At 44.1% G+C, this 71,483-nt stretch overlaps 5 protein-coding genes across 5 annotated transcripts; 2 read left to right on the plus strand and 3 right to left on the minus strand.

Annotated features, from left to right (window-relative positions):
* Positions 1–5,291: 5,291 nt before the first annotated feature.
* LOC121845633 (zinc finger protein 572-like) lies at positions 5,292–12,129 on the minus strand. Its single transcript, XM_042317257.1, has 3 exons — positions 11,739–12,129; positions 7,921–8,089; positions 5,292–6,043 (listed from the first exon to the last, which is right to left on the minus strand). Exons 1-3 carry the CDS (start codon positions 11,748–11,750, stop codon positions 5,292–5,294), a joined length of 933 nt encoding a protein of 310 aa, XP_042173191.1. The 5' UTR covers positions 11,751–12,129.
* A 4,864-nt stretch (positions 12,130–16,993) lies between these two features.
* On the minus strand, positions 16,994–36,009 carry LOC112238776 (zinc finger protein 836). Its single transcript, XM_042317262.1, has 9 exons — positions 35,150–36,009; positions 31,438–31,502; positions 31,012–31,285; positions 25,807–26,259; positions 21,735–22,900; positions 21,230–21,434; positions 20,131–20,409; positions 19,242–19,475; positions 16,994–18,118 (listed from the first exon to the last, which is right to left on the minus strand). The coding sequence occupies exons 1-9, from the start codon at positions 35,490–35,492 to the stop codon at positions 17,124–17,126; spliced, it is 4,014 nt and encodes a 1,337-aa protein (XP_042173196.1). The 5' UTR covers positions 35,493–36,009; the 3' UTR covers positions 16,994–17,123.
* Positions 35,988–37,704, minus strand: LOC121845636 (gastrula zinc finger protein XlCGF67.1-like). The gene is made up of 3 exons (XM_042317263.1): positions 37,299–37,704; positions 36,876–36,999; positions 35,988–36,598 (listed from the first exon to the last, which is right to left on the minus strand). The coding sequence occupies exons 1-3, from the start codon at positions 37,305–37,307 to the stop codon at positions 35,988–35,990; spliced, it is 744 nt and encodes a 247-aa protein (XP_042173197.1). The 5' UTR covers positions 37,308–37,704.
* Positions 37,705–37,780: 76 nt separating this feature from the next.
* On the plus strand, positions 37,781–41,026 carry LOC112242240 (zinc finger protein 177). The gene is made up of 3 exons (XM_042317264.1): positions 37,781–38,016; positions 38,323–40,092; positions 40,937–41,026. The coding sequence occupies exons 2-3, from the start codon at positions 38,800–38,802 to the stop codon at positions 41,024–41,026; spliced, it is 1,383 nt and encodes a 460-aa protein (XP_042173198.1). The 5' UTR covers positions 37,781–38,016; positions 38,323–38,799.
* Positions 41,027–62,264: 21,238 nt separating this feature from the next.
* On the plus strand, positions 62,265–67,216 carry LOC121845637 (oocyte zinc finger protein XlCOF6-like). Its single transcript, XM_042317265.1, has 2 exons — positions 62,265–62,366; positions 64,403–67,216. The coding sequence occupies exons 1-2, from the start codon at positions 62,265–62,267 to the stop codon at positions 65,954–65,956; spliced, it is 1,656 nt and encodes a 551-aa protein (XP_042173199.1). The 3' UTR covers positions 65,957–67,216.
* Positions 67,217–71,483: the final 4,267 nt, after the last annotated feature.

Raw genomic sequence — 71,483 nt, forward strand, 5'->3', positions numbered from 1 at the left:
CTCGGTGCGGATGTTACCTGTAATCCATGGCTTCTGGTTGGGACATGTATGTACAGTCACTGTGTACAGTCTGTGCTAGCAAAACAGTCCTGTAGTGTAGCATCTGCGTCCTCTGACCACTTACGTATTGAGCGAGTCACGGGTACTTCCTGCTTTAGTTTTAGCTTGTAAGCAGGAATCAGGAGGATATAATTATGGTTAGATTTGCCAAATGTTGTATTTGTATTTATTAGGGATCCCCATTAGCTGCTGCCAAGGTAGCTACTCTTCCTGGGGTTTATTAGGGATCCCCATTAGCTGCTAGCTACTCTTCCTAAGGTAGCTACTCTTCCTGGGGTTTATTAGGTATCCCCATTAGCTGCTGCCAACGTAGCTACTCTTCCTGGGGTCCAAACACACCAAAGCATCCAGATTACATGTAAAACAAAAGATAAAACAGTGAACTATGTTTATACTGAATTAACTATTTTATTTTATTTCACCTTTATTTAACCAGGTAGGCAAATTGAGAACAAGTTCTCATTTACAATTGCGACCTGGCCAAGATAAAGCAAAGCAGTTTGACACATACAACAACACAGTTACACATGGAGTAAAACAAACATACAGTCAATAATACAGTATAAACAAGTCTATATACGATGTGAGCAAATGAGGTGAGATAAGGGAGGTAAAGGCAAAAAAGGTCATGGTGGCAAAGTAAATACAATATAGAAAGTAAAACCCTGGAATGGTTGATTTGCAGTGGAAGAATGTGCAAAGTAGAGATGGAAATAATGGGGTGCAAAGGAGCTAAATAAATAAAGTAGGGAAAGAGGTAGTTGTTTGGGATAAATTATAGAAGGGCTCTGTACAGGTGCAGTAATCTGTAAGCTGCTCTGACAGCTGGTGCTTAAAGCTAGTGAGGGAGATAAGTGTTTCCAGTTTTAGAGATTTTTGTAGTTTGTTCCAGTCATTGGCAGCAGAGAACTGGAAGGAGAGGCGGCCAAAGGAAGAATTGGCTTTGGGGGTGACCAGAGAGGTATACCTGCTGGAGCGCGTGCTACAGGTGGGTGATGCTATGGTGACCAGCGAGCTGAGATAAGGGGGGACTTTACCTAGCAGGGTCTTGTAGATGACCAGGAGCCAGTGGGTTTGGCGACAAGTATGAAGCGTGGGCCAGCCAACGAGAGCGTACAGGTCGCAGTGGTGGGTAGTATATGGGGCTTTGGTGACAAAACAGATGGCACTGTGATAGACTGCATCCAATTTATTGAGTAGAGTGTTGGAGGCTATTTTATAAATGACATCGCCGAAGTCGAGGATTGGCAAGATGGTCAGTTTTACGAGGGTATGTTTGGCAGCATGAGTGAAGGATGCTTTGTTGTGAAATAGGAAGCCAATTCTAGATTTAACTTTGGATTGGATATGTTTGATGTGAGTCTGGAAGGAGAGTTTACAGTCTAACCAGACACCTAGGTATTTGTAGTTGTCCACATATTCTAAGTCAGAGCCGTCCAGAGTAGTGATGTTGGACAGGCGGGCAGGTGCAGGCAGCGATCGGTTGAAGAGCATGCATTTAGTTTTACTTGTATTTAAGAGCAATTGGAGGCCACGGAAGGAGAGTTGTATGGCATTGAAGCTCGCCTGGAGGGTCGTTAACACAGTGTCCAAAGAAGGGCCAGAAGTATACAGAATGGTGTCGTCTGCGTAGAGGTGGATCAGAGACTCCCCAGCAGCAAGAGCGACATCATTGATGTATACAGAGAAGAGAGTCGGTCCAAGAATTGAACCCTGTGGCACCCCCATAGAGACTGCCAGAGGCCCGGACAACAGACCCTCCGATTTGACACACTGAACTCTATCAGAGAAGTAGTTGGTGAACCAGAGGCAATCATTTGAGAAACCAAGGCTGTCGAGTCTGCCGATGAGGATGTGGTGATTGACAGAGTCGAAAGCCTTGGCCAGTTCAATGAATATGGCTGCACAGTATTGTTTTGTTATCGATGGCGGTTAAGATATCGTTTAGGACCTTGAGCGTGGCTGAGGTGCACCCATGACCAGCTCTGAAACCAGATTGCATAGCGGAGAAGGTACGGTGGGATTCGAAATGGTCGGTCATCTGTTTGTTGACTTGGCTTTCGAAGACCTTAGAAAGGTAGGGTAGGATAGATATATGTCTGTCGCAGTTTGGGTCAAGAGTGTCTCCCCCTTTGAAGAGGGAGATGACCGCAGCTGCTTTCCAATCTTTGGGAATCTCAGACGACACGAAAAAGAGGTTGAACAGGCTAGTAATAGGGGTGGCAACAATTTTGGCAGATCATTTTAGAAACAAAGGGTCCAGATTGTCTAGCCCGGCTGATTTGTAGGGGTCCAGATTTTGCAGCTCTTTCAGAACATCAGCTGACTGGATTTGGGAGAAGGAGAAATGGGGAAGGCTTGGGTGAGTTGCTGTGGGGGTGCAGTGCTGTTGACCGGGGTAGGGGTAGGGGTAGCCAGGTGGAAAGCATGGCCAGTCGTAGAAAAATGCTTTGTCACGGATGACTAGGAGTGGAAGGTAGGAGTCAGGTACAGAGAGCAGAGGGTTCAAGAAAAATAGGCACTTTATTCCGGCACAAACGGTCATGCCCAAACACAGGGCTGAAAACACTGACCAACCCCAAACACAGGGCTGAAAACACTGACCAACCCCAAACACAGGGCGGAAAACACTGACCAACCCAAAACACAGGACAGAAAACACTGACCAACCCGTAACACAGGGCGGAAAACACTGACCAACCCCAAACACAGGGCGTGAACACAAAATAATCCCGCACAAACTAGAGCCTAACAAGCTAAAATAGGCTAGAAAATCAAGAAAACACAAATAGGAACAGGTGCAACTAATAAGACTAAACTAACAGAAAAGGAAAAAGGGATCGGTGGCGGCCAGTAGGCCGGTGACGACGACCGCCGAGCACCGCCCGAACAGGCAGGGGAGCCAACTTCTGCGGGAGTCGTGACAGTACCCCCGTGCGCGACCCGGGGGGTGAGGTGCCGGGCGATCCGGGTGGAAGCGGTGGAAGTCCCTCAGAAGTGAAGGGTCCAAAATGTCCCCCACCGGTACCCAGCACCTCTCCTCCGGACCGTACCCCTCCCAGTCCACGAGGTACTGTATGCCCCTCCCCCGTGTCTCCAGTTTCAGGCATTGGAGTGTTTCAGGCATTGGAGCTTAAAGGATCTTGGATAACTAATCCTCTCCTGAATGTGTCCTGAAGTGATCCTTCAAGGTGGATGATTGAGTAAAACTCTTCCCCCACACAGAGCAGGAGTGGGTTTTCTCTCCTGTGTGTAACTTATGGTGTCTTTTCAAGGCTGAAGCGAAAGCAAAGCTCTTGTCACAGTTGGGGCAGGCATAAGGTTTCTATCCAGTGTGTTAGCATAGGGCTACGTTTTCTCATGCTATCAGCTGGTTGTGTTAGCATAGGGCTACATTTTCTCATGCTATCAGCTGGTCGTGTTAGCATAGGGCTACGTTTTCTCATGCTATCAGCTGGTCGTGTTAGCATAGGGCTACGTTTTCTCATGCTGTCAGCTGGTTGTGTTTGCATAGGGCTACGTTTTCTCATGCTGTCAGCTGGTTGTGTTAGCATAGGGCTACGTTTCCTCATGCTATCAGCTGGTTATGTTAGCATAGGGCACGTTTTCTCATGTGCTATCAGCTGGTTGTGTTAGCATAGGGCTACATTTTTCATGCTATCAGCTGGTTGTGTTAGCATAGGGCTACGTTTTCTCATGCTATCAGCTGGTGTGCTAGCATAGGGCTACGTTTTCTCATGCTGTCAGCTGGTTGTGTTAGCATAGGGCTACGTTTTCTCATGCTATCAGCTGGTTGTGTTAGCATAGGGCTACATTTTCTCATGCTATCAGCTGGTGTTAGCATAGGGCTACATTTTCTCAAGCTATCAGCTGGTCGTGTTAGCATAGGGCTACGTTTTCTCATGCTGTCAGCTGGTTGTGTTTGCATAGGGTTTTCTCATGCTTCAGCTGGTTGTCTAGCATAGGGCGTTTTCTCATGCTATCAGCTGGTTGTGTTAGCATAGGGCTACATTATCTCATGCTGTCAGCTGGTTGTGTTAGCATAGGGCTACATTATCTCATGCTGTCAGCTGGTTGTGTTAGCATAGGGCTACATTATCTCATGCTATCAGCTGGTTGTGTTAGCATAGGGCTACGTTTTCTCATGCTTAGCTGGTTGTCTCATGCTGTCAGCTGGTTGTGTTAGCATAGGGCTACGTTTTCTTGCTATCAGCTCAGCTGGTTGTGTTTGCTAGGGCTATGTTTTCTCATGCTGTCAGCTGGTTGTGTTAGCATAGGGCTACGTTTCCTCATTTTCATGCTCATCAGCTGGTTGTGTTAGCATAGGGCTACATTATCTCATGCTGTCAGCTGGTTGTGTTAGCATAGGGCTACATTATCTCATGCTTCAGCTGGTTGTGTTAGCAAGAGTTCTCAGCTGGTTGTGTTAGCATAACATTATTTCATGTTGTCAGCTGGTTGTGTTAGCATAAGTTTTCTCATGCTATCAGCTGGTTGTGCTAGCATAGGGCTACGTTTTCTCATGCTATCAGCTGGTTGTGTTAGCATAGGGCTACGTTTTCTCATGCTATCAGCTGGTTGTGTTAGCATAGGGCTACGTTATTTCATGGGAAAAGCTTAAGCAAGAGTTCTCAAGAAACTAAGCCTAAGTTTAAAAGAGGTCGCAAATGGGCCCATTAAATATCTAAGCAATAGTACAAAATAAACGCTTTAGCTCACCAAAAGCAGGATCTTTGTTCTTCTCTTTCACTTTGACATAGACACCTGCTGTTGTGATCCCGTCCACGAGATTGGTTCAGGGAAGAAGCAGCTACATTTTTTGGCAAGGACATGATGTCTTTGACTGGATCGGTTTGCTGAGGAGGAGAATCTATTCCTACAGAGAGAGCAGGGGTAAGGTTTCACCCTCGTGTGAACTATCTGGTGGCTTCTGAGAAGTGCAAAAGCTGAGAAACTCTTATTACACGGAGAGCTGTGGTGTGGTTTCTCTCCGGTGTGCTGTTGCATGTGTATCTTGAAAGTCCACGATTGGCTGAATTCCTTCCCACATTCTGAGTGACACTAGTGTGGGATTGTTTGTGTCTTGCTAGAGAGCTAGGGTGAATAAAGGTATTTTTACAGGAGGTACACTGGTAAGGTTTCTTTATCACCATTGACAAAAACAACAATTTCCTCCTCCTCCTCTTTGACATTAATTGCCAGCTCCTGTTCCTCGTCTTCGATCTTGATATTCATAGTTTGACTGCCCGATGATGCCGTATCTCGAATTCCCAGTGTACACTGGTTGCTATGGTTACTGGCATGACTGCATTGATGTTTGCGAAGACCTTCGGTCGAAGCGAAACCCTCCCGCAATCAGAGCACTCGTAAGGTTTCTCTCCAGTGTGCACAGTCTGATGCTGCCTGAGCCTCGATGGTGACTCGTATCTCTTCCCACACTGTGAGCATTGGTAAGGTTTTGGTGTGGGTGCTCCTGTATGGCGTCTTACATGTCTCGATAGAGTTCCCTTACAGCCAAAGCTCATCTCGCAGTAGGAGCACTGGTGAGGTCTCTCCCCTGTGTGCTTTCTCATGTGCATCTTCAGTTCATATGCAGAGAAACATTCCTTTCCACAATCGGAGCACGGGTGCTTCTTTGTCGCGTTTGGCTGCTTCCCTCCAGGGTGGGTCATCTGATGTCTTTCCAGGTGGGGCTTCAGTGTGAATCGCTTCCCGCACACAGAGCACTGGTAAGGCTTCTCTCCTGTATGTGTTCGGCGGTGTCTCTTCAGTTTGGAGGGGTGAACAAAGTCTTTTCCACATACTGGACAGATGGAAGACTCCTTAGCAGGTTTTGTGTGTGTTCTTAGGTGTCTGTTGACATTGGATGGGTGAGCGATCTCTATTTCACATTGGGGGCATCGCCATGGCTTCTTAGCCGTATGATTCTCCTGGTGTTGTTCTGTTGATGCCTCTTCACTAGAGCTGGGGTTAGGATTCTCTCCTGTTACAATAGGACAAGAAAAGTTCAATGACAAATTAGGGATGCACGATATAATCGGTGAACATATCGGAATCGGCCGATATTAGCTAAAAATGCCAACTAGTTTAACGGCAACGTGCAAAACTAATGTCAAAGCTGGCATGCATACCTATATAATGTAGGTGACGTAATGACGCCATGTAAAAGTTTGCGCTACACGTGCAACACAGCATTCCTAACCTACTAGCCCACAATGTCTGCTGTGTGGATCGAGCAGTCAACAAGTCCAGCAGTCATTTGAAAGAGTAAGACAATTTCAGCGAGACAACTCAAAAGCGAAATCCATTCACGCCAAGATAATGGAATTCATTGCCCTTGACAATCAACTCTGTCGTGGGTGATGTTGGCATTCGCCAACTGGTTGAGCACCGGTACACATGTTGCCCTACCGGAGTTACAAAGTAATAGCATCACTGCTATTAGCTTCACGACATACTATGGCCGTTTGGGTCTTTGTGTGTCAAAAAAGACACACGTCAAATAACACTATTTGGCATAGCATGAGAAATCCTGGTTGAGAATGAAACGATGAAACAGCACAGCAAGTAAGTGAAAGAAATTGGTTTTGATTATGTTTCACTGGTAATGGGTACACACGTCAATGTCAACAAAATAACTTTTTGTTGTGTGTGTGTGTGAGTGTGTAACCTTTATTTAACTAGGCAAGGTCAGTTAAGAACAAATTCTTATTTACAATGACAGTCTACCCCGGCCAAACCTGGATGACACTGGGCCAATTGTGCGCCGCCCTATGAGACTCCCAATCACGGCCGGATGTGATACAGCCTGGATTCGAACCAGGGACCGTAGTGACGCCTCTTGTATTGAGATGCAGTGCCTTAGACCTCTGTGTCCATGTGTGTGTGTTAACTGTTTAATTGTACTAGAATGATTAAAAGAACGCAACCTTTTTTTAATATCGGTTTCGTTTTTTTTTGGCAAGGAAAATATTAGATATTGGTATCGGCCAAAAATGTCATATCGGTGCATCACTACGACAAATACATGATTCTATTCTATTATTTGTAATTGTCCTCTGTTTTTATTCTGCAAACGAGTGAATTAAACTGCTATATATGGCAGTGTTTCCACTATGTGCTTCTACACCTGCATTGCTTGCTGTTTGGGGATTTAGGCTGGGTTTCTGTACAGCACTTTGAGATATCAGCTGATGTACGAAGGGCTATATAAATACATTTTATTGTATTTTATTTGATATATTCATTTAAAAGTGTCTCGGCAGAAATATTTGTATGCTGCAAAATTGTTTCCGCCACTCCAAAATATATGATAATTATTATAATTAAAATGTTTTACAATATTTCTGCCAATTACGCCATTTTCTTCTTCCCCGGGGTCAGATGAAGTCGTGTAGCATTTTTATGTCTCTGCGTGCAATGAAACTTCCCTCAAACTGCAGAAACATACAAATGGTGTCCATGAGTTCATCTGACTCTGGGGAAGTAGATTGCCCAAAATCTCGCACTTTCCCTTTAAGATCAGAGTGAGATGTTACAATGTATATTTGAACAGTGGTAGGAATGAGAGCCACGAGGGCACAGCCACTGCCTGCTCCTCTTCATCTCCCTACAGCGCAGTGGAGCAGCATCTGTTCTATTACAGATGGTGTCAACATTATTACATTTATCATGCGTTTTGGAATAGAATGCCCTTTTAAAAAGAGTCCCCAGAAATTACCTTCTCCTCACAGCCGTCCTACAAAACAACCCCCCCTCACCCCCACCGCTGCTGAAAAGAATCCTGGGGGAAACACTGTATGGAACAGAACTATATAATCCCATTGATATTATTAATTCAGTAACTATAGTAATACTTACCAGTATTATCCACATCCCAGTCTTCCTCCTCCTCCTTGACTACAATGTTAAATCTGGGTATTTCACTGCAGTTGTCGATGTCTCTAAGGTTAGAGTCAGGAACCAGTGACTCTGGAGGGTTGGGTTCAGTGGAGCAGGAGAGAGGGGGGTTGGATGGATCGGCAGAATCCTAAAATAAAGAATGACTTGTTATAAAATAGCGACACTCATCATCAGCTACCACTTGCGTGTATCAGAGTTCCAAAACGCGTACGCACCGCAGTGTTCTAGAACTTGGGCTTTAATACTTTTTGAATTGCGTTCCATTGTGTTGAAATTGTGGGAAGTTGTGCGTTCGGGCTGTGTCCCCTCCCCCCCGCCCCGCTGTGCGTCAGAGCCGCGTAGCTGTGTCACAATGGGATGTCGCGCCGCAGCGTCTGTGGACTCCGATTTACGCTTAAAGGCGTCTGCCTACATAGGTTCGGTTTGCTCCAAGCAGAAATCAGCGAAGAGAATGTCTCTGTTCACAAACTCCATAAAGACCTTTAATTGAAAAACTAGAGAAAGGCAAAATTACTTTGTCCCTCTTGAGCTACTGTAGCAACTACACAGCCAGAAACACTTCATCAAAATAGCCAGAATTAATCTAAGATAAATAAAAAAATCTGTAATTAATAATTTAGATGTCTTTACCGAGGAGGTCTTAGTCGCAAAATTGTAAATATCGAACTAAGATACTTGGTGCAGTATTTCTAAAGTGGAAAAATGAGCATGAAAACTAGTCGTCTCTCGTTGAATCACAACAAACACTTCATTGAAGAATCTCGTTCCGACAAGGAGAAAGAACAATGAGCCAGGATGCATAAATGTGCAGTAATAAACGTATGTAATACTTTAAAGTACTTAAGTAAAAGTAATACATACGTTTTTTTTTTGTATCTGTACTTAACTATTTATATTTTTCTAAACTTTTACTTTTACTCCACTACATTCCCGAAAGAAAATCATGTACTTTTTACTCCATACATTTTCCCTGACTCCCAAAGGTACTTGTAACATTTCGAATACTTAGCAGGAAAGGGGAAATAGTTCAATTCATGCAGTCTCCAATTCATCCCTGGTCATCCCTACTGCCTCTGATCTGGTGGACTCACTAAACAGAGAACATCCCTGGTCCTCCCTACTGCCTCTGATCTGGTGGAGTCACTAAACAGAGAACATCCCTGGTCATCCCTACTGCCTCTGATCTGGTGGAGTCACTAAACAGAGAACATCCCTGGTCCTCCCTACTGCCTCTGATCTGGTGGAGTCACTAAACAGAGAACATCCCTGGTCATCCCTACTGCCTCTGATCTGGTGGAGTCACTAAACAGAGAACATCCCTGGTCATCCCTACTGCCTCTGATCTGGTGGAGTCACTAAACAGAGAACATCCCTGGTCATCCCTACTGCCTCTGATCTGGTGGAGTCACTAAACAGAGAACATCCCTGGTCATCCCTACTGCCTCTGATCTGGTGGAGTCACTAAACAGAGAACATCCCTGGTCATCCCTACTGCCTCTGATCTGGTGGAGTCACTAAACAGAGAACATCCCTGGTCCTCCCTACTGCCTCTGATCTGGTGGAGTCACTAAACAGAGAACATCCCTGGTCATCCCTACTGCCTCTGATCTGGTGGAGTCACTAAACAGAGAACATCCCTGGTCATCCCTACTGCCTCTGATCTGGTGGAGTCACTAAACAGAGAACATCCCTGGTCATCCCTACTGCCTCTGATCTGGTGGAGTCACTAAACAGAGAACATCCCTGGTCATCCCTACTGCCTCTGATCTGGTGGAGTCACTAAACAGAGAACATCCCTGGTCATCCCTACTGCCTCTGATCTGGTGGAGTCACTAAACAGAGAACATCCCTGGTCATCCCTACTGCCTCTGATCTGGTGGACTCACTAAACAGAGAACATCCCTGGTCATCCCTACTGCCTCTGATCTGGTGGACTCACTAAACAGAGAACATCCCTGGTCCTCCCTACTGCCTCTGATCTGGTGGAGTCACTAAACAGAGAACATCCCTGGCTGGTCATCCCTACTGCCTCTGATCTGGTGGAGTCACTAAACAGAGAACATCCCTGGTCCTCCCTACTGCCTCTGATCTGGTGGAGTCACTAAACAGAGAACATCCCTGGTCATCCCTACTGCCTCTGATCTGGTGGAGTCACTAAACAGAGAACATCCCTGGTCATCCCTACTGCCTCTGATCTGGTGGAGTCACTCAACAGAGAACATCCCTGGTCATCCCTACTGCCTCTGATCTGGTGGAGTCACTTAAACAGAGAACATCCCTGGTCATCCCTACTGCCTCTGATCTGGTGGAGTCACTAAACAGAGAACATCCCTGGTCATCCCTACTGCCTCTGATCTGGTGGAGTCACTAAACAGAGAACATCCCTGGTCCTCCCTACTGCCTCTGATCTGGTGGACTCACTAAACAGAGAACATCCCTGGTCATCCCTACTGCCTCTGATCTGGTGGACTCACTAAACAGAAAACATCCCTGGTCATCCCTACTGCCTCTGATCTGGTGGAGTCACTAAACAGAGAATATCCCTGGTCATCCCTACTGCCTCTGATCTTGGAGTCACGAAACAGAGAACATCCCTGGTCATCCCTACTGCCTCTGATCTGGTGGAGTCACTAAACAGAGAACATCCCTGGTCATCCCTACTGCCTACTTAAGTATATTTTTGAATTTACACTTAGTTTTGATACTTAAGTATATTTTAGAATTTACACTTAGTTTTGATACTTAAGTATATTTTAGAATTTACACTTAGTTTTGATACTTAAGTATATTTTAGAATTTACACTTAGTTTTGATACTTAAGTATATTTTAGAATTTAGATGATGGAGTGAGATGGATTTTGGCCGACATTCTGCACATTTTCTCATCGATTAAACATTTGATCTCCATTCAGTTTTCTGTTTCCAAAACTATAATCTGTAACAGAGTGGACTGCGTTTAGTAGACTTTACCCTTTGCAAAGTAAAAAAAAAATGGTGTTGTTTCGAAGGGCATATTGAGAACACACACACTTAAGAGTAGACGTTCCCTAATGCAAATATGCAAATAAATGCTAGGCTCTCACTAGCTCGTGTTTGGCTCTGCCCACTTCCTTGCTTGTTCTACAAACTATGATACATTTTCTCCCATCGGAAACGACAGGCTCTGGTCGATCTTGGGATCTTTTTGGTAATACTGTTGACCAATCACCGACGAAGGGGCGTAGACTTCAGCTACGAAATTTCAACTTGCCTCAAGAAAATAAAAAGTGTGCTCGAACGTCACAAATGTTCGTCATAATACATGTGCGCACTGTTTCGACTGGAAAGCATGCGACAGGCTTTAGGCAACGCCATCCAGACTGGTTTAGCATTACCCACCTAACATTAGCTACAGTCATTCCATAGAGATAGAGGACACAACATTGTATATGTTATTTTATGGCATCTCTGAGCATGGGCAGCGCCATTGAGGCTATCTCCATTTTGAAGTAGTCAATTTTCTTCTTCTACTCCTTCTATGAGTTGGTAAATAAACTGAAAGGGTGCGTACTGCCACCTGGAGGGTGTTATTTAAACAGATATAAAGCCAAGGTTGGCAATTGACTATCACCTGCAGTTTTGGAACGTTTTCTCACAAATATAATTAATTGGCTGATCCCTCCTGATGACCTGGATGGAATTATGAGATCCTTCCTTAACCCACCGGAAGTCCCACCCAGTTGATTACTTCAAAATGGTGAACGTCCTCAATGGTACTAGTCCTCCATCGGTCTCACCTCATCCATCATGAATTCTTCAATAGCTTCCTATGAATTATGTTGTTAGAGCACTGAATTATAGCAGATTATTCTGAAATAACCGTTTTCATTCCACTGACCGTTCACCACGAGTTCACATTAGCTAGATAGCGGATTGCTTTCTATCCAGAACTATTTGAAAACTAGCTAAATCAGTAAGCTAGGCTTTAGCTAACAAGCTAACTTACTTTCCTAGACCCGATAACAAAACGATATGGAATTGTGGTTGGTAACATCGTTGGTTCCACGTTTATAGTCCGTGTTTGGCAATATCAAAATCTACTTTAAACCGTATCAAATGATATCGGACACATTTTCGCACACTTGCAAAATAACCCCGCTAGCTAACTATCAACGTTAGTATGTTTCTTCTTCCGGGTCAGCTTCCGGGTTAGATTCCTCAGACGATCCGCGTTAGCGCCAACATCTGTTCTGGAGTCCAAACAGCAACAATATCAATGGGACTTCGTCTCCAATACAGTAGTGTACATACAACACAGTATGATATAAACAGGGTTGGGAAAATTACTTTCTAAATGTAATCTGTTACAATCTGTTACCGGTCCAAAATAGTACTCAGAAGGATTACCCGAACTCAGTAATGTTATCTGATTTACTTCCCCTTAAGAGGCATAGATGGGTTGGTTGTTTAGCAACGAAACCGACGCATGCGCAACTATGGGGAAACATAGTTGGCTGATGCTGCGTTCACATGCAGGTCAGAAACAAGGAGGACATTTCCGACTTGCTGATTCGTTGAATACAGCAGGTGTATAACTACACGTTGGCAAGTCGAACATTTCATAGTTTCGACTAGCACTTGTACTTAGCATTAGACTGTTGACAACATGTATACTATATTTAATCTCCAAATGTTTATTGAAAACAAATACATTTGCACAATGAGCACTTGTCTCACATACATCGTTATGGTTGTTGGTTATCTTGCTCGTGAATTTTTGCCATATTAGCATAAACATGACATCAGTCAAAACAAGACATCAATATAATGACCACCACCTACGATTCCCCACATGAAAACTGATTTTATTCATTCATTGACACCTCTAGCATTGCGATGCCGTGCCTTAGACCGCTGCACCACACGGGAGGTCCCCATGGCAACCTCGTCACCGAGGGGTTTGTTTTTCTGGCCCGGGTTACACCGGTGGGAGGAGTTTGAACCAGGTGGGAAGTGATTGCATTAGTCTGCCTCCCCGGCATGAGCCAGGTGCTCGGCTGACATGAGGTCGCCTACTTCCTTAATAGAGTAACACTTTAATTAGTCATTACTGATTAAAACAGACACTCTTCACTTCTTGAGCTCAGCAGCGTCATAGTTTATTCAAAATAAAAATGGATATGAAGTCGCCTACTTCCTTAATAGAGTAACACTTTAATTAGTCATTACTGATTAAAACAGACACTCTTCACTTCTTGAGCTCAGCAGCTTCATAGATTATACAAAATAAAAAAAATGGAGATAGTTTAATAAAAAAAATCATTGCAATGATTTATTTAATCATGACTACGACTACTGTGGCAGGTACTGTTGTAATCAGGTGGTGATATTAATCATGACTACGACTACTGTGCGCATGTTCTGTTGTAATCAGGTGGTGATATTCCACACAGACACCGAGACCCGTCTGCGAGAACTTCAGAAGAAAACATTTAAGTGCTTATGAATGAGAGACAATTCAACAGAGTAATATGACAATAATAAAAATTAAAGTTATTCAAATAGTATATTTAGTGTAAACCAGAGACAAGCGTCCCGACTCAACGGATGGTCATAAAAAAAAAGGCGTTGATCACAAATCTTCATAGTAAAATAACACTTGCTTGGCTTTTCAGCCGCTCCCCGAACCTGAACGTAAAGGACCAGTGCACCTCTATGTGGCCTCCCACTGATGATGACATCACAGCCTGAACCTCGGTGTTTGGCCCTCCTCAGTCAGAATTAAGAGAAGAGCATACAAATCATTTTGATCATGTTTTTGGTTTCGTTGTGCGGACCCTCTACAAATGAAACTCTCAAGGCAAACAGCGTCTAGTTTAGCATCCATCTGTTGTAACTGTGGTGGGGATCGGAGAAGAGGAACACACATAAATAACGGTACCCCTGTATATAGCCCCACTATTGTTATTTTACTGCTGCTGCTCTTTAATTATTTGTTATTTTTACTTTTTTTTTTTTTAAATTTTAGGTATTTTCTTAACTTCATTGTTGATTAAGGGCTTGTCAGTCAGCATTTCACTGTGAGATCCTGTTGTATTCAGCATTTCACTGTGAGATCCTGTTGTAATTCAGCATTTCACTGTGAGATCCTGTTGTATTCAGCATTTCACTGTGAGATCCTGTTGTATTCAGCATTTCACTGTGAGATCCTGTTGTATTCAGCATTTCACTGTGAGATCCTGTTGTATTCAGCATTTCACTGTGAGATCCTGTTGTATTCAGCATTTTACTGTGAGATCCTGTTGTAATTCAGCATTTCACTGTGAGATCCTGTTGTATTCAGCATTTCACTGTGAGATCCTGTTGTATTCAGCATTTCACTGTGAGATCCTGTTGTATTCAGCATTTCACTGTGAGATCCTGTTGTATTCAGCATTTCACTGTGAGATCCTGTTGTAATTCAGCATTTCACTGTGAGATCCTGTTGTATTCGGAGCAATTTGATTTGATGCTAGCAAGCACATGAATTCCCACTACTTTTAACAGGCGAGACAAAAGTAGTGAGATTAACCACAGAGATAATATATCTGTCTGGTAACCGGATATAGATTAACCACAGAGATAATATATCTGTCTGGTTTCCCGGATATAGATTAACCACAGAGATAATATATCTGTCTGGTTTCCCGGATATAGATTAACCACAGAGATAATATATCTGTCTGGTTTCCCGGATATAGATTAACCACAGAGATAATATATCTGTCTGGTTTCCCGGATATAGATTAAGCCTGGTCCAAAGGCCGTCTGTATAAAGCAGATATAGATTAAGCCTGGTCCAAAGGCCGTCTATATGAAGATGATATAGACTAAGCCTGGTCCAAAGGCAGTCTGTATGGTCCAAAGGCAGTCTATATGAAGCAGATATAGATTAAGCCTAGTCAAAGGCTGTCTGTATGGTCCAAAGGTCGTCTGTATGAAGATGATATAGATTAAGCCTGGTCCAAAGGCCGTCTGGATGAAGCAGATATAGATTAAGCCTGGTCCAAAGGCCGTCTATATGAAGATGATATAGATTAAGCCTGGTCCAAAGGCCGTCTGGATGAAGCAGATATAGATTAAGCCTGGTCCAAAGGCTGTCTATATGAAGATGATATAGACTAAGCCTGGTCTAAAGGCCGTCTGTATGAAGCAGATATAGATTAAGCCTGGTCTAAAGGCCGTCTGTATGAAGCAGATATAGATTAAGCCTGGTCCAAAGGCCGTCTATATGAAGATGATATAGATTAAGCCTGGTCCAAAGGCTGTCTGTATGAAGATGATATAGATGAAGCCTGGTCCAAAGGCCGTCTATATGAAGATGATATAGATTAAGCCTGGTCCAAAGGCCGTCTGGATGAAGCATCTTAAAGTAGGAGTGCTGATTGATGGTCAGCTTCCCCTTTTTAGATCCCAATAAATACGGTTATATGGACAGGGGACCTGATCCTAGATCAGCTCTCCTACTCTGAGACACATGATACAAAGCCCCAAGGAGCAACAATCGGTTTCCCTATTGAACATGCTATTTAAATGCAGAACTAGTCTTAAATCGGTGTCCGGGAAACTGGCCTTAAATGTTGTCAGCAACGTAGCGCTGGTTAAAGGAGCAGTCTGCAGTTCAAACTGGCCTTAAATGTTGTCAGCAACATAGTGCTGGTTAAAGGAGCAGTCTGCAGTTCAAACTGGCCTTAAATGTTGTCAGCAACGTAGCGCTGGTTAAAGGCGCCATCTGCAGTTCAAACTAGAGGTCGGCCGGTTAATTAGGGCCGATTTCAAGTTTTCATAACAAATCGATATTCAGCATTTCTGGACGCTGATTATGGCCATGATTACATTCAATTCCATGAGGAGACTGAGTGGCAGGCTGACCACCTGTTACGCGAGTGCAGCAAGGAGCCAAGGTAAGTTGCTAGCTAGCATTAAACTTATCACATAAAAAAAAAAAAAAATCAATCTTCACATAATCACTAGTTAACTACACATGGTTGATGATATTACTAGGTTAACTAGCTTGTCCTGCGTTGCCTGTTAATTTATCATCGAGTCACAGCCTGCCAAACGGGGGATAATTTAACAAAAACACAATCATTGCACGAATGTACCCAACCATAAACATAAACGCCTCTAATAAAATCAATACACAGAAGTATATATTTTTTAAACCTGCATATTTAGCTAAAAGATATTCATTTTAGCAGGCAATATTAACCAGGTGAAATTGTGTCACTTCTCTTGCGTTCATTGCACACAGAGTCAGGGTATATGCAACAGTTTGGGCCGCCTGATTTGCCAGAATTTTAGATAATTGTGACATAACATTGAAGGTTGTGCAACGTAACAGCAACATTTAGACTGATGGATGCCACCCGTTAGATAAAATACAGAATGGTTCCGTATTTCACTGAAAGAATAAACGTTTTGTTTTCGAAATGATAGTTTCCGGATTTGACAATATTGATGACCTAAGGCTCATATTTCTGTGTTTATTATATTATAACTAAGTCTATGATTTGATATTTGATAGAGCAGTCTGACTGAGCGGTGGTAGGCAGCAGCAGGCTCGTAAGCATTCATTCAAACTTTACTGCATTTGCCAGCAGCTCTTAGCAATGCTTGAACCACAGCGCTGTTTATGACTTCAAGCCTATCAACTCCTGAGATTAGGCTGGCAATACTAAAGTGCCTATTAGAACATCCAATAGTCAAAGGTATATGAAATACAAATGGTAGAGAGAGAAATAGTCGACGCGTCGTAATTCCTATAATAACTACAACCTAAAACTTCTTAACTGGGAATATTGAACCACCAGGTTTCATATGTTCTCATGTTCTGAGCAAGGAACTTAAACGTTAGCTTTCTTACATGGCACATATTGCACTTTTACTTTCTTCTCCAACACTGTGTTTTTGCATGATTTAAACCAAATTGATCATGTTTCACTATTTATTTGAGACTAAATAGATTTTATTGATGTATTATATTAAGTTAAAATAAGTGTTCATTCAGCATCGTTGTAATTGTCATTATTACAAATATTACCACACTCATGTATATATATAAAAATCGTCCGATTAATCGGTATCGGCTTGTTTTGGTCCTCCAATAATTGTATCGCCGTTGAAAATGGAAGATTTCCCATTTAAAGGTGCCAGTACTGCCAGTGAGGCCTCTCCAGATCACTCTCAACTCTAGGTAGGCCTAGAGGTATGGGTCTCTCCAGATCACTCTCAACTCTAGGTAGGCCTAGAGGCATGGGTCTCTCCAGATCACTCTCAACTCTAGGTAGGCCTAGAGGCATGGGTCTCTCCAGATCACTCTCAACTCTAGGTAGGCCTAGAGGCATGGGTCTCTCTACTCTAGGAGCTGGCCTGGGCCTTCCCGTCCTGGGTGATTGGTTCGGTATGTCTGCGCTGGACGACTGCTTAGGCCTGCCTAGCTGGCGGGTCGGTCCGATGGGCTTGGGAGCGTGGGTCCTCTGGTGCTGCCGGAGCCCCTGTAGATAGTAGAAACTCTTCCCGCACTCCTCACACTGATGGGGCTTCTCTCCCGTGTGGACTCTGAGGTGAACCTTGAGGTCAAATTCTCTGAAGTAACTCTTCCCACAGACGGAGCAGAGGTGGCTCTTCTGTCCGGTGTGCATACGGAAATGACATGTAAGTTGGGACTGTTGCTTGAATCTCTTTCCGCACTCGGGGCAAAGGTGAGGTCTCTCTCCCCGGTGAGCGCTCTCGTGCTTCTTCAGCCCTTCTTCTGTGATGAAGCCCTTCCCACACTCGGTGCATTGGTAAGGCCTCTCCCCGCTGTGCATTCGCATGTGGATCTTAACGTAGTAATTACTGCGGAACCTCTTGCCACAGTCAGGGCAGGGAAAAGGCTTCTTGTTGTTGTGAGCCAACCGGTGTTCTTCCAACGGTGCCTTCTCAGAGAACTGCTCCCCACACAGCGAGCAGAAGAAAGAGACCTTCTCTCCGCTGTCCTGAGACGTCATGTGTTTCTGCGCTGGCGGTAGATCTGGACAGTTGAAGTTCTCCTGAGCTGCTGATGCGGCGACGGTGTGATTCTCCCGGTGGTGTTCAGGACCTCTTGATGTAGAGGGACCTAACCCGCCAGCGGACAACAAACTGGGGTTCCCGTCTGCAGGGATGATAAAAGGTTGACATTTAGGTCCCAAAACGGACCCCTGTTCCCTATATCAGGGCTCTCCAACCCTGTTCCCTATATCAGGGCTCTCCAACCCTGTTCCCTATATCAGGGCTCTCCAACCCTGTTCCCTATATCAGGGCTCTCCAACCCTATATCAGGGCTCTTCAACCCTGTTCCCTATATCAGGGCTCTCCAACCGGACCCCTGTTCCCTATATCAGGGCTCTCCAACCGGACCCCTATTCCCTATATCAGGGCTCTCCTATAGAAACCTATAGGAGGGTAGCTCTCCAGGAACATGGTTGGAGTTAAAACCTACAGGAGGGTTTCTCTCCAGGAACAGGGTTGGAGTTAAAACCTACAGGAGGGTTTCTCTCCAGGAACAGGGTTGGAGTTGTACCTTCAGTACAGTGCCTTCAGGAAGTATTCACACCCCTTCGACTTTTCCCACATGTTGTTGTGTTACTGCCTGAATTTAAAATGGAGACACGTGAGATGTTGTGTGACTGGCCTAAATAACCCATGAAGTCTGAGTTATGACGTCATGTTTTTAGAAGTTCTTATAAATTCATTAAAATGAAAAGCTGAAATGTCTTGAGTCAATAAGTCTTCAACCCCTTTGTTAGGGCAAGACTAAATAAGTTCAGGAGTAAAAATGTGCTTTAACAAGTCACATAAGTTGCATGGACTCACTCTGTGCAATAATAGTGTTTAACATGATTTTTGAATGACTACCTCATCTCTGTACCCCACACATACAATTATCTGTAAGGTCCCTCAGTCGAGCTGTGAATTTCAACCACAGATTCAACCACAAAGACCAGGGAGGTTTTCCAATGCCTCGCAAAGAAGGGCACCCATTGGTAGATGGGTAAAAATATAAAAAAGCAGACATTGAATATCCCTTTGAGCAGGGTGAAGTTAGTAATTACACTTTGAATTTTTCTCCCACTTTGACTAGAGTATTTTGTGTTTATCATTAACCATAAAAAAAAGAAGAATTAAACCCATTTCAATCCCACCTTGTAACACAACAAAATGTGGAAAAGGTTAAGGGGTGTGAATCCTTTCTGAAGACACTGAACGTGGACCACAACATCAGCATCAGCTCTCACCTCTGTGTGTTTTCATGTGTGTTTTCAGGTTCCCTGGCTGAGTGAAACCCTTTCCGCACAGGGAGCAACAGTACGGTTTCTCCCCGGTGTGGATTCTCACGTGTAACTTCAGCTTGGACGCGTCGGATAGTTCTTTGCCACAGGTCGGACATCGGTGAGTCCTCTTCCCTCTCCCCCGCCGCTGTCCTGTAGTTGGACCTGCTGCCTCACCAGAGAACACACCCAGACTCTCCTCTGGAACAAACACACAGTTAGTCTATCTCAAACGGGACCCTATTCCCTATTTATTTATTTATTTTACCTTTATTTAACTAGGCAAGTCAGTTAAGAACAAATTCTTATTTTCAATGACGGCCTAGGAACAGTGGGTTAACTGCCTTGTTCACGGGCAGAACGACAGATTTGTACCTTGTCAGCTCAGGGATTTCGGTTACTAGTCCAACTCTCTAACCACCACTGCCGCACCAGGGTGCACTACCTTTGACAAGAGCCTATGGGCCCCTAGTGTGCACTACGTAGGGAATAGGGTGCCATTTGAGGCACAACCTACTCACAGTGAATTCACTAGTAACCCGTCAGAAAGGCTATACAATAGTGCTACAGTCATGACGTAAGACGTTGTGCGTCTCCATCACAGGCTCTCTTACCATCTACTGTATCTTGCCTATGCTGCTCTGTACCATCACTCACTCATATATCCTTATGTACATATTCTTTATCCCCTTACACTGTGTATAAGGTAGTAGTTTTGGAATTGTTAGGTTAGATTACTTGTTGGTTATTACTGCATTGTCGGAACTAGAAGCACAAGCATTTCGCTACACTCGCATTAACATCTGCTAACCATGTGTATGTGACCAATAAAATTTGATTTGATTTGATTTGTTACCGGCGTGCTCCTCCTGATGTCTCTGCAGCAGCTGTTGGTTGTCGAACGGCGTTCCACACACGTAGCAGTTGTAATCTAGATGTGTCTGCAGGTGTAGCAACAGCTCATATTCCCGGGGGAATCCCTCTCCACATTTAAAGCAGCGACGGTTGTTAAACCTCTTGGCTTTCGGTTGCTTCCGTTTGCCTTCTTTGACGCTGGTTCTCCGTTTGACCGGTTGTTTCTTCCGGTGTTTTCTCTGTGGTCCTGATGCAGAGGGACCACCGCCACCGGTCTTGGCTGTGTGACCAAAGAGAATGGGTTTAAAGGACAAATACATTGTCCGTCGCCCCAAATGGCACGCTATATTCCCTATTTTTGATGTTCTGTTGACTGGGCATTTTAAAACACATTTTGAACAGAGCAATAGTTGATGTTCTGGGACAGAATGCCAATTTATAACACAGCCAAATTAACAGGCAATAGTTGATGTTCTGTTGACTGGGTGCCATTTTAAAACACATCCAAATTAACAGGCAATAGTTGATGTCCTGTTGACTGGGTGCCATTTTAAAACCATTTAAAAACACATCCAAATTAACAGGCAATAGTTGATGTTCTGTTGACTGGGTGCCATTTTAAAACACATCCAAATTAACAGGCAATAGTTGATGTTCTGTTGACTGGGTGCCATTTTAAAACACATCCAAATTAACAGGCAATAGTTGATGTTCTGTTGACTGGGTGCCATTTTAAAACACATCCAAATTAACAGGCAATAGTTGATGTTCTGTTGACTGGTTGTGCCATTTTAAAACACATCCAAATTAACAGGCAATAGTTGATGTCCTGTTGACTGGGTGCCATTTTAAAACACATCCAAATTAACAGGCAATAGTTGATTTTCTGTTGACTGGGTGCCATTTTAAAACACATCCAAATTAACAGGCTATATAGTTGAATGATGTTCTGTTGACTGGGTGCCATTTTAAAACACATCCAAATTAACAGGCTATATAGTTGAATGATGTCCTGTTGACTGGGTGCCATTTTAAAACACATCCAAATTAACAGGCTATATAGTTGAATGATGTTCTGTTGACATTCTACCTCCACTTACCAAGACGAAGAGCAGGTTTCCAACTGGCGTCGTCTTCTTCAGAATTACCCGAACCATCAACGTTCACCTCTTCTTCTTCCTCTTCCTCCTCTTCTTCTTCAGCTCTGGCCTTCAACCGAGGTGTTTGACTGGACGCCTTGCTGCCATGGCTTGGATCAGGACCCTGGGCCTCTATAGCTTTGGGGCTGGATTGGTCACCAGGATCCTACAATGAAAACACAAGTCATTCTTGGTTAACAGTCAGTAGTAATATAATGTTTGTTGTAGGGTTTCCCAGGGCAACGTCCAACCTCTGCCCCTTTCTGTTCCTTATCAAACAGGAAGTGTATATGTAGCAGATTTTAAGTCGCGGTTGGCTAAATCTATGCCTAACTTTAACCTAACCCCTATCCATTCTAACCATAAACCCAAACCAATTCCATAAACTTCTAGATTTTAAAGTGACTCCCCCCAAAACAAAACCTAAAAGCAACAGCATCAGCTCACAGCAAACCAAAGCACATACCTTTCTGATGAGGGATGTAGGAAGACCACTTCCTCCACTGCCGTAGCGAGGGCCTGTGGGGATGGGTGGGGTTGGTTCCACTATAGGCTTCCCAGGGTGCATCTGCTGCATGTGTGACCGGATGCCTGCTCTGTACCTGTAGCTCTTGCCACACTCGTGGCACTGGTAGGGCTTCTCTCCAGAGTGGACTCTGAGATGCACCCGGAGGTCGAACTCTCTGGCGAAACTCTTCCCACACAGGAAGCAGAGATGGCTCCTCTCTCCGGTGTGGATCTTGAAGTGACAGGTCAGCTGGGATTGTTGTTTGAAACACTTGCCACACGCAGGGCATCGGTACGGTCTCTCTCCTCGGTGAGCGCTCTCGTGCTTCTTGAGCCCCTCCGCTGACAGGAAAGTCTTATCACACTGGGCACAGTGGTAAGAGATCTTCCCACTGTGGATCTTCCGGTGGATCTTGATGTAACTCTTGCTGGAGAATCTCTTCCCACAGTCTGGACAGGGGTAAGGTTTCTCTGGTTTCTCATGGGAGTGGGCGATCATCAGGTGATCATCCAGAAGGCCTTTCTGAGAGAACTCTGCCCCACAGAGAGGGCACTGCGGATTAGACTGGTTCTCTACAGTGTGAGTTCTCATGTGTATCTGTAGAGTTGATGGAGTTTGGCATTCCTCTCCTATTGGCTTAGCTGTGTGGTTGTCATGGTATTGGTCAGGGACTCCTATTGGCTTAGCTGTGTGGTTGTCATGGTATTGGTCCAGAACTCCTATTGGCTTAGCTGTGTGGTTGTCATGGTATTGGTCTCGGATTCCTATTGGCTTAGCTGTGTGGTTGTCATGGTATTGGTCCAGAACTCCTATTGGTTTAGCTGTGCGGTTGTCATGGTATTGGTCCAGGACTGGCTTAGCTGTGTGGTTGTCATGGTATTGGTCCGGGATTCCTATTGGCTTAGCTGTGTGGTTGTCATGGTATTGGTCCAGAACTCCTATTGGCTTAGCTGTGTGGTTGTCATGGTATTGGTCTCCTATTGGCTTAGCTGTGTGGTTGTCATGGTATTGGTCCAGAACTCCTATTGGCTTAGCTGTGTGGTTGTCATGGTATTGGTCTGGGACACCTATTGTAGGAAGCCTCTCCACGATGTCAGGCCAGAAACTGGGATTCCTGACTTCTCCTGCATGGGAGAAGATAGTGTTAGTTCATGTTAAGTCTAAACAGACAATGACTGGGGTCAGGACAATACCAATATCACCCTACTCAGATAATGACTGGGGTCAGGACGATACCAGTATCACCCTACTCAGACAATGACTGGGGTCAGGACAATACCAATATCACCCTACTCAGACAATGACTGGGGTCAGGACAATACCAATATCACCCTACTCAGATAATGACTGGGGTCAGGACAATACCAATATCACCCTACTCAGATAATGACTGGGGTCAGGACAATACCAGTATCACCCTACTCAGATAATGACTGGGGTCAGGACAATACCAGTATCACCCTACTCAGACAATGACTGGGGTCAGGACAATACCAGTATCACCCTACTCAGATAATGACTGGGGTCAGGACAATACCAGTATCACCCTACTCAGACAATGACGGGTCAGGACAATACCAGTATCACCCTACTCAGATAATGACTGGGGTCAGGACGATACCAGTATCACCCTACTCAGACAATGACTGGGGTCAGGACAATACCAGTATCACCCTACTCAGATAATGACTGAGGTCAGGACGATACCAGTATCACCCTACTCAGATAATGACTGGGGTCAGGACGATACCAGTATCACCCTACTCAGATAATGACTGAGGTCAGGACGATACCAGTATCACCCTACTCAGATAATGACTGAGGTCACACGATACCAGTATCACCCTACTCAGATAATGACTGGGGTCACACCTTCTACCAGTATCACCCTACTCAGATAATGACTGGGGTCACACCAGTTCTGCCCACTCAGATAATGACTGGGGTCACGATACCAGTATCACCCTACTCAGACAATGACGGGTCAGGACTTTAGTCATCACCTTCTACCAGACAATGACGGGTCAGGACACCAGTATCTTTAGTCAGACAATTCGGGTCAGGACAATACCTTTATCACCCTACTCAGACAATGACTGGGGTCACCTACCTTTATCACCCTACTCAGACAATGACGGGTCAGGACAATACCAGTATCACCCTACTCAGATAATGACTGGGGTCAGGGCATACCAGTATCACCCTACTCAGATAATGACTGGAGTCAGGACAATACCAGTATCACCCTCTCAGATAATGACTGTTCACACTCTTTAGTCACACCTTCTGTCTGACACCTCTTTAGTCACACCTTCTGTTTGACATCTCTTTAGTCACACCTTCTGCCCACACTGACACCTCTTTAGTCACACCTTCTGCCTGACACTTCTTCTCTTTAGTCACACCTTCTGCCCACACTGACACCTCTTTAGTCACACCTTCTGCCTGACACTTCTTCTCTTTAGTCACACCTTCTGTCTACACTGACACCTCTTCTCTTTAGTCACACCTTCTGCCTGACACCTCTTTAGTCACACCTTCTGTCTACACTGACACCTCTTTAGTCACACCTTCTGCCTGACACCTCTTTAGTCACACCATCTGCCTGACACCTCTTCAGTCACACCTTCTGTCTGACACCTCTTTAGTCACACCTTCTGCCTGACACCTCTTCTCTTTAGTCACACCTTCTGCCTGACACCTCTTTAGTCACACCTTCTGCCTGACACCTCTTTAGTCACACCTTCTGCCTGACACCTCTTTAGTCACACCTTCTGTCTACACTGACACCTCTTTAGTCACACCTTCTGTCTGACACTTCTTCTCTTTAGTCACACCTTCTGCCCACACTGACACCTCTTTAGTCACACCTTCTGCCTGACACCTCTTTAGTCACACCTTCTGCCTGACACCTCTTTAGTCACACCTTCTGCCTGACACCTCTTTAGTCACACCTTCTGCCTGACACCTCTTCTCTTTAGTCACACCTTCTGTCTTGACACCTCTTCTCTTTAGTCACACCTTCTGCCTGACACCTCTTTAGTCACACCTTCTGCCTGACACCTTTTTAGTCACACCTTCTGCCTGACACCTCTTTAGTCACACCTTCTGTCTGACACCTCTTTAGTCACACCTTCTGCCTGACACCTCTTTAGTCACACCTTCTGCCTGACACCTCTTTAGTCACACCTTCTGCTTGACACCTCTTCTCTTTAGTCACACCTTCTGCCTGACACCTCTTTAGTCACACCTTTGCCTGACACCTTCTTTTAGTCACACCTTCTGCCTGACACCTCTTTAGTCACACCTTCTGTCTGACACCTCTTTAGTCACACCTTCTGCCTGACACCTCTTTAGTCACACCTTCTGTCTACACTGACACCTCTTTAGTCACACCTTCTGTCTGACACTCTTCTTTAGTCACACCTTCTGTCTACACTGACACCTCTTTAGTCACACCTTCTGCCTAACACCATTTATTTTAGTCATCACCTTCTGTTTTTACACCTCTTTAGTCACACCTTCTGCCTGACACCTAAAGTTTTAGTACAACACCTTCTGCCTGACACCTCTTTAGTCACACCTTTGTCTGACACCTCTTTAGTCACTTCACCTTCTGCCTGACACCTCTTTAGTCCCATTTGCCTGACACCTCTTCTCTTTAGTCACAGTTGTTTTGTGACACCTCTTCTCTTTTGTCACACCTTCTGTTTGACACCTCTTTATTTTTTTAGTCACACCTTCTGCCTGACACCTTTTTACTCACACCTTTATTCCACTAGGCAAGTCAATTGTGCTGCCGCTAGTCAGCAACTTCCTTCAAACTGCTAGCAGAAACATAAACATGGGATCCAAGAGTTTGGGGACGTAGATAAAGGGCCTCATTACCAAATCCCAAAGTATCCCTTCAAAGAGAACAAAGGTATTTCCAGAGTTGGGTCAACTGGTCATATGTACGACTTCCCACCTTTTAAAGAGGACAAAGGTATTTCCAGAGTTGGGTCAACTGGTCATATGTACGACTTCCCACCTTTGTGCACACTCTGGTGTATTTTCAGGTTTCCTTTCTGAGCGAATCTCTTCCCGCACACAGAGCACTGGAAAGGCTTCTCTCCCGTGTGTATCCGCTCGTGCATCATCAGTTTATGTGCATCGGATGCTTCGTATCCACACGTTGAGCAGCGGTGAACCTTCTTGGTTTTGAACATGGTCGTTCCATCTATATGAATGGTCTGGTGTAAGAGCATGTCGTAGACGCGGGAGAATCCCTCTCCACATTTAAAGCAGCGGTGCGTCATCTTGGCTTTCTTCTGCTTCGGATTCTTTTCCTTCTTCGGTTTCTCTTTTTTCTTCGGTTGCTTTTGTTCTGGACTCTTCTTCCGTTTGGTCGCCCGTGTCTTCTCTTTCTCCCGGTGTTGTCGTTCCACCGCTCCTGGTGTTGAGGTAGTTCCCTCACTACCGTGGCAGGAATTAGGACTCATTCCTGTGGAGAGAAGAGAGTTCAGTGGGTCAGTATGGGTAGAGTTCCCTCACTACCGTGGCAGGAATTAGGACTCATTCCTGTGGAGAGAAGAGAGTTCAGTGGGTCAGTATGGGTAGAGTTCCCTCACTACCGTGGCAGGAATTAGGACTCATTCCTGTGGAGAGAAGAGAGTTCAGTGGGTCAGTATGGGTAGAGTTCCCTCACTACCGTGGCAGGAATTAGGACTCATTCCTGTGGAGAGAAGAGAGTTCAGTGGGTCAGTATGGGTAGAGTTCCTCACTACCGTGGCAGGAATTAGGACTCATTCCTGTGGAGAGAAGAGAGTTCAGTGGGTCAGTATGGGTAGAGTTCCCTCACTACCGTGGCAGGAATTAGGACTCATTCCTGTGGAGAGAAGAGAGTTCAGTGGGTCAGTATGGGTAGAGTTCCCTCACTACCGTGGCAGGAATTAGGACTCATTCCTGTGGAGAGAAGAGAGTTCAGTGGGTCAGTATGGGTAGAGTTCCCTCACTACCGTGGCAGGAATTAGGACTCATTCCAGTGGAGAGAAGAGAGTTCAGAGGTCAGTGGGTAGAGTTCCCTCACTACCATGGCAGGAGGTAGGACTCATCAGTATGGGTAGAGTTCCCTCATTACCGTGGCAGGAGGTAGGAATCATCAGTATGGGTAGAGTACCCTCACTACCGTGGCAGGAATTAGGACTCATTCCTGTGGAGAGAAGAGAGTTCAGTGGGTCAGTATGGGTAGAGTTCCCTCACTACCGTGGCAGGAATTAGGACTCATTCCTGTGGAGAGAAGAGAGTTCAGTGGGTCAGTATGGGTAGAGTTCCCTCACTACCATGGCAGGAGGTAGGACTCATCAGTATGGGTAGAGTTCCCTCACTACCGTGGCAGGAGGTAGGACTCATCAGTATGGGTAGAGTTCCCTCACTACCGTGGCAGGAGGTAGGACTCATCAGTATGGGTAGAGTTCCCTCCCTACCGTGGCATGTAGCGTACATGCTATTGTGTGAAAACAGTGGCCACGCATTCCCTATAAAGGGGATAGGGTGCCATTTGGGATGAACACGTTCTTTAACTCACCTTTCTGTCACCACTTGTAAACAGGATATGTTTACATATCTTACATTACTCATCTCATATGTACAGTGCCTTGTGAAAGTATTCGGCCCCCTTGAACTTTGCGACCTTTTGCCACATTTCAGGCTTCAAACATAAAGATATAAAACTGTATTTTTTTGTGAGGAATCAACAACAAGTGGGACACAATCATGAAGTGGAAAGACATTTATTGGAAATTTCAAACTTTTTAACAAATCAAAAACTGAAAAATTGGGCGTGCAAAATTATTCAGCCCCTTTACTTTCAGTGCAGCAAACTCTCTCCAGAAGTTCAGTGAGGATCTCTGAATGATCCAATGTTGACCTAAATGACTAATGATGATAAATACAATCCACCTGTGTGTAATCAAGTCTCCGTATAAATGCACCTGCACTGTGATAGTCTCAGAGGTCCGTTAAAAGCGCAGAGAGCATCATGAAGAACAAGGAACACACCAGGCAGGTCCGAGATACTGTTGTGAAGAAGTTTAAAGTCGGATTTGGATACAAAAAGATTTCCCAAGCTTTAAACATCCCAAGGAGCACTGTGCAAGCGATAATATTGAAATGGAAGGAGTATCAGACCACTGCAAATCTACCAGGACCTGGCCGTCCCTCTAAACTTTCAGCTCATACTGCGGAGAAGACTGATCAGAGATGCAGCCAAGAGGCCCATGATCACTCTGGATGAACTGCAGAGATCTACAGCTGAGGTGGGAGACTCTGTCCATAGGACAACAATCAGTCGTATATTGCACAAATCTGGCCTTTATGGTAGAGTGGCAAGAAGAAAGCCATTTCTTATAGATATCCATAAAAAGTGTCATTTAAAGTTTGCCACAAGCCACCTGGGAGACACACCAAACATATGGAAGAAGGTGCTCTGGTCAGATGAAACCGAAATTGAACTTTTTGGCAACAATGCAAAACGTTATGTTTGGTGTAAAAGCAACACAGCTCATCACCCTGACCACACCATCCCCACTGTCAAACATGGTGGTGGCAGCATCATGGTTTGGGCCTGCTTTCCTTCAGCAGGGACAGGGAAGATGGTTAAAATTGATGGGAAGATGGATGGAGCCAAATACAGGACCATTCTGGAAGAAAACCTGATGGAGTCTGCAAAAGACCTGAGACTGGGACGGAGATTTGTCTTCCAACAAGACAATGATCCAAAACATAAAGCAAAATCTACAATGGAATGGTTCAAAAATAAACATATCCAGGTGTTAGAATGGCCAAGTCAAAGTCCAGACGTGAATCCAATCGAGAATCTGTGGAAAGAACTGAAAACTGCTGTTCACAAATGCTCTCCATCCAACCTCACTGAGCTCGAGCTGTTTTGCAAGGAGGAATGGGAAAAGATTTCAGTCTCTCGATGTGCAAAACTGATAGAGACATACCCCAAGCGACTTACAGCTGTAATCGCAGCAAAAGGTGGCGCTACAAAGTATTAACTTAAGGGGGCTGAATAATTTTGCACGCCCAATTTTTCAGTTTTTGATATGTTAAAAAAGTTTGAAATATCCAATAAATGTCGTTCCACTTCATGATTGTGTCCCACTTGTTGTTGATTCTTCACAAAAAAATACAGTTTTATATCTTTATGTTTGAAGCCTGAAATGTGGCAAAAGGTCGCAAAGTTCAAGGGGGCCGAATACTTTCGCAAGGCACTGTATTCTATATCTTAGTCTATGTATTCTATTCTACTGTATCCTATCTTAGTCTATGCATTACTCATCTCATATGTATATACTGTATTCTATTCTACTGTATCTTAGTCTATGCATTACTCATCTCATATGTATATACTGTATCTCTATCTATTCTACTGTATCTTAGTCTATGCATTACTCATCTCATATGTATATACTGTATCCTATTCTACTGTATTCTATTCTACTGTATCTTAGTCTATGCATTACTCATCTCATATGTATATACTGTATTCTATCCTATTCTACTGTATCTTAGTCTATGCATTACTCATCTCATATGTATATACTGTATTCTATCCTACTGTATCTTAGTCTATGCATTACTCATCTCATATGTATATACTGTATTCTATCCTACTGTATCTTAGTCTATGCATTACTCATCTCATATGTATATACTGTATTCTATCCTACTGTATCTTAGTCTATGCATTACTCATCTCATATGTATATACTGTATTCTATCCTACTGTATCTTAGTCTATGCATTACTCATCTCATATGTATATACTGTATTCTATCCTACTGTATCTTAGTCTATGCATTACTCATCTCATATGTATATACTGTATTCTATCCTACTGTATCTCAGTCTATGCCGCTCTGACATTGCTCGTCCAAATATATATATATTCTTAATTTCATTCCTTTAGATTGTGTGTATTGTTAGATATGACTTGTTATATACTACTGCACTGTTGGGAGCTAGAAACACAAGCATTTCACATCACCTGCAATAACATCCGCTGAACATGTGTATGTGACCAATAACATCTGTTCACCATGTGTATGTGACCAATAACATCTGCTAACCATGTGTATGTGACCAATAACATCTGTTCACCATGTGTATGTGACCAATAACATCTGTTCACCATGTGACCAATAACATCAGCTAACCATGTGTATGTGACCAATAACATCAGCTAACCATGTGACCAATAACATCTGCTAACCATGTGTATGTGACCAATAACATCAGCTAACCATGTGACCAATAACATCTGATAACCATGTGACCAATAACATCAGCTAACCATGTGACCAATAACATCAGCTAACCATGTGACCAATAACATCTGCTAACCATGTGACCAATAACATCTGCTAACCATGTGACCAATAACATCTGCTAACCATGTGACCAATAACATCTGCTAACCATGTGACCAATAACATCTGCTAACCATGTGACCAATAACATCTGCTAACCATGTGACCAATAACATCTGCTAACCATGTGACCAATAACATCTGCTAACCATGTGACCAATAACATCTGCTAACCATGTGACCAATAACATCTGCTAACCATGTGACCAATAACATCAGCTAACCATGTGACCAATAACATCTGCTAACCATGTGTATGTGACCAATAACATCAGCTAACCATGTGACCAATAACATCTGCTAACCATGTGACCAATAACATCTGCTAACCATGTGACCAATAACATCTGCTAACCATGTGACTAATAACATCTGATAACCATGTGACCAATAACATCTGCTAACCATGTGACCAATAACATCAGCTAACCATGTGTATGTGACCAATAACATCTGCTAACCATGTGACCAATAACATCTGCTAACCATGTGTATGTGACCAATAACATCTGCTAACCATGTGTATGTGACCAATAACATCTGCTAACCATGTGACCAATAACATCTGCTAACCATGTGACCAATAACATCAGCTAACCATGTGTATGTGACCAATAACATCTGCTAACCATGTGTATGTGACCAATAACATCTGCTAACCATGTGTATGTGACCAATAACATCTGCTAACCATGTGTATGTGACCAATAACATCTGCTAACCATGTGACCAATAACATTAGCTAACCATGTGTATGTGACCAATAACATCTGCTAACCCTGTGTATGTGACCAATAACATCTGATTTGACTTTGATTTACCAAGATGAGGAGTATCCCAGGAAGCTTGTTCTACTACAGAATTCAACAGATCACCAACTTCCTCTTCCTCCCCTTCCTCCTCCTCATCTTCACCCTCTTCTTCCTCTTCCACCTCCCACTCTTCTTCTTCCTCCTCTTCTTCTTCCTCCTCTTCTTCTTCCTCCTCCTCCTCTTCTTCAATATGAATGTTCATCCCAGGTCTTTGAGTGATGTCCTCCTCATGTCTTTGGTCAGGGCCCAGAGACTCGGTCGACCCCGATTGAGCCCCAGGATCCTAGAAGAAAGACGGGACTGTTTCTAGTAAAGTTACCATGGAAACCATGTTGGAACAAAAACGGGTTCAATAGAACAGTGAAATCTATAATAATAATGTTTATAATGGTAACAATATCTCCTATTAAAATGTTTGTTATTATTCTCTCCCACCTTGTTGGTGTTTGATGTAAGGGGACTTCCTCCTTCACTACCAGAGCCACGGACAGGACTCTCACCTGTAGAGAGAGGTTGGTATTATGGGTTATAATGAGACTACCAGAGCCACGGACAGGACTCTCACCTGTAGAGAGAGGTTGGTATTATGGGTTATAATGAGACTACCAGGACTCTCACCTGTAGAGATATGTTGGTATTATGGGTTATAATGAGACTACCAGGACTCTCACCTGTAGAGAGAGGTTGGTATTATGGGTTATAATGAGACTACCAGACCACGGACAGGACTCTCACCTGTAGAGAGAGGTTGGTATTATGGGTTATAATGAGACTACCAGAGCCACGGACAGGACTCTCACCTGTAGAGAGAGGTTGGTATTATGGGTTATAATGAGACTACCAGGACTCTCACCTGTAGAGAGAAGGTTGGTATTATGGGTTATAATGAGACTACCAGAGCCACGGACAGGACTCTCACCTGTAGAGAGAGGTTGGTATTATGGGTTATACTGAGACTACCAGGACTCTCACCTGTAGAGAGAGGTTGGTATTATGGGTTATAATGAGACTACCAGACTCTCACCTGTAGAGAGAGGTTGGTATTATGGGTTATACTGAGACTACCAGAGCCACGGACAGGACTCTCACCTGTAGAGAGAGGTTGGTATTATGGGTTATAATGAGACTACCAGGACTCTCACCTGTAGAGAGAGGTTGGTATTATGGGTTATAATGAGACTACCAGAGACGGACAGGACTCTCACCTGTAGAGAGAGGTTGGTATTATGGGTTATAATGAGACTACCAGAGCCACGGACAGGACTCTCACCTGTAGAGAGAGGTTTGTAATTATGGGTTATAATGAGACTACCAGGACTCTCACCTGTAGAGAGAGGTTGGTATTATGGGTTATAATGAGACTACCAGAGCCACGGAGGACTCTCACCTGTAGAGAGAGGTTGGTATTATGGGTTATAATGAGACTACCAGAGCCACGGACAGGACTCTCACCTGTAGAGAGAGGTTGGTATTATGGGTTATAATGAGACTACCAGGACTCTCACCTGTAGAGAGAGGTTGGTATTATGGGTTATAATGAGACTACCAGAGCCACGGACAGGACTCTCACCTGTAGAGAGAGGTTGGTATTATGGGTTATAATGAGACTACCAAGACTCTCACCTGTAGAGAGAGGTTGGTATTATAGGTTATAATGAGACTACCAGGACTCTCACCTGTAGAGATATGTTGGTATTATGGGTTATAATGAGACTACCAGGACTCCTGTAGAGAGAGGTTGGTATTATGGGTTATAATGAGACTACCAGGACTCTCTCCTGTAGAGAGAGGTTGGTATTGTGGGTTATAATGAGACTACCAGGACTCTCTCCTGTAGAGATAAGTTGGTATTATGGGTTATACTGAGACTACCAGGACTCATGTAGAGAGGGGTTGGTATTATGGGTTATAATGAGACTACCAGGACTCCCATAGAGAGAGGTTGGTATTATAGGTTATAATGAGACTACCTGGACTCCTGTAGAGAAAGGTTGGTATTATGGGTTATAATGAGACTACCAGAACTCTCACCTGTAGAGAGAGGTTGGTATTATGGGTTATAATGAGACTACCAGGTCTCCTGTAGAGATAGGTTGGTATTATGGGTTATAATGAGACTACCAGGACTGTTCCTGTAGAGATAGGTTGGTATTATGGGTTATAATGAGACTACCAGGACTCTCTCCTGTAGAGACCAGGTTGGTATTATGGGTTATAATGAGACTACCAGGACTCCTCAGAGAGAGGTTGGTATTATGGGTTATAATGAGACTACCAGGACTCCTGTCCAGAGAGAGGTTGGTATTATGGGTTATAATGAGACTACCAGGACTCTCTCCTGTAGAGAGAGGTTGGTATTATGGGTTATAATGAGACTACCAGGACTCCAGTAGAGATAGGTTGGTATTATGGGTTATAATGAGACTACCAGGACTCCTGTAGAGAGAGGTTGGTATTATGGGTTATAATGAGACTACCAGGACTCCTGTAGAGAGAGGTTGGTATTATGGGTTATAATGAGACTACCAGGACTCCTGTAGAGATAGGTTGGTATTATGGGTTATAATGAGACTACCAGGACTCCTGTAGAGATAGGTTGGTATTATGGGTTATAATGAGACTACCAGGACTCCTGTAGAGATAGGTTGGTATTATGGGTTATAATGAGACTACCAGGACTCCTGTAGAGAGAGGTTGGTATTATGGGTTATAATGAGACTACCAGGACTCCTGTAGAGAGAGGTTGGTATTATGGGTTATAATGAGACTCCAGGACTCTCTCCAGTAGAGATAGGTTGGTGTTATGGGTTATAATGAGACTACCAGGACTCCTGTAGAGAGAGGTTGGTATTATGGGTTATAATGAGACTACCAGGACTCCTGTAGAGAGAGGTTGGTATTATGGGTTATAATGAGACTACCAGGACTCCAGTAGAGATAGGTTGGTAGTATGGGTTATAATGAGACTACCAGGACCCTCTCCTGTAGAGATAGGTTGGTATTATGGGTTAGACCAGGGGTCTCTGTTAGACTCAGCCCCCCACGCCATGTCTATTTCTATGGGCACCAGCACTGTTCATGCCACACTACTACTGTCCAGACAGCATCAGATACAGGTCTATTTCTATGGGCACCAGCACTGTTCATGCCACACTACTACTGTCCAGACAGCATCAGATACAGGTCTATTTCTATGGGCACCAGCACTGTTCATGCCACACTACTACTGTCCAGACAGCATCAGATACAGGTCTATTTCTATGGGCACCAGCACTGTTCATGCCACACTACTACTGTCCAGACAGCATCAGATACAGGTCTATTTCTATGGGCACCAGCACTGTTCATGCCACACTACTACTGTCCAGACAGCATCAGATACAGGTCTATTTCTATGGGCACCAGCACTGTTCATGCCACACCGTTCACACGCCTCTGGTTGGTGGAGAGGATGTTCCAGGTTTAAAGTTCCTGCAGTTCTACACATTTTGTCATCAGGGAGCAGGGAACATGTTGCTGTATAGAAGTCATGTCTAATGAGCAGGGGACATGTTGCTGTTTTGAAGTCATGTCTAATGAGCAGGGAACATGTTGCTGTTTTGAAGTCATGTCTAATGAGCAGGGAACATGTTGCTGTTTTGAAGTCATGTCTAATGAGCAGGGAACATGTTGCTGTTTTGAAGTCATGTCTAATGAGCAGGGAACATGTTGCTGTTTTGAAGTCATGTCTAATGAGCAGGGAACATGTTGCTGTTTTGAAGTCATGTCTAATGTCTATTCATGTGATATCTGAGTGACTCAAACATGGCATCAAAATCTATGAGCTAAAAAAACGTTAGCTGACATGGGCTAGTTGACCAGGACATTTCAGACCAGTTATAAATATCTCTCTATGGTATGGAATGACCTTGTGCATTCTACTATTACAACTTTCAGAGTACGTTTAAAGCCGGACTGAGTTCCTTAAAACCACCGGGTTCGATAATGAGTCAGACTATTACTGTGTAACTGGAGAACAGTCAGCGTTCTACCTCCACTTACTATGTTGAACAGAACCCCAGTCAACTAAAGAACAGAGTTCTACCTCCACTTACTATGTTGAACAGAACCCCAGTCAACTAAAGAACAGAGTTCTGCCTCCACTTACTATGTTGAACAGAACCCCAGTCAACTTCTTCTCCATCAGAATTAATCAGCCCTCCAACTTCCTCTGCATTATCCGTCGGCCCTTCTCCATCCTCCTCCTCCTCTTCCTTCTCCTCTTCCTCCTCCTCTTCGACTTTAGCCTTCAGCCCCAGTGTTTGACAGAGGTCCTGTAAGTTATCAGATACCATCTGCTGCCCCTGTGATGTGTTCTCCTTCTCACAGTGGACGGGTTTCTCTGCTTCTGTTGTGTGTGACCTCTGGTGCAAATTCAAACTTCCTTTTGTAGCAAAATTCTTCCCACAGTCGGGGCAGGGGTATGGCTTCTTTCCCGTGTGGATTCTCATGTGGGTCTGTAGAGACGATGAATTTTTAAAATGTTTCCCACATTCTGAGCAGCAGTGAGACGACGTCTTAGTTTTGTGATTCTCCTGGTGTTGTTCAGGTTCTGCTGCTGATGCAGAGAGACTCTCCTCGACTTTTTGCAGTGCGATTGCTGGTGTATTTCTTTACAACTTAGCGAGTCCGGTTTCTCTCCTGTGTGTTGCAGCTGGTGTCTTTTCAAGGATGTACAGAAGGTGAACCTCTTGTCACACTCGGAGCAGGCGTACGGCTTCTCTCCAGTGTGCAGTTTCTGGTGTTGTTTAAGATATGCTTTCTGAGTGAAGCCCTTCCTACAGACGGAACAGGAGAAAGGCTTCTCTCCTGTGTGGGAGAGCTGGTGGGCAGTCAGGTTGGCTTTCTGGGTGAAGCACTTGCCACAGACAGAGCAGGAGAAAGGTTTCTCACCAGTGTGCACTAGCATGTGTTGGTTCAAATTTCCCTTTTGGTTGAAGCTCTTCTCACACACGGAACATTTGTAAGACTTCTCTCCCGGTGTGTTTCAGCTCATGTGATTTCAAGGTGTGTAGATAAGTATAACTCTTCCCACACACGGAGCAAGAGTGAGGTTTTTCTCCCGTGTGTGTCAGCAGGTGTCTGCGTAGTTTGTAAGCGCTAGAGAACTCTCTTCCACATTCCAGGCAGCAGTTCTTTGCCTGTTCAGGATCTCCCGATATAGAGGGACTGCCCTCCCCATTAGAACAGTGGAACCGCTGGTGTGTCTTCAGATGTTCCTCCCGAGTGAAACTCTTCCCACAGTCAGAACAGAAGCAGGGCCTCTCTCCTGTGTGAGTCAGAAGGTGTCGTTGTAGTTTAGACGGACATGGGAACTCCTTCCCACAGTCCAGGCAGCTGTAGCTCTTCCTGGGCTTGGGACTGGTCTTCTTCTCTCCTGTGTGTGTTGTGTTACGATGTTTTCTTAGATAATGCTGGGTAGGGAACTCCTCTCCACACTCTCTGCAGCTGTGTGTGTTCTTGTCTGTGTGATTGTCCTCCTGTTGTTCAGGTTCCCCTGAGGTTGAACTTGTCCCCTCACTGTCAGAGTGACGGCTGGAACTCTCTCCTGTCTCTCCTGTGGGGATATAGGAAGAGTCTGATCAGGATTGCTCGAGTGGAAACCAAAGGGGTGTATTCATTTGTGTACACTGAAACAAACTAAAACAAGTGTTTCTTATAGTCTCTTTCCCTGTTTCGGCCATTAGGCTCCTGGTGAGTACATCCCAGCTTGTGTAAGTGTTGCACTGTTTTGTTAAAACCGTACCTAAACAACACAGTCAGATCGTTTCAACATTCAGTCTGCCTCATCCTCCACCTACTAAAGTTAACGGAAATCTCTCAACCCGACTTACCTCTCAATCTTAGAAAGTCACTGAAGTAGTCAAGGCTCCTAGGAACCATCTCTGGGCCGCTGGTTCTCTGGTCACCATGGACACAGTCAGGAACCAGTAGGTTTGCCTGGGGTTCATCAAAATCCTGATTTTAAAAAGTACAGTCAGAGATAGGCCTAGAAGATGTCATGTCATTGGTTTTGGTCTTAATAACGAACTGACTTGATAAAATAGTCCTTACTACTTGACAAATGTATATCAACTTCTACAAATGACAAGCTAACCTTGAACAAGACATTGACAATGGAGTTTACTAAAGCAGAGCTATGTATTTACATAACTAGCTAACCAGCTATATCTATACCTGCTGTATATATGGCTTTGGGCTCAAGCAAAACATGCTTTAGTTTCAGGGCAATTAGCTAGCTTAAGCTCACTTCTCACCTCATACATTGTGTGAGCCGAAGCGACAACAAAAAAATAGCCGAGAAAATGTGGTTCTCTGGCTGTAGCAAGCAATCAGTTCAAATGTTGCTTTGCAAAGAGAAATCACAGCTGTTTTGCAAAAATAGATAGCAGGCTAAGTTAGCATAGCATACTGAGCTAGCTAACGGTACTTAGCTAGCTAATAATGTTAGCTTAACTTGTCGTTTGTAACTTCACGTCTGGCTGGTTTAATAGTTCCATATCTACGTTATCACGGGATGGAAATAATCTACGCCAATTATAGTGAAGATATATTTGTAAATAAATATAGCTACAATGCTTTTGAGTAAGGTTTATCTAAGCAGGCTAGCCAATGTTGACAGAACCGCCTAGAACTACTTCCGGGGCAGCAGCTAACCCGGAAGTTGATGCCGTCACTGGACGCCATTCCACATAGTTTGGATATGGCCATTCTTTGATTGCGTTAACGGTGAGGGAGAATGGGGAAATGTTTAAATAAATCAGGTCATTAAAACATTAGGTATTGGTTTTGTCCAAACGGTGTAGTTAGCTAGTCGTTACGGTTACATAACTGTTAGCTAGGTGACGTTTCATCATCAGACAGATACATGTTTAGCTTGGTACTGTTGTCTAGCTAATAGCTCCTGCGAACTAATTTGAAGCTCTGCTCAAACAGAGTCGACGAAGGAGTAAAACGACGATAGTTTTCTATTTGGTAAATAAAGGCTGAGTGACTGTACATATAATCAATGAGTTACTGTTGTACCTAATGTTCGTGTTACACTAGTTAACGTTAGTTAGCTTCAAAATACAAGCCCTCGTCGTGGGAACCTTGACATTTCATGTATATCTTACAAAAATATTTTTATTGTCATTAATATTTGTTTTATTATATTGTTCTATTAAGTTCAAATGAAATAGTGACAGTAAATTAAAAGTCAACATTTCACGGACTTGACAAATATAGAATGTCACTATACATAATGCACGCCTGTATAAAATGTTTTGTTTTACACCATAGGTCCTATTTACACAGGTGACCTCACAAGGGATTCCACAGGTGACCTCACAAGGGATTCCACAGGTGACCTCACAAGGGATTCCACAGGTGACCTCACAAGGGATTCCACAGATGACCTCACAAGGGATTCCACAGGTGACCTCACAAGCGATTCCACAGATGACCTCACAAGGGATTCCACAGGTGACCTCACAAGGGATTCCACAGGTGACCTCACAAGGGATTCCACAGGTGACCTCACAAGGGATTCCACAGTTCTGGTGACAGGAAGAAGATCGGACCCTGAAATAACTTGTCTTTGACAGAGACTCATAATGCAGCACTTCCCGAGGCTCCCAGTTTGGCAGGAGATATAGGAGACCTGTGAATACACAGGAGAGAGACACACCTCACACTAGTGACAGCTCCATTCAATAGCAAGTTGTTATTTTTATTTAAAAAAAATTTTTTTTAACATTCTAACTCTGCTGAGACAAAATGAGTTCAGAGAAGGAAGGGTTGATGGATGAAATCGAAAAGAGTTTATGGAATTTAACTGAGGACAATTTACGCTACCTGTGTGAACGTCATGGCAAAGATGGATCTGAAATTAAAGGGATGAATCATCGCTTATTAAGGCGTAAAGTCATGGAGGAAATGTGGGACAATACGGATTCAATGAAATCAGAGGAGCAGGGAATGTCTTGGTTAGTCCAACTGAAAGAGGACATCAGGAGGACACAGGAGGAGGGTAGCAGTGCACTCATGAGTCCCAGCCAATCAGATGATGTAGACCGCAATGAAGAACACCACAAGGGGGGCAGGGATTGGTTGTCGAGCAACGGACTGACAGCAGAGCCCTTGCATCCCAGCCAATGTGATGATGATGATGATGCTGTCGACTGCGATGAAGAATGGAATGAAGAGGGAGGAGCTGGGTTGCTTAGCAACACACCAGACCAGAGTAAATTAAAGAGGCACATCAGATCGCACACTGTTAAACAACACACAGTGAATCCCTCAGTGAAACCTCACCACTGCTCGGATTGTGGGAAGCAGTTCATTGGAAAATCAAGTCTTAAACATCACCGGCTAGTGTTTCACACAGACCACCCTCACCGCTGTGGTCAATGTAAGAAGAGCTTCATAACTGCAGGAAGGCTGGAATCACACATAAAAACACGACACCCGCCAAGTGATCCTCGGAAGAACCCACACGTGTGCTCTAAATGCGGTAGGGCATTCCCTGTGGCCGCCAGTCTTAAGAGACACCTGAGAACTCATACTGGGGAGAAACCGCACGTCTGCCCCCAGTGTGGAAAGGACTACAGTGACTGTGGAAACTTGAGGAAACACACGAGAAGAACTCACCCAGTAGAGGAGATGGTTGTGGAGAGTTTCGCCACTCAGAGGAGCATCCCTACAGAGAATGTGGAGGAAATGCAGGACAATACGGATTCAATTAAATCGGAGGAGCAGGGGACATCTTGGTCACTCCAACTGAAAGAGGACCTCAAAGGGATACAGGAGAATGGTAGCGTTGTACCCATGAGTCCCGGCCAATCCGATGACGATGGTGCTGATGACGACGACGACGATGATGCTGCAGACTGCAACGTTAAGGACAGGGATTGGTTGCCTAGCAACGGACTGAAGGCGGAGCCCGTGAGTCCCAGCCAATCCGATGACGCTGTAGACTGGGACGAGGAGGACACGGATTGGATGGCTAGTGATGGGCTGGAGGTGGAGTTGTCTCCAGAGAGACACACACCAGAGCAGAGAGTGAGAGAGGTGAGTACTTAAATTCCTGTTAAACATTAGCTTTTAGAAATCAGCATTCTTTTAAAACACAGACCATAAAGTGTTGTAAACCATTTCCCCTGCTTTTTATATTGAAAGTTAAGTGTTCTTTCTTCAATAGAGTGATCAATAGACATGCAAATACAGTTTTAATTCACATGCATTTCATCAGATGCCAACTGAAGCTATTTGGCTAGCAGCCACGCAAGTAAATGAGCTTACACTAAAAAAAACAAGGTATATTTTACCAAAACGATGCACGACCAACATATTTATAATGTTTATCATAGAAAGAATGGAGCCAGATACATTTCCTGATGTTTTTGCTTTGGAGTTCATCTTTAAGCATTGTAAGTGAACTGAAGCACACAGCAGTCAGAGTGCTGGAATGTAATTGGTCAAGAAGAGAGCGAAGATATTTCATCCGAAGGCAGAAGTGCAACTTGAAGCACAAAAAAATGTGTCCGTTTTTTAAATTCATGATTTGGAGTTACAACAACAAAAAACAATGCAAAACAAGATATTTTTTTCTGCGTTTTTATCTTTCCTTTTATGCGTGAAGAACGGCGTTAATGCGACCTCTGCTTGAAGTGTGTTTCAGTTTTCCTTGAATCCTCTCATCGTTGATTCCTGGACCACCTCCTGTAAATGCATTGGAGAAGGTTCTAGGTTATTTCTCTTTATCCTCCAGTGTATTTTAAGAAGGATGCCGAGGAATCGACAGATGAGAGGAATCAAGGGAAGACGGTTGATTTTCTCTGCAATAATGACTCAACTGGCTGGAGAGTGTTTCCCGCCCTGATTCATTCCATCTCTATTTTTTATGATTTTCTAGGACAAACCTCCCCCGCCCCCCTTTGCCCTCCCAGAGTCCCCGGTAGCGGTCCCCGGTGCCCTCCCGGTAGCGCCTTATTGTGCGGTCTGAAGAGGGTGTCTGTGCGGCTGGTCGACTGCAGGAAGACACCGGGGCAGAGTAGCCATATAATACACAAGGCAACACAGACGGGAGAGAAACCCCACAGCTGGTCTAATGCTGAACAACACAAAACCCTCTCAGGAGACAGGCCTGGCTCCCATATCTGTGATCACTGTGGGAAGAATTTAGGCACTGCTACCAATCTGAAAACACATTTACCTTGTCTGTCTGGAGAGAAACCACACGTCTGCTCTGAATGCGGAAAGAGATTCACGCAGGCCGGCTGTCTCAAGAGACACCTGAGAACTCATACGGGGGAGAAACCGTACGTCTGTCCTCGTTGTGGGAAGGCTTGTACTGATTCTGGAAACTTAAAGAGACACATCAGAAAAACTCACCCAGGAGAGGAGGTCATTGTGAAGAGACTTGCCTATCAGAAGAGCGTTCGTAATGCTAAAGAATACAAACAAGCCCACTCCGGAGATGGCTCTCATATCTGTGATCACTGTGGTAAGAATTTTACCACAGCAAGAAGTCTAAAACTACACATACAGTCCCTGCAGAGAAGGAGAGAGAACTTGACTGCAGAGAAAGCTCATGTGTGCTCTGAATGTGGAAAGGGCTTCCATCAGGCTGGAAGTCTTAAGAGACACCTGAGAACTCATACTGGGGAGAAACCGTACGTCTGCCATCATTGTGGGAAGGCTTGCAGTGATTCTGGAAACTTACAGAAACACATCAAAAGTCACATGGGTAAACAACACACAGTGAAACCTTACCTCTGCTCTGAATGTGGGAAACAGTTCATTGGAAAACAAAGCCTTGAACATCACCGGGAGGTTTTTCACACAGATCACCCTCACCGCTGTGGTCAATGTAAGAAGAGCTTCATAACTGCAGGAAGGCTGGAATCGCACATAAAAACACGACACCCGCCAAGTGATCCTCTGAAGAACCCACATGTGTGCTCTGAATGTGGAAGGATTCCCTGTGGCTGCCAGTCTTAAAAGACACCTGAGAATCCATACTGGGAGAAACCGTACTCCTGCCCTCAGTGTGGAAACAGTTACAATGATCGTGGAAATTTAAAGAAACACATCAGAACTCACACAGAGGAAAAACCCTACCACTGCTTGGTGTGCGGGATGAAGTTTCGTCATACAAAAACGTTACAACGGCATCACCAGGAGAACCACAAGGGGGAGACACTGGGTCCCATCCACAGGCACCAAGACCCTCTTCCATGCCCCCACTGCGGGGAGGAGTTCTCATCCAAGGCTCTTCTGAAGGATCATCTACGGACCCACTCTAGCCGGGTTCACTGCTCCCGATGCGACAAGACCTTCTCCACTAAAAGTAACTTACTGGTTCATCAGCGGATACACACTGGAGAGAGGCCTTACCTTTGCCCTCAGTGTGGGAAGAGTTTTTCTCTGGCAGGGAGTTTAAAACTTCATCTCCGGATTCATGCGGGTGAGAAACCTTACTGCTGTACTTACTGTGACAAGAGATTCACAAGTAAGAGTCACTGCAATCTTCATCTGCGAATCCACACTGGAGAGAAGCCGTACCAATGCCCTGACTGCGGGAGGTGTTTCGCTGACGGGAATGTCCTGAAAAACCACCGGCGGACCCACACAGGAGAGAAACCGTTCCAGTGCCGCTTGTGTGATAAAGCCTTCGCCCAGTTGAGCAGTCTGAAGAAACATCAGGAGACACACAGGCAAACTCTGCCTGTCTCTGTCCCAAGACTCCCTAATCCCTACCTACCACCCAATCAGCATGTCCCTTATCCCTACCCATCACAGATTCAATGGTAACCTGGTTTACACCGTACCAAGTTGTCCGGTGTCCTGTTACCTGGTAACCCATCTGTTACCTGGTAACCCATCTGTTACCTGGTAACCCATCTGTTACCTGGTAACCCATCTGTTACCTGGTAACCCATCTGTTACCTGGTAACCCATCTGTTACTAGGTCCCAGATAGGAAGGATGCATTTCTAACGTATTGGGACAGGATCCTAGACTCAGTCTGTCCCAAAACCCAACCTACTCATGCACTCAGTGAATGGTAAGCTTAAACCTGTCCAATCCCTTGTAGATAACTAGATGGAAATGAATTGAAGGACTTCTTTTCATTTGTTATGGTTTTATTGAGGTTTGCAGTCATTGAGGATTGATATGCTGTATATATATAGAGCTTGGAATAGAATGGTATTTTGTCCATCTGTCTCAAAATAATTATTTTGCTCAAAGTTCATATTTAATCTCCAGAGTTTTCTGTATTCACAGTTGATATTTGGATATGTTGTTCATTTTTAAAAAGTGTTTAAAATTCATGGCCGAACCTCAACTGGTGGAAATAAAATGGTGACAATGATATGTTGTTGGGGTAATTATTTTTCTAATTCTTTGAGTAATTAGTTTTATGCATAAATAAGGGTCCTAGGCAGGGGTCAAAGTTAGCCGGTGTGCGACCTGGAAAATACATAGTTGGGGGTACACCGTACCGGGTAAATGTGAACCAATCACAATCATTTCTAAGAAATGCCAAGAAAACTAGAGAAAATTACACCATTATTTATCAATACCGCATGTCAGCTGCATGAAAATGAGTGATTTGACTTGAAAACTGGCAGTAAACCCTCAAAATTGCATTGTAATTCCGCGAGAACACTAAAATGTTGCCAAAATGTTGCCATCCACTGTTGTGCCCACACAACAGTGGATGCATCAATTCAGGCGACAGGTGTCCTGGGCCTAATGACCACAACTGAGTAACTCTTTATATTCTTCAAATTGTGGCTGTTTGGATGCTGGAATTATTTTGTGAAAATCTAATTTTATTTATCACTTGTGCCGAATACAACTTGACAGTGAAATGATTAATTACAAACCTTTCCCAACAATGCAGAGTAAAAAATAAAAATAAAAAATTAAATAGTAACAAGGAATAATAGATAAGCTACAGTTTATACAGGCAGTACTAGATCAATGTGGAGCTATATACAGGGAGTACCCGATCAATATACAGGGAGTACCAGATCAATATACAGGGAGTACCAGATCAATATACAGGGAGTACCCGATCAATATACAGGGAGTACCAGATCAATGTGGAGCTATATACAGGGAGTACCCGATCAATATACAGGGAGTACCAGATCAATGTGGAGCTATATACAGGGAGTACCCGATCAATATACAGGGAGTACCAGATCAATGTGGAGCTATATACAGGGAGTACCCCGATCAATATACAGGGAGTACCCGATCAATATACAGGGAGTACCCGATCAATATACAGGGAGTACCAGATCAATATACAGGGAGTACCCGATCAATATACAGGGAGTACCAGATCAATATACAGGGAGTACCCGATCAATATACAGGGAGTACCAGATCAATGTGCAGAGGTACTTGGTAGATACATGAAGGCAGGGTGAAGTGACTAAGCATCAGGATAGATTATATTTTATTTATTGATCTGTTGTTTTACCAGGTAAGTTGACTGAGAACACATTCTCATTTGCAGCAACGACCTGGGGAATAGTTACAGGGGAGAGGAGGGGGATGAATGAGCCAATTGTAAACTGGGGATTATTTGGTGACCGTGATGGTTTGAGGACCAGATTGGGAATTTACCCAGGACACTGGGGTTAACACCCCTTACTCTTGCAATAATTGCCATAGGATCTTTAATGACCTCAGAGAGTCAGGACACCCGTTTAACATCCCATCCAAAAGACATCACCCTACACAGGGCAGTGTCCCCAATCACTGCCCTGGGATATTGTTTAGACCAGAGGAAAGAGTGCCTCATACTGGCCCTCCAACACCACTTCCAGCAGCATCTGGTCTCCCATCCAGGAACTGACCAGGACCAACCCTGCTTAGCTTCAGAAGCAAGCCAGCAGTGGTATGCAGGGTGGCTGCTGGCTGCATACGAGTAAATTAAGGAACAGCAGCGTGCCTATGTAGTGTTTGTGTTTGTGAATGTGTGAGGGTTTTGTGTGGGAGTGTAGTGTGTATATGGTGTACATACAGTACCAGTCAAAAGTTTTAGAACACCTAATCATTCAAGGGGTTTTTCTTTATTTGTACTATTTTCTACATTGTAGAAAAATAGTGAAGACATCAAAACTATGAAATAACACAAATGGAATCATGTAGTAACCAAAGTGTGTAAAACAAATCTAAATAGATTTTTAGATTCTTCAAAGAAGCCACCCTTTGCCTTGACGACAGCTTTGTGATAGGAGAAAACTGAGGATGGGAAACATTTGGAAAAGCTCCAGTGCCCTCCACAATATTGGTCACCCTTGGTAGATATGAGAGGAAAACGGGTTGTCAAAAGCAAGCCAGCAGTGTTTATCCTCTGCTGGCTTTTATTCAAAATATTCACAAAAAATCGAACCTATTAATTAAAGTGAAAAAATCATTGAAAGTAAAAAATAAATTGTAATCATAAAACAAATATTTAGAACTCAAATCATTCAAGGGGTTTTTCTTTATTTGCACCCTTTTCAATACTTTGTAGAAAAAGGTGAAGTCTTCAAAACTATGAAATAACACAAATGGTTAGAGAACACATGGCAAGGGATCTGAGACCATTCCTCCATACAGAATCACCCAGATGCTACAGGAAGGCCATAAAGATCCCAGGTCCACACTCGTGGACACTGCCTCTTTAACTGCCATCCCACTGGTTTTCTATGGGGTTTGCATCAAAGCTGGGACTTGAGATGGAAAAACCTTCTATTATGTGGTCAGTGAACCATTTTTGTATTGATTTTGAGATGTGCTGTCAATTGATCACTGTCCTGCTGGAAAAGATCCAACCACGGCCCATATAATGTTACTTAGCAGAGGCAGTCATTTTGATTTGATATCTGCTATATCATGAGGCAGTCCATGATACCATGTATCCTAACAATTAGTCCTTGGTTTAAAAACTTATCTCCAGAACATCAATCATCTACTGTATCTTGCCAGTGGGCTCTGTACCATCACTCATGGAATATCTTTATGTACATATTCTTTAAGCCCACACTGTGTATGACAGTAGCTCTAGAACCTGGTGTTAGAACCATAGAACCCAGTCCCACTGAAAGTTCGGAACAGTAACGTTTGGCCAACTGTAGGCGCTGAGTTTGTTGTTTGATGACAGCTGTTTGATTTGTTTGATTTGGTTTCATGGTAACCAAAAAGTCCCAAACATCTTGTGGTTATGTACAGTTAGGTGGCGTCGGATCGTAGTTTTGGAGACTTTCTGACCCCAAGACCCAACTCACATCTACATTTCTTCAGCTGTGATCCTTGGACATTTTTGGGCTGAGGATGGGAACGAAAACCATCCCTCACGGTGTGTGGGGTAGATATGAGAAAAACGGGTTGTGAAAAGGCCGTTTATTGTTTATCCTCTTGCTCTTTTATTCAAAATATTCTTAAAAATCGAACCTTTAATTAAAGAAAAATGGGCATTTTGAAAGAAAAAAATAAATTTAATCATAAAACAAATATTTTCTCAAATTTATGCAGCTCGACAACCTTTTGTCGCACATCATTCAATACTTTGTATTCTCAGGTCTTTCCTATAATGGTGATGGTTGACTATGGGAACTTGGGATCTGAGTCATTCCTCCATACAGAATCTCTCCAGATCCTTCAGATTCCCAGGTCCACACTCGTGGACTCTCCTCTTTAACTCATCCCACTGGTTTTCTTGGGGTTTGAGTCAGGGGACTTGAATGGCAAAATGATTATGTGGTCAGTGAACCATTTTTGTATTGATTTTGAGTTGAGCTTTAGATCATTGTCCCCAGGAAGATCCAACCACGGCCCAGTTTAATGGGCTTCCTAGCAGAGGCAGTCAGATTTTTGATTTAATATCTGCTGGTCATGAGGGTCCATGATACCATGTATCCTAACAATTAGTCCTGGGCCTTTGGAAGAAAAACAATCCCAGAACATCAAAGAGCCACCACCAGACTTCACAGTGGGGATAAGGTACTTTCTGCATGGAAATCTTTCTGTCTACGCCAAGCCCACCTCTGGTGATTGTTTCCAAAAAGCTCTAGAACCTGGTATAGAACCATAGATCACCCAGTTATCTTAAATGTTCCAGTAACGAATGGCCAATATAGGCGCTTGAGTTTGTTGTTTGATGACAGAATTTGTTGTTTGTGGTTTCATGGCAACCTCACCAAACATCTTGTGGTTATGTACAGTTAGGTGGGAATATACGTAGTTTTGGAGACTTTCTGACCCCAAGACCCAACTCACATCTACATTTCTTCAGCTGTGATCCTTGGACATTTTTGGGCCAAGGGAACCATCCTCCTCACGGTGTTGGGGTCAATATAGAAACACGTCCTCTTCCAGGGATTTGTTAACATTTTAATTGATCTTTAGGTTTCTTAATTATCGCCCTGATATGAAATGGGCATTTTCAACCGTTGAGCTATTTTCTGATAGCCATTTCCTGATTTGTGCAGCTCGACAACCTTTTGTGCACATCATTACTGTATTTCAGGTCTTTCCCATGGTGATGGTTGACTATGGGAATGGCCTCTGTGTCACCTTAGATTTATACCCATGAAACAGGAAGCTTACCTCTTAAGTGTTCCTAATCACCCAGGTTATCTTAAATGTAGCATATGAATGGGAATATACGTCAGTTAGATTTTACTCATAAGAATTTCTAGGGGTGCCAATAATTGATCACCCAGGTTATCTTAAATGTAGCATATGAATGGGAATATACGTCAGTTAGATTTTACTCATAAGAATTTCTAGGGGTGCCAATAATTGTGGCAAACATATTTGAGAAAAATATAAACACTGCTTTACAAAATTAAGGGAACACTAAAATAACACATCCTAGATCTGAATGAATGAAATATTCTTATTAAATACTTTTATTTTTACATAGTTGAATGTGGAGGATGTTGCAGGCAGCAGAACGTTCTCCACGGCGTCTCCAGACTGTCACGTCTGTCACATGTGCTTAGTGTGAACCTGCTTTCATCTGTGAAGAGCACAGGGCGCCAGTGGCGAATTTGCCAATCTTGGTGTTCTCTGGCAAATGCCAAACATCCTGCATGGTGTTGGGCTATAAGCACAACCACCACCTGTGGACGTCGGGCCCTCATACCACCCTCATGGAGTCTGTTTCTGACCGTTTGAGCAGACACATGTACATTTGTGGCCTGCTGGAGGTCATTTTGCAGGGCTCTGGCAGTGCTCCTCCTGCTCCTCCTTGCACAAAGGCGGAGGTAGCGGTCCTGCTGCTGGTTTGTTGCCCTCCTACGACCTCCTCCACGTCTCCTGATGTACTGGCCTGTCTCCTGGTAGCGCCTCCATGCTCTGGACACTACGCTGACAGACACAGCAAACCTTCTTGCCACAGCTCGCATTGATGTGTCATCCTGGATGAGCTGCACTACCTGAGCCACTTGTGTGGGTTGTAGACTCCGTCTCATGCTACCACTAGAGTGAAAGCACCGCCAGCATTCAAAAGTGACCAAAACATCAGCCAGGAAGCATAGGAACTGAGAAGTGGTCTGTGGTCACCACCTGCGGAAACACTCCTTTATTGGGGGTGTCTTGCTAATTGCCTAGAATTTCCACCTGTTGTCTATTCCATTTGCACAACAGCATGTGAAATGTATTGTCAATCAGTGTTGCTTCCTAAGTGGACAGTTTGATTTCACAGAAGTGTGATTGACTTGGAGTTACATTGTGTTGTTTAAGTGTTCCCTTTATTTTTTTTGAACAGTGTAATTAATTTATTTCACTTTTTTTCTCCAATCATTTTACTTCAATTAAAGGTTAGATTTTTGTGAATGTTGGAATGAAAGACCAAGAGGATAAACAGCAAATAAATGTTTTTCACAGCCCGTTTTGCTCATATTTACCAAGGGTGTCAATATTAGTGGAGGGCACTGTATGAACCTTTGGTCCTGAATACAAACTGTTATGTTTGGGGGAAATCCAATACAACACATTAATGAGTACCACTCTCCATATTTTCAAGCACAGTGGTGGCTGCATCATGTTATGGGTATGCTTGTAATCGATAAGGACTGGAGTTTTAGAATGGAGCCAAGCACAGGCAAAATCCTAGAGGAAAACCTGGTTCAGTCTGCTTTTCACCAGACACTGAGAGATGAATACACCTTTCAGCAAGACAATAACCTAAAACACAAGGCCAAATCTACACTGTAGTTGCTTACCAAGAAGACAGGGAATGTTCCTGAGTGGCTGAGTTATAGTTTTGACTTAAACGTATATATGAAAATCCATGGCAAGTCCTGAAAATGGTTGTCTTGCAATGATCAACAACCAATTTGACAGATTTTGAAGAATTTTGAAAAGAATAATGGGCAATTGTTGCACAATCCAGGTGTGGAACGCTCTTAGAGACTTACCCAGAAAGGTGCTACTACAAAGTATTGACACAGGGGTATGAATACTTATGTAAACAAAATATTTCAGTATTTTAATTTTCAATAAATTTGAACACATTTCTAAAAACATGTTTTCACGATGTGTAATCTATGCATCTATATGTCATTTTATGAATAGACAAGTTTAAAAAAAACATGGTAGGACTCATACCGGTAACAAATTGAATTTCACCCTGGTCCTAGGTACATGATGCCTTGTGTTGTCTATATCATGTCCACCTAATAAACAGGTGATTGTTGATAACATGGTTCTGTCATTTAATGAGGAAATAGCTTCTACTGTATGGCACAACTTATCCTATCATTCACCGGAAGAGAGAGAGGGATGGAGTAGAGTGGGTGTGAAGGTTTGAAGAAATGTCAAGTCTTGAAATAGGGGCTTTTATTTAGAAGGATTTCTTATTACCATACCGGAAATGACGCCATCGACATGCTCCCCGAGGTCAAAAGGTATACATCAGAACACATCGGAAGGAAAGTCACAGACGATATAATAAAACATATTTAGAGTAATCAGGTATTTCGTATGCGTATATAACGAAATTATATTCGCTTTGTCGATAGGCATAGCCAGAACCATGTAGTCGTAAGCTAGCTAGGTCCACATGGATAGCTATAGCTAAGTTAGCCCACGCTGATCTAGCTAGCTCCGCTAACGTTAGCTGCCTTGTACACCGCTAGCTATCTAGCTGTAGTTGTTGTAGCGTGGACTAAGATAAACCCAATCTTACAGTCCACACTATAACAGCTATTGGGTTTATTATGCTTGCTAGTTACGTCCCGACTGATTTGCTCCAATGTTGGGATTGATTTGGGTCCCCTAAACAACATGAATACAATAGCTAAGTAACTAGCTAGCCAGCTAACTCATGCTAACAGAGCAATGGCCACGTTCCAGGCTGATCTCAAAACGGCTGGTTATATGGTTTAAATATCAGCTAATGAGGACATGAAGTTACAGATGAGTGGTTTAAATATCAGCTAATGAGGACATGAAGTTACAGATGAGTGGTTTAAATATCAGCTAATGAGGACATGAAGTTACAGATGAGTGTTTTAAATATCAGCTAATGAGGACATGAAGTTACAGATGAGTGGTTTAAATATCAGCTAATGAGGACATGAAGTTTCAGATGAGTGGTTTAAATATCAGTTAATGACATGAAATTACAGATGAGTGTTTTGATGTATAAATATTTTTTTACAGGTACTCTAAAGTCCTGCCATTGACTGCATTGTCGTTGTTGCCACACGAGCAGGACAATATGAATCCACTCAGTTCAGAGAAGGAAACATTGATGGATGAAATCGAAAAGAGTTTATGGAATTTAACTGAGGACAATTTACGCTACCTGTGTGAACGGTGTGGAATGGATGGCTCTGAAATTAAAGGGATGAATCATCGCTTATTAAGGCGTAAAGTCATGGAGGAAATGTGGGACAATACGGAGTCAATGAAATCAGAGGAGCAGGGAATGTCTTGGTTAGTCCAACTGAAAGAGGACATCAGGAGGACACAGGAGGAGGGTAGCAGTGCACTCATGAGTCCCGGCCAATCAGATGACGTAGACCGAATGAAGAACACAACAAGGGGACAGGGATTGGTTGGCTAGCAACGGACTGACAGCGGAACCCTTGCATCCCAGCCAATGTGATGATGATGCTGTAGACTGCGATGAAGATTGGAATGAAGAGGGAGGAGCTGGGTTGCTTAGCAATGGACTGGAGGCGGAGTCAGCTCCAGAGAGCCACAGTTACGTGAGTATTTCCCAGTCAGAAAGTGTTTTGTTTGTCAACAATCTTCCCCTTGATTCCTTGACCTCCTATAAATGCATTGAAGGAGATGATCTGAGGTTCCTCCTCTTGGGACTTTTATCCTCCAATGTATTTTAAGACGAACCAAGTAATCAAAGATGATGGGAATCAAGGAATGACCTTTGAGATCACCTTTTAAAAATTAAAAATAAACATTTTAGTCACTTAGCAGACACTCTTATCCAGAGAGACTTACATTCATTTAACTAGGCAAGTCAGTTAAGAGCAAATTCTTATTTGCAGTGACGGCCTAACCCGGCAAACCCTAACCCCCGGACGGCGCTGGGCCAATTGTGCGCCGCCCTAACATGAGCAATTTGGGTTAAGTGCCTTGCTTAAGGGCACTTTGACAGATTTTTCACTTTGTCGGCTTGAGGATTCAAACCAGCAACCTTTCGGTTATTGGTCCAATGCTCTTAATCACTAGGCTACATTTTGAGACTTCACAATTCCTTGACAAGTACGAGAGTGTTTCTCACCCTGATTCTCTATTTTAATGATTTCAGGACAAGCCTCCACCACCCCCCTCCCCTCTCCCAGAGTCTCCGGGTCGTGCCTCTCCCAGCAGGGCAGTATTGTGTGGTCTGAAGAGGGTGTCTGTACGGCTCGACGACTGCAGGAAGACACCAAGGCAGAGTAGCCATATAATACACAAGACAACACAGACGGGAGAGAAACCCCACAGCTGGTCTAATGCTGAACAACACAAAACCCTCTCAGGAGACAGGCCTGGCTCCCACATCTGTGATCACTGTGGGAAGAATTTTGTCACAGCTACGAATCTGAAAACACATTTACTGTGTCTGTCTGGAGAGAAACCTTACATGTGCTCTGAATGTGGAAAGAGATTCACGCAGGCCGGCAATCTTAAGAGACACCAGAGAACTCATACTGGGGAGAAGCCGTTTGTTTGTCCTCGTTGTGGGAAAGACTACAATGATTCTGGAAACTTAAAGAAACACATGAGGTCCCATGCTGTTAAACAACACACAGGGAACCCCAAAGTGAAACCTTACCTCTGCTCTGATTGTGGGAAGCAATTCATTGGAAAACAAAGCCTTGAATATCACCGAGAGGTTTTTCACACAGATCACCCTCACCGCTGTGGTCAATGTAAGAAAGAGCTTCATAACTGCAGGAAGGCTGGAATCGCACATAAAAACAAGGCACCCGCCAAGTGATCCTCTGAAGAATCCACATGTGCTTGGAATGTGGAAGGGGATTCCCCTGTGGCCGCTAGTCTTAAAAGACACCTGAGAATTCATTCTGAGGAGAAACCGTACTCCTGCCCTCAGTGTGGAAACAGTTACAGTGATCGTGGAAATTTAAAGAAACACATCAGAACTCACACAGAAGAGAAACCCTACCACTGCTTGGTGTGCGGGATGAAGTTTCGTCATACAAAAACGTTACAACGGCATCACCAGGAGAACCACAAGGGGGAGACACTGGGTCCCATCCACAGGCACCAAGACCCTCTTCCATGCCCCCACTGCGGGGAGGTGTTCTCTACCAAGGCTCTTCTAAAGGATCATGTGCGGACCCACCCTAGCCGGGTCCACTGCTCCCAGTGCGACAAGACCTTTTCCAATAAAGGTAACTTACTTGTTCATCAGAGGAAACACACTGGAGAGAGGCCTTACCTTTGCCCTCAGTGTGGGAAGAGTTTCTCTCTGGCGGGTAGTCTAAAACTTCATCTCCGGATTCATGCGGGTGAGAAACCTTACTGCTGTACTTACTGTGACAAAGAGATTCACAAGGAAGGGCCACTGCAATAGCCACATGCGAATCCACACTGGAGAGAAACCGTACCAATGCCCTGACTGCGGGAGGAGGTTTGCTGACGGTAACGTCCTGAAAAACCACCGGCGTACCCACACAGGAGAGAAACCGTTCCAGTGCCGCATGTGTGATAAAGCCTTCGCCCAGTTGACCAGTCTGAAGAAACATCAGGAGACACACAGCCATAATCACACTGTAAGATAAAGCCTTGGCCCAGTTGAGCAGTATGAAGAAACATCAGGAGACACAAATCCAGCCCGTCTCTGTCGGGAATCGCTACGTACCATACAATCAGTCCATCCCTAATACTTACCCACCCTGTCCCTTTGGCCCTCACCATGTTGGCAGTTCTAGGGAGGGATTTGGGACCAGGGGACTGAAGTTACCAGAGACAAACAGCTGTAAATACAACTTTGTATCGCCGACTTCCTCTCATTAGGGGCCATCGGAAGGCATTGGATCAGGTGTCTTCTTGATCTCTGGTTTTAAAAAGACTTGTCAGCAATCTTACCAACCATGACCAGTTCATTTTAAATGACAAATGTGGGTATCCCTGTTAGCCTGACATCCAGACCTGTTAGCCTGACATCCAGACCTGTTAGCCTGACATCCAGACCTGTTAGCCTGACATCCAGACCTGTTTTGTGCTAAAATTCCACTCTCCATGCCATGTTTGGCATATTAGAATTAGAAAACTGGATACTGTGTGGAATGTAAGCACAACTAGACTGCTACCCAGGCTAATATCTTGTATGTCTAACAAATCATATTTTTTCTGTCTCAAACTGAAATGATTCTGCTCGGCTCCCGTTCAAGTTGAGTTTACATTTTAGCCCTGGAGTTTTGGTATTAACTGTGGATGTTTAGATATGTTGTCCATTTGAATTTATTGCTGAACCCCAACTACAGTTAATAAAAATGGTGACAGCAATGTGTTGTTGGAGTTGATTTTGAGTAAGAAGGTTTAGGGTCCTAGCATAACCACGGGTCCTAGTTTAACCTAGGGTCCTAGTATAACCTAGGGTCCTAGTATAACCTAGGGTCCTGGCATAACCTAGGGTCCTAGTATAACCTAGGGTCCTGGCATAACCTAGGGTCCTAGCATAACCTAGGGTTCAAGTATAACCTAGGGTCCTGGCATAACCTAGGGTTCAAGTATAACCTAGGGTCCTAGCATAACCTAGGGTTCAAGTATAACCTAGGGTCACAGCATAACCTAGGGTCACAGCATAACCTACGATTCAAGCTGTAGTAGGATGTCCCTGCAAGGAGCTGCTGTCGCGCAGAATCATCTACTGGCTTTTTACTGTCTCACTCTGCCTAACCTGGTTTACAGCTTTGGACAAGGTAAGCTGGGAATCCAACTGTGACTTTTCAGAAAGTGATATATTTCTTATTCCCACTATAATCCGATCTCGGATCAGCTCTTCCCTGAGCGCGCCAAACTGACAATGTTCTGCTAGTTTGTGAACAGCTGTGATAAAACTGTCGGTGGTTTCACCCTGCTCCTGTTTGCGCATATTAAACCTAGCTCTCTTAAATATAATGTTGCGTCTCCCTACAAAATGCGTTTCAAAACAGTCTTTAACGGCACTGTAGTTAAGTTTCTCTTCCTCGGTCAACGTTGAAGCATTTAATATATCCTCGGCTTCATCACCCATAGACTAGATCAGTGTATTAACTTGAAAATGCCTCATTTTTCACGTTTAAGTCTGATACTACCCTGTACCTTTCAAAGCGCCTGATCCATTTCGGCCAGTTTTGAATGTCCATACAAGCAAAATTCTCCGGGGACTAATGCGAAATCTGTCAGCACAAGCCACTGGCCTGTCCGTGTTTGTGTTTGCCAGAGCCCGTTGAACTTGGAGTCGCAAAACCCTGAAATCCCGCCAGCTTCTTCCTCTTGCGACAGTCCTTGCTCGTTAGCTAGCAAAATAATGATATGCGCTGTTTATCTCCAACACTGTGCCCTCCCTGCTTTGAAACAACCTGAATGTATGATTTACTTGGGACGTTCTTCACGTTTATGTGAATTTTAAAGCCACTTCTGACACCATGTAGTATTATCTAAAATAAGGACGCACGACAACGAGGTTCTAGCTCCAGCCTGCTTACTAAACTAAACCTCGCATGTCCTACATAGGTACGGATACCACCAAGGTCCTACCCTATGTATGATATGCGAGTTTTTCTCTCTACAAACAAAAAACTATACTGGCACAGTAATACGAATTTACCAGTGGTAGGGCACTTGGCGATTAAACTGGAGAGTAAAGACAAAAGTGCCATCCAGCCCTTCTTCTTCATTGACTCTCTAGCCAGACCGTTGCTGGGGCTACCAGCAATTGGAAGCATTGCAACTCATTGAGAGAGTGAGCAAACTGGAGGACCCAGGTGAGGTTTTCAAAAATAAATTCCCAAAAGTGTTTTCTGGTCTAGGAAGGATAGAAGGTGACTACAAAATCCGCCTGAAAGAGGATGCTGTCTCCTATGCCCTTACCACCCCCCGCAGGGTGCCAAACCCTTCATTGGCCAGAGTAAAGGAAGAGTTGGGGAGGATGGAAGACATTGGTGCGGTGTCTAAAATAGAGAGTCCCACAGACTGGTGTGCAGGGATGGTGGTGGTCCCAAAAGCCAATGGGGACATAAGGATCTGTGTGGACATGACTAAATTGAATGAGGCACTCTGCAGAGAGAGACACATCCATACCATCAGTGGAGCAGTCACTGGCTCAGTTGGATGGCTCACAAGTCTTCACAAAGCTGGATGCCCGCTCAGGTTTCTGGCAGATACCGCTGTCATCACAGAGTAGGGCACTCACAACGTTTATAACACCGTTTGGCGCTACTGTTTTCATGTTTTGCCATTTGGAATCGCTTCGGTCCTGAGCATTTCCAAAACCCATGTCCCCAGCTGTTGGATGGGCTGAGTGGCGTCATAGTCCATGCGGACGATGTGCTCGTGTGCGGAAGGGACAGAGAACAGGATGTAACCCGACTCCAGGATACCAGGACCTTCTTAGGCATGGCCACATATGTGGAACCTGGTTCCTCCAGCTGATACAACCAAACCTCTGAGAGACTTACTGGCCAAAGAGAATGACTGGTCATGGGGTCACATGCAACAGGTGGAGACCTGGCCTCACAGAGAGTGCTGGCCCAGTACCTTCCCCATGCTAAGACAAAAGTATCAGCAGATGCATCATCCTTTGGGCTAAGGGGCGGTCCTCACACAGATGCAGGACAACATGGAGTGGCGTCCAACAGCATACATCTCCCAAAGCTTATCCGACACAGAGCAAAGATATGCTCAAGTGGAGAAGGAGGCGTTGGCTATCACATGGGCATGTGAAAGGCTCAGCCAATACCTTATTGGCCTGCAGTTTACAGCAGAGACTGACCACAAACCACTGTTGGCTCTGTTAGGGACAAAAGCACTGGACGACTTGCCTCCCAGAGTTCTGCGCTTCCGCCTCAGATTACTGAGGTTCACCTACAAGATGGTGTATGTGCCAGGGAAGGCACTGATCACAGCAGATGCACTCTAGGGCCCCAATTAAACATCCATTATCAGAGGAGGAGCAATGTCTAGAGGGTGACGCACAGTATCCATTGTCACAACCGTGACAGTCCCACCTGCATTCAGACCAAACTGCAGCAGATTGCAGAGGAGCAACAACAAGACTACATCTGCCAACAGATAGTGCATCAGTGCAAAAAGGGATGGCCCAGAACTGCCAACTGCTGAAGCCCTATTGGGTGCACCAAAGTGACTCTCCACTGTAATGGAGACCTTCTCATGAAAGGACAACAGCAATGGCATTCGAAAGCATAATGTTAACTTTCACAGCTATGCGGACTTACACATAGTTGTACATTTCGATGAAACATGCAGAAGCCCCATGTTTCTACCCTGCCCACAGCCTGTGTTTAGACATAAGGAAGTAGATGTATTACAATATTTTCACTTTTTAAACTCGGATATTAACAGAGATGCTAGTGCCAAAGTACCATGAAACAAAAAAGATATCTTCTGTTGGATCTGACAATTCATCTTGATGGCTGTACTGTTAAAGGTGTGTACTTAAAAAAAATAAAAAAAACATTTTTTTAACACTCTACTCAACACTTTGGATGCAGTCTATCACAGTGCCATCCGTTTTGTCACCAAAGCCTCATATACTACCCACCACTGCGACCTGCACGCTCTGGTTGGCTGGCCCTCGCTTCATACTCGTTACCAAACCCACTGGCTCCAGGTCATCTACAAGTCTCTTCTAGGTAAAGCCCCGCCTTATCTCAGCTCACTGGTCACCATAGCAGTACCCACCCATAGCACGCGCCCCAGCAGGTATATCTCACTGGTCACCCCCCAAGCCAATTCTTCCTTTGGGATGAGTAATGCAAGATACGGAGACATTATTAAAGTGGCTAGTGTTTTAGCCTCAAAACCGCAGACCAGTCTAACCAAGCCAGCCCAGGAGCTTCACATCCAGCTTCTTCACCTGTTGGATTATCGGAGACCAGCCACCCAGACAGCTGATGAAACTGACAAGTATTTCTGCCTGTAATCATTCTTGTAGGGGGAAAAACCCATTTTGATTGGCTGTGCCTGGATCTCAGCTGGTACTGGCTGACTAGTGGGTGGCCCTGGATCCCTTTGGGTGGGCCTGGCTGCTCAGTGGGTGGGCCTGATCCCCAGTGGTGGGCCCACACTCCCAAGCCAACCCGTGGGCTTCACCCATGCCCAGTCATGAAATCCAGATTAAGTCCTCATGAATTTATTTCACTGATTGATTTCCTATATGAACTGTAACCTGTAAAATCATTGAAGATTGTTGCATGTTGCTTTTATATTTTTGTTCAGTATATTTCGCCGCCGTTGTGACTGTTGTCTTTTGTCATCTCGGCCTTACTGCAATATCAATGGCGGCGTATGAATGAATGGCTTTATAGAGCAATCAACGCAATTATCACAACAAAGGCTGTAATATGGCTTTTTTTTTACTGGCCCCAGTGATTTACCCGGGCTCACCCGCTACTGCTTTAAGTGCCGCAAAAACGAGCAGCAACGCTCCTCAGGGTGTAAACTCGTGGATTTGGAAAGTAGAAGTGCTCCTGAGTAGAATGGATCCCCTTTACTGTGACACAACGTACAGACAATTATGTACAGTCCAATAAATGATAAGAGTACACACACACACTCCAAAAAAACATTGACATCATTTAAATATCAACAATTGTACACATTTTCCATTTATTTTCACCCAAATTATTAATTTACAAAGTATACAAGGACTGGACTCTTATTCTGAAAGATTCCAAAACTCGTGACACGGAAGTGCTTAGTTATGCCAGAGCTATTATAGAATGAGGAGATAAGAATCTCAGCTGGATCTGAATGTCGACCAATATGCAGTGGTGTAAATAAAGTACTTTAAAATACTATTTAAGTCGTTTTTTGGGGGGGGATAGCTGTACTTTACTTTACTATTTATATTTTTCACAACTTGCATTTTTACTCCCCTTCAGTCCTAAAGAAAACCTGTGTACTTTTTACTCCATACATTTTCCCTGACACCCAAATACATTCTGAATGCTTAGCAGTTCAGTAAAATTGTCAAATTGACCCACTTGATCAAGAGAAAGTCCCTGATCATCCCTTCTGCCTCTGATCTGGCAGACTCTCTAAACACAAATGCATCGTTTGTAAATTATGTCTGAGTGTTGGAGTGTGCCCCTGGCTATCCATACATTTTAACAACAAGAAAATGGTGTCTGGCTTGCTTCATATAAGGAATTTGAAATTATTTTATAATTTTACTTTTGATACTTAAGTATGTGTAAAAAACCAAATACTTTTAGACTTTTACTCAAGTAGTATTTTACTGGGTGACTTTCACTTCTACTTTTCTATTCAGGTATTTTAACTTTTACTGAAGTTTGATAAATGAGTACTTTTTCGATCTCTGCCAATATGAATGTCGACCAATGTGTTGCGTCACGTGGTTGTAAAACGCAATTCCTTCTTAAAAAGTCAGGGAATGGAAGTTGAGACACCCGCTCATTTTCCTCTAATAATGTAATGTCACGATTTAAAGCTATACGATATCATAGGGAACAAGTTAATTATCTCACACCCCGATAAAAAATAATTGAATGTTGTAAAATGTTGTTCACGTAATTCATGCTAATGTTGGGTTTTTGAGCTGGAGCCCAATGGACTCCCATTCACTTCCTTAAAGGAGTGAGCGCGTTGTCAAATAATCACCCAGAATGCACCACGCGGCCCATTGACGAAGCATGGGAAACATAACCAATGGTCCTTTAACACGATTACACTGGAGTTTCTCATCTCCATAACTGCATCTCTGGTTATTCTTGCCCGCTTCACAACGGTATCAATACCAAAGATGGTGGACGCAATTCTTCTTTGATTGAAGCAAGAATGAGACAATTTTGGAATATAGCTGGTCAGTAAAGCATTATAGGTATCGGGGTTGTTCAAACGATGTAGTTAGTTCGTCGTCAGGGTTGCATAGCTTAGTTATTACTGTTATGTACCTGCTCTTCAGATTGCTACTTTTTTACTTGGGTTGCTAAGCTGCTCAATAGCTCCTGTTAACTCATTTGAATCTCTGCTCAAACATAGTCGATACAGGAATAAAACGACAATTGTTTTCTGTATGGTACGAACAGGCAGGGGACTCTACATATAATGAATGAGCTGTTGTACATAATGTTCCTGTTATGTTATTTTCGCTAGCTAGCTTCTAAAATTCCAAATTGTACCCTTCAAAATAAAAGTCTCATTTGTGGGAAACCTTTCACTGAAACGGTAATTAAAGATCACAGATATTGTTCTATTATATTGTTCTATTAAGTAAACATGAAATGGTGACGGGGAAATACAGAACATTTAAACATTTGATGGACTTGACAGAAATAGAATGTCACGACATATTTGACGGTACAAATGGCTTTTGTCCCCATTAGGACGGTTTACTGGGGGATCGCGTAAAGTCATTATTATGCGCACGAGCACAGAACTCAACTAACCTCATTTTTCCCCCCCCGTGCGAATCTGGCATGTCCAGTAATTTTCACATGGAGGGAGAATAATAATTCTAGCCGGAATAACCTACAGTTTTGTTTTTTTTGGCAAACTCCAAGATCCTCTGATAGTACTTATCCTGCAGAATCGACATCACTGTGTTTTGAGCGCTACAGTTTAACAGGTGCTGCTTGCAGTTTGGGTAAGAACATGGGAACAAAGAGCTGTGCAGTGCTAGATATGTACATAGCCTACAGATTAATTCAATGTGTCTGTCATATATCAACTTTCCTCGTGCCTATTTCTCTTTTTAAAAGAGTAAACGCATGATATTGTGCCCATGAATTGATAAATGGCCAAATACAACAGCTTGAAATAGATGTCAGCATACAGTTCACGGTTCTTATTGATATTATTTAGATTTTCTCCAATCTTAATGCAAGTCAATATTATATTAGTCTATCCATAGACAAGTTCAATATCTGCACGCCTAGAACAGCCTCCAGGCTTCTATCATAACGGTCAAGTTTGAATGAGGAAAAATATAAATAAATTACAGTGGGCAGTTTGGTAAATAACTGATCTCGTCCGACTTGACCTTTTCACCATGTCTGCCTATTTTTACACAGGTGACCTCACAAAGAGATTCCATTGTTCTGGTGACAGGAAGAAGATCTGGTGTTCTGAGATAATACTCACCCTGGAATAACTGGCAAAACAGCACCTCCTGAAGCTTCCTGTGTGGTGCAGCGGTCTAAGACACTGCGTCTCAGTGCTAGAGGTCGTCACTACAGACCCTGGTTTGAGTCCAGGCTGTATCACAGCGGTCTAAGACACTGCATCTCAGTGCTAGAGGTCGTCACTACAGACCCTGGTTTGATTCCAGGCTGTATCACAGCTGCCTAAGACACTGCATCTCAGTGCTAGAGGTCGTCACTACAGACCCTGGTTTGATTCCAGGCTGTATCATCTCAGCTGAGGGTCACTACAGACACCCTGGTTTGATTCCAGGCTGTATCACAACCGGCCGTGATTGGGAGTCCCATAGGGTGGCGCACAATTGGCCCAGTGTCGTCCGGGTTTGACCCGGTGTAGTCCGTCATTATAAATAAGAATTTGTTCTTAACTGACTTGCCTAGTTAAATAAAAACTACAACTCCCAGTGTAAAGGGAGACATAGGAGACACCTCATATTAGTGACAGCTACGGTCAATAACCAGTTGTTGTAGATTTTTTTAAACCAAGAAACATTCTAACTCTGCTGAGACAAAATGAGTTCAGAGAAGGAAGCGTTGATGGATGAAATCGAAAAGAGTTTATGGAATTTAACTGAGGACAATCTATGTTACCTGTGTGAACGTCATGGCAAAGATGCATCTGAAATTAAAGGGATGAATCATCGCTTATTAAGGCGTAAAGTCATGGAGGAAATGTGGGACAATACGGATTCAATGAAATCAGAGGAGCAGGGAATGTCTTGGTTAGTCCAACTGAAAGAGGACATCAGAAGGATACAGGAGGAGGGTAGCAGTGCACTCATGAGTCCCGGCCAATCAGATGACGTAGACTGGAATGAAGAGGGAGGAACTAGGTTGCCTAGCAACAGACTGGAGGCGAAATCTGATTTAGAGAGGCACACACCAGAGCAGAGGGAGAGTGATGTGACTACTTCCCAGTCTGAAAGTGTTTTTCTCAAACCACACTTGTGCACTAAATGCGGTAAGGGTTTCCATCAGGCCGGCTGTCTTAAGAGACACCTGAGAACTCATACGGGGAGAAACCATTTGTTTGCCCTCGTTGTGGGAGGGCTTGGAGTGATTCTGGAAACTTAAAAAAGACACATGAGAAAAACTCACCCAGGAGAGGAGATGGTTGTTAAGAGGGTCGACACTCAGAGGAGTGACCCTACAGAGAGTAGGGAGGAAATGAATGTGGATTCAATTAAATCTGAGGAGCAGGGAACGTCTCGGTCACTCCAGCTGAAAGAGGAGGATGCTTGCGGTGTGCCCGTGAGTCCCAGCCAGGCTCAAGCTGATGGTGTAGACCGCAACGTTGAGGACAGGGATTGGTTGCCTAGCATCGGACTGAAGGCGGAGCCCATGAGTTCCAGACAATCCGATGATGACGCTGCAGAACGCAAAGAAGAATGGAACGAAGCGGGGAGGCGCTACGTTGCCTAGCGATGGACTGGAGGCGGAGTCAGCTCGAGAGCGCCACAGTTGCGTGAGTATTTCCCAGTCATTATGTATTTTGTTTCCCAACAGTCTTTCCTTGATTCCCCAACCTTCTTTTTATAAATGCATTGGGAGGAGAATAACGGAGGCTCCAGCTCTTGGACTTTGTCTTCCAAAGCATTTTGAGAAGGAGGCAGAGTCATCGAGGATGAGAGTAATCGAGGATGAGAGTCATCGAGGATGAGAGTAATCGAGGATGAGAATCATCGAGGATGAGAGTCATCGAGGATGAGAGTAATCGAGGATGAGAGTCATCGAGGATGAGAATCATCGAGGATGAGAGTCATCGAGGATGAGAGTAATTGAGGATGAGAGTAATCGAGGATGAGACTAATCGAGGATGAGACTAATCTAGGATGAGAGTAATCGAGGATGAGAGTAATCTAGGATGAGAGTAATTGAGGATGAGAGTAATCGAGAATGAGAGTAATCTAGGATGAGACTAATCTAGGATGAGAGTAATCGAGGATGAGAGTAATCTAGGAGGAGAGTAATCTAGGATGAGAGTAATCTAGGATGAGAGTAATCTGAGGATGAGAGTAATCGAGGATGAGAGTAATCGAGGATGAGAGTAATCGAGGATGAGAGTCATCGATGATGAGAGTAATCTAGGATGAGAGGATGAGAGTAATCTAGGATGAGAGTAATCGAGATGAGAGTAATCGAGGATGAGAGTCATCGAGGATGAGAGTCATCGAGGATGAGAGTAATTGAGGATGAGAGTAATCGAGGATGAGACTAATCGAGGATGAGACTAATCTAGGATGAGAGTAATCGAGGATGAGAGTAATCTAGGATGAGAGTAATTGAGGATGAGAGTAATCGAGAATGAGAGTAATCTAGGATGAGACTAATCTAGGATGAGAGTAATCGAGGATGAGAGTCATCGAGGATGAGAGTCATCGAGGATGAGAGTCATCAAGGAGGCAGAATAATTGAGGATGAGAGTAATCGAGGATGAGAGTAATCGAGGATGAGAGTAATCGAGGATGAGAGTCATCGAGGATGAGAGTCATCGAGGATGAGAGTCATCGAGGATGAGAGTCATCAAGGAGGCAGAATAATTGAGGATGAGAGTAATCGAGGATGAGAGTAATCGAGGATGAGAGTAATCGAGGATGAGAGTCATCGAGGATGAGAGTCATCGAGGATGAGAGTCATCGAGGATGAGACTAATCGAGGATGAGACTAATCTAGGATGAGACTAATCTAGGATGAGACTAATCTAGGATGAGACTAATCTAGGATGAGACTAATCGAGGATGAGAGTAATCTAGGATGAGAGTAATCGAGGATGAGAGTAATCGAGGAAAGACTCTTGAGACTTCAAAATTCCTTGACAGGAAGGAGAGAGTTTCCCACACTAAGGGTTTTTCTGGATCAAAAATGGATTTAGGGGTGGGCGTGGCATGGGGGCGTGGCATGGGGGCGTGGGGGCATGGCATGGGGGCGTGGCATGGGGGTATGGCATGGGGACGTGGCAATGGGCGGGTTCGGCCCATTGGCTCAGTTGAATTTTGGACAGCATTTTAGAGGCCCCCCCTCTTGGCGGTCTACAGAATTCTTAACATTTTTAAGCCAATTTTCTGCAACTCTTCAAATTTCTCCATGGAGCTGAGAGAGATTTTTAACACATTTTTAAAGCAACATTTTTTTTTGCGTTTCTACGTATTCTGCCATGGACCTGAGAGAAGATTTTGCCGTTTGAAGCTAATTTCCTTGAACTCTATGCATTTTTCCATGGTTAATGCTGTTTTATTTTGCTCAAACAAAAAAAAATTAAATCAATTCTGCTAAATTAATTGTTTTGGGCATTGTTTATTCTCCCTGACTGTCTAGTTTTTATTTTGATGATCGTTAGTTCTCAGATTACATTATTGATACATGTATCATTCTGTTATCTTTTCTACATACTTTCTATCTAGTTTTAATCCTTTACCCTGAAAGTGTTTTTTCAGGACTTGAATGGCAGAAAAATCCCAGCACCCTGATTTTTAATTTCATGTCTATTTTTCTAATTTCCAGGACAAGCCTCTCTTGCCCTCCTCCACCCTCGCAGAGTCCCCGAGTTGTGCCTCTCCCGGTGGCACTTTATTGTGCGGTCTGAAGAGGGTGTCTGTGTGGCTTGTCGACTGCAGGAAGACACCGGGGCAGAGTGGCCTTCAAATGCACAAGGCAACACAGACAGGAGAGAAACCCCACAGCTGGTCTAATGCTGAACAACACAAAACCCTCTCAGGAGACAGGCCTGGCTCCCATATCTGTGATCACTGTGGGAAGAATTTTACCACAGCAACCAATCTGAAAAGACACTTCCTGTATTTGTCTGGAGAGAAACCATACATCTGCTCTGAATGCGGAAAGAGATTCACGCAGGCCGGCAGTCTTAAGATACACCAGAGAACTCATACTGGGGAGAAACCGTACATCTGCCCTCGTTGTGGGAAGGCTTGGAGTGATTATGGAAACTTAAAGAGACACATGAGAAGGCATACTGTTAAACAATACACGGTGAAACCTCACCACTGCTCGGATTGTGGGAAACAGTTCATTGTAAAATCAAGCCTTAAACATCACCGGCTAGTGTTTCACACAGACCACCCTCATCGCTGTGGTCAATGTAAGAAGAGCTTCATAACTGCAGAAAGACTGGAATCACACATTAAGACACAACACCCGCCAAGGGATCCTCTGAAGAACCCACACGTGTGCTTTGAATGTGGAAAGGGCTTCCATCAGGCCGGCTGTCTTAAGAGACACCTGAGGACTCATACGGGGGAGAAACCATTTGTTTGCCCTCGTTGTGGGAGGGCTTGGAGTGATTCTGGAAACTTAAAAAGACACATGAGAAAAACTCACCCAGGAGAGGAGATGGTTGTTAAGAGGGTTGACACTCAGAGGAGTGACCCTACAGAGAGTAGGGAGGAAATGAATGTGGATTCAATTAAATCTGAGGAGCAGGGAACGTCTCGGTCACTCCAGCTGAAAGAGGACATCAGAAGGATACTGGTGGATGCCAGAGGTGCACCAATGAGTCCCAACCAATCCGATGATTATTCTGAAGACGGTGACGAGGGAGTGACTTGGTTGCCTAGCAACAGACTGGAGGCGAAATCTGATCTAGAGAGGCACACGCCAGAGCAGAGGGAGAGTGATGTGACTACTTCCCAGTCAGAAAGTGTTTTTCTCAAACCACACTTGTGCACTAAATGCGGTAAGGGATTCAAAAAAGCCGGCTGTCTTAAGAGACACCTGAGGACTCATACGGGGGAGAAACCATTTGTTTGCTCTTGTTGTGGGAAGGCTTGGAGTGATTCTGGAAACTTAAAAAGACACATGAGAAAAACTCACCCAGGAGAGGAGATGGTTGTTAAGAGGGTCGACACTCAGAGGAGTGACCCTACAGGAAGTAGGGAGGAAATTAATGTGGATTCAATTAAATCTGAGGAGCAGGGAACGTCTCGGTCACTCCAGCTGAAAGAGGAGGATGCTTGCGGTGTGCCCGTGAGTCCCAGCCAGGCTCATGCTGATGATGTAGACTGCAATGTTGAGGACAGGGATTGGTTGCCTAGCATCTGACTGAAGGTGGAGCCCATGAGTTCCGGCCAATCCGATGATGACACTGCAGACCGCAAAGAAGAATGGAATGAAGCGGAAGGCGCCCTTCGTTGTGGGAAGGCTTGGAGTTATTAAAGAGACCCATGAAAAGAGCTCAACCACCACCCAATCAGCATGTCCCTTATCCCTACCCACCACCCAATCAGCATGTCCCTTATCCCTACCCACCACCCAATCAGCATGTCCCTTATCCCTACCCACCACCCAATCAGCATGTCCCTTATCCCTACCCACCACCCAATCAGCATGTCCCTTATCCCTACCCACCACCCAATCAGCATGTCCCTTATCCCTACCCACATCAGACACCATGGTAACCTGGTTTACACCTGTCCAATCCCTTATAGATGTGTTGACTACTGTGCGATGTGTTTTAAAGGGGGGTTATTTGATGTTGTAGTTGTTTTTGATGGAGACAGGTTAGAAGTAGAGGGGGAGACAGATGAGGAGGGAAGACAGTGAAGAGTAGATGCAGGAATTGAACCCTGGTCACCATTGGGAGGCTGAGGCATACATAGAGCATCCAGCTGTGCTACCACAAGACTACAGGCTATATGTACTAGAGCTGGGACATTAAACCAGTTGTAATTGTTTTTAATGGAGACAGGTTAGAAGTAGAGACGGAGACAGATGAGGAGGGAAGACAGCGAAAAGTAGATGCAGGGATTGAACCCTGGTCTCCAGTGGGGAGGCTGAGGCATACATAGAGCATCCAGCTGTGCTACCACAAGACTACAGGCTATGTACAGAAGGAAGCATTTCTAAAAGTATTGGAACACTGCCCTAGACTCAGCCTGTCCCAAATAACACCTTATGCTCTACATAGTGCACTACTTTTGACCCCTGCCCATCGGGGTGCCATTTTGAATTCAGGATGTCCCAAATCCCAACTTACCACATGCCCTTGCTTGGCCCTCACTAGTGCTGTGGCAGTCAGCAGGTGATTGGCAAGCAAATAACTGCCAAGTAAATAACTGCCAAGCAAATAACTGCCAAGCAAATAACTGCCAAGTAAATAACTGCCAAGCAAATAACTGCCAAGCAAATAACTGCCAAGCAAATAACTGCCGGTCTCATGGCAATTGAATGTTTAATTGTCATAAACATGTTTAGCCTACAAGCCACTGATGCAGACCTTTGGGCTCCCGAGTGGCGCAGCGGTCTAAGGCACAGCATCTCAGTGCTATAGGCGTCACTACAGACCGTGGTTCGATTCCAGGCTGTATCACAACTGGCCTTGATTGGAAGTCCCATAGGGCGGCACACAATTGGCCCAGCGTAGTCCGGGTTTGGCCGGGATAGGCCTCATTGTAAATAAGAATTTGTTCTTAACTGACTTGCCTAGTTAAATAAAAAAAATAATATATATATTTTAAAGTATAAACATTTATATCACAATTGAACATAGCTTAATAAAAGGATATTTTCCCCAAACGATTTCAATGGAAGTGCACACATGCGGCTATTCTGTGTTGAGAGGTTAACAAAGAAACCGGTTCTCTCATATGCTTCATTCAGAGTTATTTATTAGACTTTAATTGTGATACGAACGTTGAGATATGTTCTTATTCTTAATATATTAATAAGGCTGCATGATGGGACTCTGATGATTTGAAAAAAAGTCTCAAGCTGAACACACTTCATCAGTCTCTCATTCACAATTTCACTTGACAATATTCTCAGCAGGCCTCGAGTTTCCCGGTGGCTGTAATGCCCCATAAAAAAAAATCTGTGCCTTTTACGGCCAATGTGGGTGTTATAATAATTATAATTCCTCTCACTCACATGGTTCCTTCAGATGTAGCCAATGCCGTCACGTGATTGGTCCATCTCACAGTCATTTCAGCTAAGAAGTAATGAAGACAGACACATCGGGGGGCGTAACTGCGCGCCTCCAATTCCGAGGCGCATATTGAAAATGTTAGAGAACTGTCCACATTTTACTTTTCGTCAGCCAATCAGATGAGTCGGTCTGACCAACAGCACTAGCTTATGCCCAATGTACTATCCCCCCATAGTGCAAAAGTTGACCTATGCTATTGGTCAACTGTTCTTCAGTGCAATAAATAAATAAATATACTGTAGGACAGTTGTGGGATGCGATAGATCCCAATTGAATACAGCAACTCGCATCCAATTTCTTTATTTTTTTTAAAGCAGTGAGGCTGATGCAACAGATCAGAACGTTTAGCTTAAAATGTTGATAAACTATTAAGGCTTTTTCTATTGGTCTTTTTCTTCACATTAGAAGCGTATCAATGATTAGCACACATTTAATAGTTTATTTTAAAAAGGTGCATTTAATAGTTTATTTTAAAAGGTGCATTTAATAGTTTATTTTAAAAGGTGCATTTAATAGTTTATTTTAAAAGGTGCATTTAATAGTTTATTATAAAAAGTGCATATTTATGGTGAAAATGATCTTCCCCAAACGTGAAACTCACACAGCTTATGTCTGCCAGTTAGGCACCGGTTATAAAGCGGTTTAATATTTATTATCATTATCCTTTATTTAACTAGGCAAGTCAGTTAAGAACAAATTCTTATTTTGAACGACGACCTTGGAACAGTGGGTTAACTGCCCTGTTCAGGGACAGAATGATAGATTTTTACCTTGTCAGCTCAGGGGATTTGATTTTGCAACCTTTCGGGTTACTGGCCCAACTTTAACCACTAGGCTTTAACCACTAGGCTACCTGCCGCCCCTACACTCTAACCACTAGGCTACCTGCCGCCCTACACTCTAACCACTAGGCTACCTGCCGCCCCTACGCTCTAACCACCAGGCTACCTGCCGCCCCTACGCTCTAACCACTAGGCCACTTTAACCAGGCTACCTGCCGCCCCTACGCTCTAACCACTAGGCTACCTGCCGCCCCTACACTCTAACCACTAGGCTACCTGCCCCTACACTCTAACCACTAGGCTACCTGCCGCCCCTACACTCTAACCACTAGGCTACCTGCCGCCCCTACACTCTAACCACTAGGCTACCTGCCGCCCCTACACTCTAACCACTAGGCTACCTGCCGCCCCTACGCTCTAACCACCAGGCTACCTGCCGCCCCTACGCTCTAACCACCAGGCTACCTGCCGCCCCTACGCTCTAACCACCAGACAACCTGCCGCCCCTACGCTCTAACCACTAGGCTACCTGCTGCCCCTACGCTCTAACCACTAGGCTACCTGCCGCCCCTACACTCTAACCACCAGGCTACCTGCCGCCCCTACACTTTAACCACTAGGCTACCTGCTGCCCCTACGCTCTAACCACTAGGCTACCTGCCGCCCCTACGCTCTAACCACTAGGCTACCTGCCGCCCCTACGCTCTAACCACTAGGCTACCTGCCGCCCCTACACTCTAACCACTAGACTACCTGCGCTCCCTGTGCTTCGTTTTAAGGAGTTATTTGGCCACTTTAGTTGTGATAAAAAACTTATCAAAACATATAGGCCTATGGGCTGGGCTACATACGGTGTGCGACCTACGATTTGAAGAAGTCGCAAAAAAACGCATGAGTTATTCCTCGCCTTACTGCACAAGCTGGGCGTCATTCGCATGTGATAATACATAATCCACAAGTGATAGGCTAATATTGTCACCCATCACACTATTCTTAATTTAATCTTGTCTTTACATATACTAAATTATATGTGTGTCAAATTAGTTTTGATTTAGAATGGACCATTATCATGCACCTGTATCGAAATGGGGGTATGGGGGAAAGAATGTCAACTATGCACTTAAATAGCAAAATGGAGGATGCTTTTCCCCGTGGTTCATTTTCATGCCAGCCAGGTAGGCTATACTCCTGTTGTAAAGAGAAGCAATGTGCTTAATATTAGGAAAGTTTATAAATATAATAGGCCTAGCCTATAGAAAGCTGATGAGATCCTCCTCTTTTTAATAGAGGCCATCACTCTGTTTTCTCACGCAGTTACTCCTCTTTTTAATAGAAGCCATCACTCTGTTTTCTCACGCAGTTACATAGCCTATAGAAATGTTGCACAACATGAGCTCATGGGCTCTCATGAAGTGTTTTGATGAGATGTTTTAATACATTGATGTCAGAGTGATTTAAAGGGACGATACAGTGCTGAGTACCAGGCAGTTAATTTGGTAGGCTACTAATGACCATCAGTAGCATCAGAGAAGCCTAATTACCGTGTCTAAACTGTCACGTGGAATTTGACTGTCTTCGTGACTAGTGACCTCTGGTCTGGTGGTAATACCGTCACCTTGACAACCCCTCCATGTTGGCAGATCTAGGGACAAGATGACTGAGGTTACCAAAGACAAAACGGCTGAATGTAGAACTATATACAGCTGACTTCCTATCATTGGACCATTGGAGAAGGGCCCAATCCCAAATTGACATCTAGACCTTAATGTAATGTAATGATGTAAGATCATCTAATTGGTTGTAAGCAATATGGGTTTACTTCCACCTAGCCTATCATTGAGTGGTAGAGCTATTACCATATTGCTTACACCTGACAAAACCTCTCCGATCTCCACAAGTGCATATGGCATAGGGTCTAGGGGGCGTTTAGGATTGGGCCCATTGGGTCAATGTGTCTTGATTTCTGGTTTTAAAAGACTTGTCAGCGATCTTACCACCATGACTAGTTCATTCTAAATTCACAATGCATTGCTGTTGTATCCTGTATGTATAACTTGGAATATAATTATATTTTGTAAATCTGTCTCAAACTGAAATTATTCTACTCGGCTCCCTGTGAAAGTTGAGTTCACATTTTAGCCGGGGAGTTTTTGTATTAAGAGTTGATGTTTAGATATTTTTGTATATGTAGTGGATGTGAACACCCTTTCAAATTAGTGGATTGGGCCACACTTGTTGCTGACAGGTGTATAAAATCGAGCACACAGCCATGCAATCTCCATAGACAAACATTGACAGTATAATGCCCTTACTGAAGAGCTCAGTGACTTTCAATGTAGCATCGTCATAGGATTCCACTTTTCCAACAAGTCAGTTCATCAAATTTCTGCCCTGCTAGAGCTGCCCCGGTCAACTGTAAGTGTTGTTATTGTGAAGTGGAAACATCTCAGAGCAACGACGTCTCAGCCGCGAAGTGGTAGGCCACACAAGCTCACAGAACGGGACCGGCGAGTGCTGAAACAACCAGTGCGTAAAAATCGTCTGTCTGTACACATGCCTACGAAAAGTAATGGTCTGTGGCTGTTTTTCATGGTTCAGGCTAGGCCCTTTAGTTCCAGTGAAGGGAAATCTTAACACGATAGCGTACAATGACATTCTAGATGAATCAACTTTGTGGCAACAGTTTGGGGAAGGCCCTTTCCTGTTTCAGAATGACAATCCTCCTGTGCACAAAGCGAGGTCCATTCAGAAATGGTTTGTCGAGGTCGATGTGGAAGAACTTGACTTGCCTGCACAGAGCCCTGACCTCAATCAGCCAGGCCTAATCGCAAGCCAGGCCTAATTACAAGCATCAGTGCCCGAC

This window comes from Oncorhynchus tshawytscha, unplaced genomic scaffold (assembly GCF_018296145.1).
Source record: "Oncorhynchus tshawytscha isolate Ot180627B unplaced genomic scaffold, Otsh_v2.0 Un_contig_7238_pilon_pilon, whole genome shotgun sequence".
NCBI classification, from domain to species: domain Eukaryota; kingdom Metazoa; phylum Chordata; class Actinopteri; order Salmoniformes; family Salmonidae; genus Oncorhynchus; species Oncorhynchus tshawytscha.

Excerpts from the sequence above, each read along its gene's own strand:
- LOC112238776 (XM_042317262.1), bottom strand. The coding sequence starts at position 35,492 with ATGAGAATCCACACGGGAAAGAAGCCATACCCCTGCCCCGACTGTGGG. Across the intron at positions 21,435-21,734 it reads CTACATCCCTCATCAGAAAG|GATCCTGGTGACCAATCCAG; the intron begins GTATGTGCTTTG and ends TTTTCATTGTAG. Across the intron at positions 20,410-21,229 it reads GAAACCTGCTCTTCGTCTTG|CCAAGACCGGTGGCGGTGGT; the intron begins GTAAGTGGAGGT and ends TTGGTCACACAG.
- LOC112242240 (XM_042317264.1), top strand. The coding sequence starts at position 38,800 with ATGAGTTCAGAGAAGGAAGGGTTGATGGATGAAATCGAAAAGAGTTTA. Across the intron at positions 40,093-40,936 it reads CAGAGCAGAGAGTGAGAGAG|GACAAACCTCCCCCGCCCCC; the intron begins GTGAGTACTTAA and ends ATGATTTTCTAG.
- LOC121845637 (XM_042317265.1), top strand. The coding sequence starts at position 62,265 with ATGACGCTGCAGAACGCAAAGAAGAATGGAACGAAGCGGGGAGGCGCT. Across the intron at positions 62,367-64,402 it reads CTCGAGAGCGCCACAGTTGC|GACAAGCCTCTCTTGCCCTC; the intron begins GTGAGTATTTCC and ends TCTAATTTCCAG.
- LOC121845636 (XM_042317263.1), bottom strand. Across the intron at positions 36,599-36,875 it reads TGACTTTCTAAGATTGAGAG|GAGAGACAGGAGAGAGTTCC; the intron begins GTAAGTCGGGTT and ends ATATCCCCACAG.
- LOC121845633 (XM_042317257.1), bottom strand. Across the intron at positions 6,044-7,920 it reads CTGGGATGTGGATAATACTG|GAGAGAATCCTAACCCCAGC; the intron begins GTAAGTATTACT and ends CTATTGTAACAG.